This window comes from Phlebotomus papatasi, chromosome 2 (genome assembly GCF_024763615.1).
Source record: "Phlebotomus papatasi isolate M1 chromosome 2, Ppap_2.1, whole genome shotgun sequence".
Classification (NCBI taxonomy): domain Eukaryota; kingdom Metazoa; phylum Arthropoda; class Insecta; order Diptera; family Psychodidae; genus Phlebotomus; species Phlebotomus papatasi.
The window spans coordinates 52052185-52103752 of record NC_077223.1 but is presented as its reverse complement, the minus strand read 5'-3'; the positions used below and the strand labels follow the sequence as shown (position 1 = coordinate 52103752).

Below are 51568 nucleotides of genomic sequence, written 5' to 3'. Positions count from 1 at the left end.
GAGTAGGATAGTCATATACAAAACTTTTAAGAAAGAAAAGGATGTGAATTTTGATTTTATGAAGTTTTCCTGATTTAAAAGGTGTGCCGAAGCCATTAAAATTCCAAACCAATTGGAAAACGTGATGGTACTGAAACATTTTAGGCTTTTAGGGGATTATGGTTTAGGAACAAATGAATAATGTTTCATTTTAAGAACAACTCAATATTTGAACGTAAATTGAAGCTCTCAAAATAAATAATGAATTATGATATGAATTTAGATAGAAACATAAAATTTAGAAACATCAGAATTTTTTTTAAATATTTAAGGACTTACCCATATCGACAATTTTCCTTAAGAACACCCTGAATAATCCACTTTGTGTAACAACTTTTCATCAAAATGGCATTCGATTCTCTCACCGCAAAAGCATTAAATTTTCTATGCATTTCTTTTTCTACTCAACAAAATAAGCATTTTTGTATAATATTTTTTTGTCTAATCGAGATTTTTTACAAGATATTTTCAGATATGAGAATATTATCTAAAAATGAAGTAACTTTTAACAAGTTGTAAGGAATAGAAATGAAAGTAAGACAGTTGAAAGATGAAAAGGAAAAAAATGGTTCAATAGAAAAGAAAAATGAGATTGAGCTATTGCGAAAGTAGAAATTTATATTAATATTGAGATGAGATAATAATTAAATTGTATATTTAAGAAGAATGTGATTTTGAATTTTTATCTACGGACATGTGGTTGGATTTCTCACGGATGTGCTGAGTGATTTTCTGGACAATCACGACAAATTCCTCAGCGATACGACGAATCAGGAAGAAGTAGTGTTGCATGGTGATTAGAGAATGGTCCAGAGCATTTTTCATTTCATTTGATTTAGCCACAACAACAGCTCTCTCGCAAGTGATGAAGAATGATGTCTTTGCAACATCCAAAAAGGTCTTCATTTTCTGCTCAGCTGCTTTCGCAAAAGTTCCCGGATTCCCGGATGCCTCCCTTTTGACCATGTTCGTCAAATTTGTCGATTTTTCAGCGACGTTTTCCGCAAAAACCTTGATTTGGGATTGGACGTATTCACCAGGGATAGTCTTCAACTGCAATTTCGTGGACATTGCACGGCAATTTGCGAAATTTATAAGAACTATTGGATGATTTGCCACAAAGACTCGGCGGCTTAGTGTTCGAATCATTGTCTTTTGACTTTGCAAACAATCTTTGATGTGATCACTTGATTCGAATCCTAGGAAATTCTACTGGCTACTTGACTTGCAATATTTCATAGGGATAAGTATTTCCAGGAGTTTTGCATTTTTTCTATGAGTTGCATATCCATTTATTCATTGTTCTTTGAAAAAAGTACTGAGATAGGAAATTGATAAGATACGGCATTAATACAAAAATCATGTTTCACAATATTTACTCTTGTGATTAGCAGTCAAAGGGCGTCTTAAGTGTGATCGTGAAAATACAGGCAGACTCAGGCATTTTTTAAGTAATTTGATTAAAAATTAGCCCAAGACATTTTTAAACCATGTCCAGCAAAGTAATTTCAGACTACAGCAGATAGCGCAGTATTTTGCTTAAAAAAAAGAAATCAAGTTGTAAATGCCAACAAATAATTCAACATTCTTGCTTAATGGCCTCTACACACTAGAGCAATTTATGTCCATATTGAAGCAAATTTCCAGATGGTTCATAAAATTCCTTCATTTTAGCTGAGATTATTCACAATCTCTTTCCTTATGGCGTCTACACACTAGGGAAAATTATGTCCATATTGAAGAGTTTTATGAACCATCTGGGTATTTTCAAGTTAAAAATTCCAAAATTTAACATCGTTGAAATTCATAAAGCTCTTGTAACAATCAAAGTTGTAAGGAATTCAAACAAGAAACATAACATTTTCCTAACAGAATTATTGATTTTGATCAATTCCCTTTTCAAAATTTGAGCATCAAAATAATGAGAATCCGCTGAGTGCGAATCCATTGTCATTTTAACGATTTTCAGAAGTTTTTTCCATTTAAAAGTTCTTTTACGAAGAAATACAACTTAGGTCATTGTTGTTGTCCAAATCGCAAAACTTGAAGAATGCGTGAAAATTCAATTGTAAGTTGAATTTTGGGGGTAAAGAATCGCGTCGAGTAAACTGTTCTCGGCGGTCAAAATGGATAAAATTGGCTCGACGCGATTCTTTACCTCCAAAATTCAACTCACAATTGAATTTTCACGCATTCCGAGTTGCAGGCATTTCGAGGTCAACCGTAAAGAATCTCAGCTACCATAAGCTTATCTGGGCTTAACACTGGTTTTTATCCATTTCTGCCGCCGGAAACAGTTTACTCGACATGATTCTGCGCCTCAAAAATTCAACTTACAGTCGAATTTTCAAGCATTCCAAGATGCAAGCATCCCGAGTTGCATGCATTTCGAGGTCACCTGTAAAGAATCTCAGCTACCATAAGCTTATCTGAGCTTATCACTGTTTTTTTGGGATTGTTCAAAAACGTCGTGGGCTTTTTTTCATTTTTGGTTATGTTTTAGAGGGTCCCGATCAAAATCCCGAAAGCCAAAATCCCGAATTCTTAAAAGTGTCATAACTATTTCCACGACTGCACCGCGCTTGCTGGAGGCAAAGGGCAATTTTCTGTGTCTAGGGAAATTATTTTACACATTGTCCTCCATATAATTTCATCCTTTTTCGGATTTTGAACGTTCGGGATTTTGGCGTTTAGAATTTTGGTTGTCTACTGTTTTAGAGAATATCCAGCCGGACATTTCGTCCCTATACGAAAATACCGTTGAATCATACATAATAATTTTTTTTCAAAATCAAAGGCTAAACAAAACTATAGAGCTCGTTGGAAAGGTCTTGGAACGCACTGGTAAAAATAAAATGATCAAATTGATCCAAATTTGATCCTTTTGCAAAGGATGCATCAAATTAACATGTTTTATTATGATAAATCTGCATTCAAAGTTTGAAATTTGATCCATCTTTTACAAAAGGATCAAATTTGGATCAATTTGATCCTTTTATTTTTATCAGTGGATGACTATTCAGGGAAAGCTTTTTTATCTGGGGCAAGATCAAAATTCCTAAAGTCAAAATCCCGAATTGGTAAAAGTGTAACAACTACTACCGCGATTGCATCCGCGATTACTGGACGCCAAAGAAACTGTAATTTTTGAATAAAATAAAAATTGTCTAAGAACAGGAGAAGCCAACGTATACAGTGAAACGAAATTATTGGAAATTTTGAGTTTTCTTCACTGTTTCAGTTAGTAAATTGGACAAAAACGAAAAAAAAAACGAAGAAGTACAATGTTAAGTCTTTAGTTCGTCTTCAGACTAGAAGTTTAGTCCAGTTTCCGAAATTCCTCTCTCAAAATTCTGAATTTAAACCAACTAATTTTTCCTTCACAATCTAATAGAATAGAATATTTTCCCTTATCCAATCCTAAGTCAAAATTTTCCAAAAAAAAGTGGACTGATAAGAAATTGGAGTAGTTAAGCCATAATGGCTAGGCCTTAGGTCTGAATCTCGCATTACATGGACTTAAAGCGGTCTTCAGACTAGAGGTTTAGTCCAGTTCCCGAAGGTCTTAAAATCCTAAATAGCGAGCAATTTTGTTGCTTTTTAAGAGCCTAATAGGCCATTAATCTTTAATAATCTAATCCTAAATTACATTTTTCCAAAAAATCGTGATTAATAAAAAAAAATAGAGCGGTTAAGCCATATGGCTAAGCCTTAGGTCTGAAGCTCGTATACGCTCCTAGAAAAAATTAGTTCATACAAGCTCATATGCAGTTATTAGAACTATAAAATATAGTAAGTATAGACCCAACTACATATTTAGGTTGGGTAACTAAATGAAATAGTTGACCATAATTAGTTAAAGTATCCTTTTCATTTAGTTATCACAACTAAATCAAAGTAGTAATGGGTACTATAACATATTAGTTCCAATTACTAAATAAATAGGGTTGATACCCATCTTATTGGCTGTAATAACTATATCATATTAGTTGTGGTTACTATCTAGCATTTATTGTGATGCCTATATCTTATTACTTACGAAGATTAATTCATAATAGTTGGCTTGTTTAGAATTATTAAAATTATTTTATGCTATTATTATATCCATGTTCTATTTTCTTATACAAATTCACGTATAAGAGCATTAGCATCCAACGGAAGTTTTCAGGTAAAATGATGCACAATATTACTGTATAGAATTTCCATTCTATAAGACCTCTTAACAATAAGAGACAAAAGACGGTTGGATTTTGAACATGCATGGAGGGAGAGAGAAAGAGGAAAAAGTGGTGAATAGTATCAGCTGGAAAAAAAGTAGGGGAATGAGCGGGAACTTGTCAGGGAATTACGTAAGACTTGATTTTTGACAAAGAGACGTGAGGAGAAGAGTTATTAGTCTATTTAGTGGAATTTTTAGAAAAATATTAAATTAAAAATACAGAAAAATTTACGTGACGTAGAGTTAAACGTGTTCAGTGTAATCTTAGTGGAGAAATTGGTGTAAATAAATAATTGGTGAAGGGAAAAGTGTGTTTCACTGCCTCAGTGGATTTGAAGAAGGGCATTTGGCGGTCATCGAGGAAACGTCTTCTGGAAAATCCAGCCGCCTACGTTCCGGATCACTGTTGAAGATATTTAATAAAGGATTATATATTTCCAGGTACGTGAATATCACAAACGGTAGAAGGAAGCCCAAGAAACACACAGTCCCTGACAGATTTATAACACCACAATATATTTCCAGGTAAACTGGGCAGGAAGAAGAGGGTATTAGATATCACAGAATCCTATCACAGAGAAATTATTGTTTACCACAGGTAATTCTCCACATCAGTGGTCCTTCGAAGGAAAAGAGACCCCAACGAGGAGGCTTCAGTCACACGGCAGCAGCCACGAGAACCTCGCAGTTTCGCCTGTTGACATTCGCACTCTGAAGACAATTGCCTTGTAGAAAAATCTTGGATATCTGCAGAAAATCTTTGGCCATTCACTGGGTATCCAGCAGAATTGAAAAGGAACTCCACGAAGAAGAGGACAAAGAAGCAGCTCCAAAGATGGCGAGTATCAAGAGTCGAAGCGCATATAAAGGGCAACTTACCAGTGTAAAGACAGCCATATCCCGCTACCATGAAGATGAAAGTCTGTTGAGTAGAGACGGTGCTCGAGCGTACCTTGAGACGAATTTGGACATTTGTGACAGAATCAGGGTTCGATACAATAGGGTACAGGAAGACATCATTAACCAAGCTGAATCAGAAGAAGAGCGCGAAAGGGAAATTGAGGAGCAAAATAATTTCCTATTGGAAATTGATGAAGCGGAAGAGAAACTGACTGAACTGATTGTCAATATCAAAGTCAATGAATCTGCAAAGAAAGATCTTTTCCATTCAACCGTCATTGAAGATGAACGAATTGACAAACTTCTCGATGGCTTCTCAAAACTCGTAGAGCGTATGGATGGTAGTGAGAATTCCAAGTATTCGAAACTCGAACCAGTGAAAATCCCCACATTCAACGGAGAGCATGCGCAGTGGCGTTCATTCACAGAGATGTTCATCAATCTGGTGGACAGCAACAAGAAACTGTCAAAGACGCAAAAGCTGCACCATCTCAAGACGAAATTGACCGGAAAGGCCTTTGACGCCATTGATCATCTCGATATGTGTGATGAAAGCTACGACATAGCGTGGGAAACCATCACAAACCGATTTGAGTGCAAGAAAAAGGTCATAAACGGTCACATCGAACGCATCAAGAGCCTACCTACTCTGAAGAATCCTATCGTCGATGATCTCAGGAATATCTACGATGTCTCCACGACGACTATCAACGCAATGGACGCTTTGAAGGTCAACACTCGAGATCCGTGGATCATCTACGAAATCCTGAGCAAACTCGATCACGAGACACAGACGCTATGGTCGCAGGAGCAGTCAGACGTGCCAACATGGGACGAGTTTAAGGTATTTCTAAATAAACGTTGTAAAGCTTTAGATTTATGTCCATCCACGTACACTAGTAATGTAAACAGTTCAGGTTCAAAAGTTCAAATTCAGAAACAAAAAATTGTAAAGTCCCTCACGATCTCTAAAGAAAATTCAAGTCAAAAGCATGAGTCATGTAGCGTTTGCAAGAAATCCGCACATAAGTTGTGGAAATGCGGTAAATTCAAGTCATTTCCTGCAGCCAAAAGGCTCGAAACTGTTAACAATTTAAATCTTTGCATGAATTGTATATCAGAAAGTAGATCCCAGCATGCTGTAGACAAATGCCCGTATCCTCCTTGCAAGCATTGCAATAAGTCTCATAATTATTGGGTTCACGATGCTCTCTCCAACCCCCCGTCAAAGGTTACTCAAGACAATCCTCAATCAGTTTCCGAGGATCAGAAGAAGCCAGCCGTGCTGAGTAGCTTTCTTCCGTCAAACAAGAGTGCCAATGGTGAGATTCATCGCTCTATTTTGAAGACAGCATGTGTAAGAATTCTGGATTCCCAACAAAATGTCCATGTGTGTCGCGCCCTTTTGGATTTTGGATCCGAGATTTCTGTGATGACAACCGAATTGTGCCAGAGATTGAGATTGAAGTTGCAAAAGTCCCCTTACACTCAAGTTGAAGGATTTCAAGGACAAGTAAGCAGCCTCAAGCATCAAGTGAATGCAATCCTCATCCCTCAGGAAGGAACGCAAATTTCTTTGCAATGTCAGGTTTCACAAAAGATTTCCACCAATTTGCCTACATCTCAGATAAACCCTCGGGATGTAAGGGTTCCCACGGGATTCGTGCTCGCTGACTCAGAGTGGCATGTGTCTAGGCCAATTGACCTACTCATCGGAGCAGCACACGAAGACGAAATTATGCTGGACGAAGTTTACAAAATGGGCCCAGGAATTCCATCACTCAGAAATACCGTCTTCGGTTGGGTAGTTTGCGGAAAATGGCAGCCTAATGGCGCACAATCAGCAGACACTCCCCCCGTTTGCCACACAATATCCCTGAAAACCATTGATGAGACCCTCAGGAAATTCTGGGAACTCGAAGAACTCTCAGAAGAAGGTCCACAAACGGTCGAGTATAGGGAAGTGGAAGAATTATATTCAAGTACGACAAAAAGATCGGAAAACGGTCAGTACAATGTTCGTCTACCTTTGAAGGGAAACTTCGGTGAACTCGGATCTAACCGAAAGCGAGCTTCAAGGCAACTGAACTTCCTAGAGAGAAGGCTCTCACAGAATCCTCAACTATACAAGGAGTACTCTAATATCTTTGAAGAGTATCTGAGTTTGGGAATCATAGAGAGAGTGCCTCTGATTGAGCTTCAAGCTAAGTCATATTACATGACACATCACTGTGTTGTTAGAGAAAACGCGTCATCTACCAAGGTCAGGATCGTTTTCAACTGCGGATCTGTTTCTGAGACCGGCATAAGTCTCAACGATGTTATCAAAGTGGGGCCTGTCGTTCAACCGGAGTTGATAGAGATCTTGTGGAGATTTAGACGATTCCCGATTGCACTATCCTGTGACATTGTCAAAATGTATCTGCAGGTACAACTCAATGAGGATCACAGAGATTTGCAACGTTTTCTTTGGCGAACATCACCAAGTGAACCAATCATGGACTACAGGTTCAAGACCTTGTGTTTTGGCAATGCTGCGTCACCCTATCTTGCCACAAAGACGTTGATCAAACTTGCAGAAGATGAAGGAGAAAGTTACCCACGAGCAGCAGAAGTTCTTCGGAACAATTTTTACGTGGATGACTGTCTATTGTCAGTGGAGACCACAAAGGAAGCGATCGAGGTGCAGAAAGATCTCATTAGTCTTCTCGGCAAAGCTCAAATGAAGCTATCCAAGTGGCAATCCAACTCTCCGACAGTACTTCAAACATTGCAAGAAAGCAACACAGAGGCAAAGGAAGTCTCAATCTCTGATGGCTGCGTGAAAGCGCTAGGATTGATGTGGAATCCGTCAAACGACACCTTTTCATTTCAAGTCGATACAATGGTCGAGAATTTAGTTCCAACCAAGAGAAATATCCTGAGAGTGGTGGCAAGGATTTATGATCCGCTAGGACTACTAGCCCCCATCACAATCAACGCGAAATTAATCTTGCAGAATCTTTGGAAGAATGAGATTGACTGGGATACCGAGGTTGAGGGAGATATTTTGCGAGAGTGGAAAAAATTTATTGCCTCACTACAACACATTCCGTCTATGAGAATATCTCGATGGACATCGAAAAACGAAAATGTTTGTGAAGAGCAGCTCCACATGTTCTCGGATGCCTCCAACCTAGCCTACGGAGCCGCAGTGTACCATGTCACCAAGGATGTCTCAGGACGAATTTCAAGTCAGATGTTGACGGCGAAGTCGAAAATTGCGCCAATCAAAACTAAGACAATCCCGAAGCTAGAACTTTGTGCAGCAACACTTGGGGCCAAACTGTTAGCAAAGGTCGCAAAAAGTCTGAAAATCAGCAAGGTTTATTGTTGGGTAGACGCCAAGGTAGTTCTTGCGCAAATTGCATCCGCTTCAAACAAACAAGACGTTTTTACCAAAAATAGAGTGACAACGATCAGAGAGTTGACAGCTGTTGAATGTTGGAGACACGTTCCCACAAAAGAAAACCCGGCAGACCTCATTTCAAGAGGAACCACAGCCATGGAGTTGGATAACTCATCATTGTATTGGGAAGGCCCTCATTGGTTAAAGGAGAGTGATTTAGCTTGGGAAAGCAAGGAAAGTGTTCCACCAGCAGTCGAGGAGTCACAAGACATTTCAGTCGCTACACTCACTGTCAACAAATCTGAAGCATTCAAGAGCAGCTTCAGACGATTCACTTCACGTAGAGGAGTTTGCAAAGAAGTGTTCTCAGATAACGGAAGGAATTTCCTAGGAGCATCACGTGAACTTCAACGTCTGTTAGCAGAAGAAGCTCAAACCATTCAAGACCAAACAATCAACCAGAACATTACCTGGCACTTTCAACCGGCTCGTTCTTCGCACTTCAACGGATTAGTCGAAGCAGCAGTGAAGTCAGCAAAGACTCATCTCAAGAAAGTTATTGGCGAGCAACGACTAAATTATGAGGAATTTTATACAATTCTCACACAGGTCGAAGCCGTGTTGAATAGTAGGCCGATCACCATTCTGTCGGACGATCCCAGAGATCCACAACCATTGACTCCGGGTCATTTTTTGCTTTTGGCACCACCGACTCAGCTGCCTGATGAAAATCTTGCATCCGTGAGGATGAACCACTTGACAAGGTGGCAATTGTGTCAGCGGATTGTACAAGATTTTGTGAGAAAGTGGAGGCTATCCTACTTGCACACACTTCAAGAGCGCTCAAAATGGCACACGGAGAAAGAGAACCTGAAGGTGGATGACATAGTGATCTTACACGATGCTTCCATAGGAACCACCAAATGGACAACAGGAAGAGTTGTTGGAGTTCACACTGGAGGAGACGGGAAGGTGAGAGTCATCGACATAAAAACCCCGACAGGAACCTATACCAGGTCAGTGACTAAAGTTGCCAAATTTCCAACATGTGAGAGTCACAATCTCCCCCGGGAGCATGTATAGAATTTCCATTCTATAAGACCTCTTAACAATAAGAGACAAAAGACGGTTGGATTTTGAACATGCATGGAGGGAGAGAGAAAGAGGAAAAAGTGGTGAATAGTATCAGCTGGAAAAAAAGTAGGGGAATGAGCGGGAACTTGTCAGGGAATTACGTAAGACTTGATTTTTGACAAAGAGACGTGAGGAGAAGAGTTATTAGTTTATTTAGTGGAATTTTTAGAAAAATATTAAATTAAAAATACAATTACTATGTTATGGACGACACTCTATAATTTATAAGCCATTTTTTTTCAAAATCTATGATACAATCACAAGCGATAAATGGATTTCAGAAAATATTCACCTGAGATTCGCACTGATTACTCAAGAAAAATTTGGCATATAAAGTATAAAGCTCCCTTAAGATAGTGGGACTTGAAAGACGCGACATCCTTTCACATGCACCTCTTCCGTTAGACTGAAGCACGGTGGTTGCTTGAAGTTCGAAAAAGCTTTAACGAATTAGTAAAAAAAACCACTCTTTACTATTGAAAATTCGGCAGAACTTTATGAAAATATAGGCCCATCTATTTACATTGGTTGTGAGAACTAAAAGGAATTAGTGACAAATATTAGTTGGGATATCGATTTCATTTATTTAAAACAAACACATATAATTATATGAAACCATTATGAAATAATTGCCGCAACTTATCCACGTAAATATTGCCTTATGTTCTCACTACTAATAAATTTATTATGAGTATAATGTTTTAAGATTATAAGAACTATTTAAAATAGATTTGATAATAATCGCCCTGATAATAATTTACTAAAATCCTGTCTTAATAATAAGAAATTAAGAGCACTGAAGCTTTATAGCTACACCCTAGATATGAAGACTGTGTTGTCTCAAGAGTAACTCTTCGTTTCTTCTTTTGCACATCTAAAACAGGGATAAAATCTCAAAATTCCGAATTAGAAATGATCCCGAATTCTCCCTTTTCCATACTTTAAATTCCCCCCCACATCAAGTTAGTAACGTTTTCTACTATTTTGTTAAAATTTTTTTTAGAGACTTTTCTTATTTCGATTTTTCTCGAATTTCTAAGTTCAGTGATTTTTAAAGGAGTCTTGAAGTTTCATTATAAATTAATAGTGGGGGCTATGAAATGTTTTTGAGTATATTTCTTATTTCACATAAGATTCCTGATATTTTTCGGTTGCACGAGACTTCTTGAATTCTGGCATCTTGCGAATCAATTGTGCGGTATTCTCCAGATTTTGAGAAAATTGCTTTAGTAACTGAATTTATAAAATTTTTATTACCACCGTCATATTAAAAATACCAATTTTATTGAAAAGTGTTTTCAATTGTGCATTTTCACTTGAATTCTCAAGTTGAGGCAATTGTGTGGAAAAAATACCAAACCGCAGTGAATGTAATATATAAGAACATTGAATGAAATGGTCACTTGCAATTTTTACGATCTCTGGTAATCTTTGACCCCGTCGCCAAAGCAACGATCTCTGAACATAAACACCCAAGATAAGGTCGAGTGTGTGAGCTTTTGTTAGTTGATCAGTGTCAATCATGGTGAAAATACGCATTTTGGTGGTGCTTTGTGTTTGGTTTGTTGCCATTGAAGCCAGAAGATCCTTCTGGCCTGGTCGTCCCTTCCATGAATTCTACGGGGATCCTACAAATAATTCCTGGGAGGAACAGCTACCAGCTGACGAGTGGTTTGAACAGCAATTAGATCCTTTCGATGCAACGAATAATAAAACGTGGAAACAGAGATATTTCACCAATGCGGACTACTTCAGACCAAAAGATGGTCCAGTGTTTCTCATGATCGGTGGAGAAGGTACAGCATCTCCCAAGTGGATGGTAGAGGGTGCTTGGATAAAATATGCCAAAGAGTTTGGGGCTCTGTGCTTCCAACTTGAACATCGTTTTTATGGCAAAAGTCATCCTACATCTAATGTAACTACAGATGATTTGGTCTTCTTGTCTTCGGAAGTAGCTCTGGCGGATTTGACTTTCTTCATTGTGGAGATGCGTCGAAAGTATCACTTGACTCCTGCAAATCGATGGATTGCTTTCGGAGGCTCCTATCCTGGATCTCTAGCAGCTTGGCTAAGAGAAAAGTATCCTCATCTTGTTTATGGAGCTGTGAGCTCAAGTGGTCCACTCCTGGCCAAAGTGGACTTCCGGGAATACTATGATGTCGTCAGTCAAGCAATTTCAGATTGTCGAGGGAGTGTAAGGGACTCCATCAGACAAATAGAATTGCTGATGAAAACAGATATTGGCAGATTGACGTTGAGGGATCAATTTCATCTCTGTGATTCCTTGGACACAGCCAATGATCTGGATATAGCGAATTTCTTTGAAAATCTTGCGAGTATCTTCGCAGGAGTGGTTCAATACAATGGAACTCCTCGATCGAAGCACAATGTTGATGAATTCTGCCAAATTATGAATGATCAGACTCGTGGACCGCCTTACAGTCGCTTAGCAGTTCTCAATAAAATAATTCTGGATGATGAAGGAACCCCATGCATGGACTACAAGTACGACAAAATGATCAATGATTTGAGGCAGACTTCTTGGGAGGCAGGAGAAGTACAAAACGGAAGTAAGTACGAACCTTACTGTGTTATCACACTTTCACATTAAAATTTTAATATGATTCACATTAATTGTCGCTGGTGAGAGTCCAAATGTGTAATTTGTGTGTTTGAATCGTTTGAATCATTTTATATTCAAAATTTGATCTATTTGTTGATAAAAAGGTAGACTTGGCCCGCAAAATTTGATATAAATTGATTTATAGCATTAATGCGAAAAATTAATGCGATTTTCTCTTTAATTTTTTAATGTGAAAAATATTTATGCTTTAGGTAAATTTAAACTTATTTTTGCAGGCCAAGTCCACTTCTTTATCAATAAATAGAAAAACCCCAAATATTAAGTAACTCAAAGACACAAATAACATATTTGGACGCTCACAAGTGACAATTAATGTGAGTCACATTAAAATTTTAATGTGCAAGTGTGATAACGCCGTTACCCTCATTACTTACAAAATTATTTACTAGTTTTATTAGGTGGAATTTTTACTAATATCATCGATAGTGGTCGTCAGAAAATATGATGCCCTTCGATTGGGCTGTAACCTTGCGAAAATATATCTCTTAACTCCTATCATAATTCGAAAACTTTGTTTAGGAAAAGTGTGCCAAATTTCGGAATAGTTGCATGCAAGCGTCAAAGTCTCAAGTTTGAAATGTAATATAATATTTTAAATACAAATTGATTTTTTTTATTCTTTCTTCTGAAAGAGTGTTGCTTGGAACCTTGTAATGAGTTTACCGTCTTTATTTACTCCAAAATCCTTGCCAAAATCATTCTTAATACATTTTAAAATGAATAAAAAAATAGACATAGCTTTGGTGCCATATTTCGGCCACCTTAATTCTCATAGTTCCTTGCCCTTGGGGAATTCTTCCAATGTCTTTTTCACGTCTTCTCGTTTGTCAAAGCTACATTTTTTGCTATTCTTTTGCATTGTATAATCTCTAGAGTACGTAAAATCTAAAAGTTCATGGAAATTCGAGGAACAAAAAAGGTGGCCGAAATTGCAAGCTGGCCGGAATGTGGCACACTTACCCTATATCTAAAATTTAAGGATTTTTGTGTTAAAACATCCTGAAATGAATAAATATTTAAAAGCAAAATAAATTCATTGACTATAAGAAGATTAAATCCATAATTGTAATTCATATAATTACTTGGCCGAAATTACAGTCAAAGTGGCCGAAATACAAAGCTGGCCGGAATTTGGCACACTTACCCTACGAGATAATTGGTTTTGGCCATAGCTAAATTTTTAATTCTCCAGGCAATTGGTAAACGAATTAGGCAGTAACCAAGTTTTGACTGGTTACGTTCGAGAATTTGACTTCTGATCATCTTCCTAAAGCGGTCCTCAGACTAAAATTTCAATCTCAAAATCCTAAATAGCAATTAATTGTCTTTACTTTTTCGACTTTTCCAGAATCTACAAAGTCATTTTTCTATCAAAAATCATATACAAATAATTCATCTGAAACATCTTCCGATTAAGAATTAGAGCTGTTAAGCCATATGGCCATAGATCTGAAGTCCGTGTAAGATTTTGACAAGAAAAGTGTACTTTTTCATAATTTTTTATTCTAATTTTTTTCTGGAATTTCTTCTGAAGATTTTCTCCGTTTTATCAGTGTTTAATTTAGGCATAGGGTAAGTGTGCCAAATTTCGGCAGAGATGCATGCAAGCGCCAAAGTCTCAAGTTTGAAATATAATATTTTAAATTCAAATTTATTTTTTTTAATTCTTTATTCTTAAAGAGTGTTGCTTGGAACCTTGTAAAGAGTTTACCATCTTTATTTACTCTAAAATCATTCTTAATACATTTTAAAATGAATAAAAATATAGACATAGCTTTGGTGCCCTATTTCGGCCACCTTCATTCTCATAGTTCCTTGTCCTTCGGGAATTCTTCTAATACCTTTTTTACGTCATCTTGTTTGTCGAAGCTACATTTTTTGTTATTCTTTTGTATTGTATAATCTCTAGAGTATGTAAAATCTAGAAGTTCATGGAAATTCAAGGAACAAGAAAGGTGACCGAAATTGCAAGCTGGCCGGAATTAGGCACACTTACCCTAACTTTCGCGAGTTTCAATATTTTTTTTGCATTTCTTCATAATCCATAGCTCGTCAGTGGACTTATCAGACCTGCAAGGAATTTGGCTTCTACCAGACGTCTGATAATTCTTCCTTGATCTTTGGAGATCACTTCCCGGTGGACTTTTTCACTCGCCAGTGTACCGATATCTTTGGTGATCGCTTCACGAGTTCTAGTGTTGAGAAATCCGTGCATAATATCAATGTCCAGTACGGTGCTTTGGACACAAAGGCTACCAACGTCATTTATGTGCACGGCAGTGTCGATCCTTGGCACACTCTGGGTCTCACGGACTCCAATGACATCGCTGTGAGGACAATTTTCATTCATGGCACTGCCCATTGCGCCAATATGTACGAGCCGCGTGATGAGGATTTACCGCAACTCAAGCAAGCTCGAATAAAGATTAGGGACTTTATTGCCGATCTCCTTAGCAACAGGATTTAGTTACAGCGTCCTTGGCAACGTTTGGTATCACTAATAAACAAGATTATTTAGCTACAGGTTTTTTTATTTTTCTTTTGATAATAAATTTGTTTAAGAAAAAAATACCAAATTTTATTTCAAATGGATACTGACGAGAAAAGCCTACAGAAACTGGAACCAATTGCCATATTTGGCTTCGATGGTGAGATACCTGAGATACTGAAGAGAATTTAAGGGTATTATTTGGATCATTTGGGGTATTCTTTTCCAGGAAAAATGCCGGGTGGTTTGAAGGTTCATCCTAACAGGAAGTTCATGATTTTTGCGATTGGGAACAAGATTTCTGTGACGAATATTCATACAGATGGTCAGGAATTCCTTTCAGGACACACAAATACTATATCAGCTTTCGATGTGGCTCCTTCTGGGCAACTTCTGGCCTCTGGCCAAATTAGTCATATGGGATTTCGTTCCTATGTAATTCTCTGGGATTGGGAAACGCGTAAGGAACGTGCTCGACATGATCTGCATAGGGTTCGGGTTGAAAGTGTTAGGTTCACGGGCAGTGAGCGGTTCTTGGTGTCTCTGGGAGGTGCAGACTGTGGCATGATAATAGTTTGGGATGTTGAGAAGAACACAGCAATTTGTGGTGCCTCAGCAGCGAGGGAGACAACTGGAGCAGCTCTTAGGCTTGAAGCTTTGAAAATCAGGGGAGATGCTTTTGTGTCAATAGGTCAGAGGACTCTGAGGCTCTGGACGATAGATTCGGAAGCCAGGAGACTCAGAGCGGCTGATGTGGCTGTGGGAAAGCTTAGAAGGGATTACACAGCTGCTCGGGTGGATAACAACGATGAGACTCTTCTGGTGGGGACAATGAGTGGAGACGTGGTCAAAGTAAAGTTGAATCTACCGGACGATCCTGAAAAAGTGGCTTCCCCAACTCTCTTGGGCTGCTATGCCCGGCACCATCCCCGAAAATCCTCTGGACAGGATTGCAGTCGCTACAGCAATGGTGTCCGGGAATTGTGGCTTCTCGATAATGGACAAATCCTAATAGGAGGTGGGGATGGGACAGTAGATCTCGTGCAGGAAAGGAATGTCTCTTTCAGGAACTATCAGAATCCCACATGGCCTCAGTACAAATCTGTAAGTTTAGGAAACATTCTCAATCTCCAGGGAAATTCACGGAGATTTTTCACATTTTCAGCTGAAAAAAACTAAAGTCAATGGACCCATTTCATCCTTCCAACAACTAGATCCTGATACAATCCTCATAGGAACGGAGGCTTGTGAGGTTTATTCACTATCTCTGGCCACTTTTGAGGTGAAACTCCTTAAAACCTGTCACACAGGAGCTGTTTATGATATTGCCTTCCCTCAGTGAGTTTTGCTGTTTTCAAGAGAATCCTCCCGAGTTCTTCCTGATTGATGTCCTTTGTAGCAATTTTTCAGGAGTTTTTGCAACTGCCAGCTTTGAATCTCTACGTGTGTGGTCAGTTAAAAGGATGCAGGAGCTCCTGAGGATTATGGTTCCCAATTTTACAGCTTCTGGTGTGGTTTTTTCACGGGATGGAAAAAGTCTTCTGTCTGCATGGAATGATGGAGCATTGAGAGCTTTCACTCCATTAACTGGTCGCCTGGCATTTGCCATCCCAAGTGCCCACAATAAAGGATGCAGTGCCATTGCAACAGCAGCTTCTGGAGGATTGTTAGTGAGTGGTGGACTTGAGGGTCAGGTGCGTGTTTGGAATGTTGCTCGCACTCCCACACTCCTGGGAGTCCTCAAAGAGCATACAGCTGCTGTTACCAGTGTAGACTTTAATCGCTTCGACACGGAAGTAGTGTCAGCTTCCAGAGATGGAAGTTGCATCATCTGGGATATCATGTAAGTCTGTTTTTCTAGGAAAGCAATGCTCCATTGACCAAGAAAAAATGTATTCCTAGAAACTTCTCTCGGAAGCATGTTCTCCTGGCCAATACACAATTCTCCTGCGCCAGATACCTTCCAAGTGGCATTCAGATCCTGGCCACTGGGAGTGACCGACGCATAACTTACTGGGAAGTCTTCGATGCGAGTCTCGTGCGTGATGTCGAGGGTTCAGTTAAAGGTTCCATCAATAGTTTGTCTTTTGCGGGAGATGGAGATTTCTTTGCTTCTGCAGGAAGTGATCAACTTGTACGATTCTGGGACTACAATCTGGGTCTCCCTTTGGCTCTTGGACGAGGTCATGCCTCTGAAGTCCTTGTGGTCACCTGTAGTCCCTGTGGTGGTTTTATAGTTTCAGGGAGTGCTGATGGAGCTGTCTTTGTGTGGAGTGTTCCTGAAACTCTGAGAGTCCCAGCCACTCCGGCTGAAGTATCTTCAGAAGTTGCTCGAACGAAGACTCGAGGGCGCCAGGAGGTACCCAAAGAGAATGTGAGTCAGTTGAATGGAAAGACTTCAGGGAAAAAGCTCCAAATTTCAGAATGTCCACCGATTGAAGGAAGAAGTGGATCTGGAAGCTCAAAGAGCAGCAAAAGCAGTAAAAGCTCCAAAACAGGAAAAAGTGCTAAAAGCTCAAAGAAATGAATTGAATTTTTTGATACACGCCTTTGATGAAAAGATAGTAGGGTAAGTGTGCCAAATTCCGGCCAGCTTGCAATTTCGGCCAGCTTTTTTGTTCCTCGAATTTCCATGAAGTTTTATATTTTACGTACTCTAGAGATTATACAATGCAAAAGAATAACAAAAAATGTAGCTTCGACAAACGAGATGACGTGAAAAAGATATTGGAAAATTCCCGAAGGGCAAAGAATTATGGCAATGAAGGTGGCCGAAATAGGGCACCAAAGTATATATTTTTATTCATTTTAAAATGTATTAAGAATGATTTCAGAGTAAATAAAGACGGTAAACTCTTTACAATGTTCCAAGCAACACTCTTTCAGAAGAAAGAATAAAAAAAATCAATTTGTATTTAAAGTATTACATTTTAAATTTGAGACTTCGACGCTTGCATGCAACTATGCCGAAATTTGGCACACTTACCCTACATCCTTGACATCCTTAATATATTTTTTAAAGTATTCGAAAAGAGATAAGTTTTGAAATCCTATTGCAAACTTCTCTATTAATTTCAATCGAGGCCATTGAGGATGTGTTCAGTACGGGCCATTTAATAAACTTTTACGATACGTCCATTGCAAAATTCTCTTTGGAAAAGTATTAATTTTCAACCTCTCAAACATATTTAAAGTTTTCCTTTATCTTTACGTAATGTTATGGCATGTTTGATAAGAGCTAGAGCCGCTAGAGCGCTTTGGGTAGGATTAACCATTTAGTAATTTAAGGACGATTAGAACATCAGTGTCCCATAGAGAAAATTATTTTTTCAGTTTTTACTGCTCGAACTTCACACAGAGAGCAGTATAATCCCTCGATTTTTTAACTATCCAAAATCTTCACCTTCCATCTCCCGCAAAACAACTTTGTTTATGAGTCTGTCCGTCTAGCCGTTACCACTTTTAGAGCCCAAACGGTTAGACATAGAGAGTTGGGACCTTCGGGATACCCCTCATAAGTCGACCCAAAACAGAGAAATCTGAAAAAGTTAATATAACATTCCGGAAATGTTTATTTTACCCTGCAGTATTGATCCGAAATCGGTGTAAATATTATGCTTTTTTATAGGGGGGTGACATTACCTCTGAAAAATGCGACCGGTTTTAGTGCAATTTTTTCCCTGTTTTCGCACACATTTCACTAGACATCTCCAAAACTACGTAGGTTGCCAATTTGGGGTTTTCGGTTACTTATTTAATATTAAATTGGCTTTTATTTTGTATTTGTATTTTTTGCTAATTCATTCTATAGGGTGGAATAACCGGCTATCGCCATGTTTAGGAAAAAATTAAATTCATTTAACCATAACTTTTGAATCCTTGTTACAAGATAAGTCAAATTTGACACAAAGTTACTTAGATGTATTGGCTCTAAATACGTGAAAACAATAATCCTAGAACATAACGCTGGACTACTTAAAAAACTGATTTTTATTAATAATGCAAAAATAACCATTTCGTCGCCACTTTTTACCACTTTTCGCCAGTTTTGTAAAATTTGTAACCACTTCTCGCCACCCACTTGAAAAGAACCACACTCGGTTATTTTAGGCAATGCTATGAAAAGAATACATTCACCATTTCTCTTTCCTTGTGATCACTTTATTATTACTCTCTTTAAATGATTTTTCTTCACTTTTATTTGAGAAATCAAATTATGGGGCTTTTGCAGAAAGTAAACAATGCAGATTTGACAACTGAGAATGTACGAAGTGAAGTTAGCGTCGCCTATTGAAAAGATATGGCGACAGGTGGTAAAATCAATTCCAGAATATTACCACTTCTCGCCATGCCTCATTTTTATACAAAAATAATTTAAAATGAAATATTAATTGACTAAATACAAATTTTATGTATTCCACAAGTGCAATTAAATATTCAATAGACAAATTATTTACCCAAATAGGTATTTTTGGCCTGATGAAAATTTGACGACACTTAGTACATTTGGTAAGAGATGTTGGATTCGATGCACTTGCTTAAAATATTGCTCTAAAAAGTGATCAAAATCGTGAATCCAAAACGAATAATTATTATTTTTCGATTTTATGCGTAGAAGCAGAAACAATACAAAAAAAATTGCGACTCATTTATTTCATAAATTGCGAAAAATAGCGATTTCAATGTAAGTGGCGAGAAGTGGGGCACTGGCGAGAACTGGTGATTCCACCCTAGTGACAGAAAACAGCTAATAAACTCAAAAGTTTTTTCGACTCGCCAGAAGCATATGGGAAGCATAAGAAACGTCATGCCCCTGCTTTTTTAGATGTATTAGGGGTTAAAGTGACCCTTTTCCATCTTAATTTTACCCTTAAAAATGTGTAAAATTAACATTAAAAAATGTTGACATATTTTTACACCTAAAAAGTGTTAAAGTTATGAGGACAAAAAGTTAATCGCTGCCTCGTTTTTTTTTCTCAGTGAAGGATCATTACCATGCCCCTCATTTCCTCCACCTCTTCCCTTCTCCCCCAAAACCATGATTTTGGAATTGTTCGAAAGCATGCTGAGCGATTTTTTTCAATTTGAATATGTTTTAGACAATTATACCCAGGAGGATATATTTTTCGTCCTTAGACAAAAATACCGTACCGTTGAATAATTCCTAAAAACGGTTTTCAAGGTCAAAAGTTAAAAATGCTCTAGAATCCGAATCCAAATGGTAACATGTCTGGGCTCATTAGAAGGGTCTAGATGGGAGACACCGTCCTGATCCACTTCCTCTTTACCTCAATGACCAAGTGATAACTTACGTCCATAAAGCCAAAAATGGCCAAAAATTTTGGAATTGTTTTCATTGATTCATTGGCCTGGATCGACGATATCTCCTACATAAATAAAAGAGTTAACTTTTACCTTTATACCCTTAGATTAGAAGGCATCATCACTATATTCCTCCGGTTATTCGAATGCTATTACACTCTGTCCCGCCATTATGCACTTCGGGGTTCGGGATTATGCACCTGATGAGATTATGCACAAACAATTATGCAAGTTTGCCTACTCTTGGGAGTCAATTTATGAAATCATTTTTGAAATACGCCTAAATGTATACTATTTGCGATGCGGGAAATTTGAAAAGACAGGGCTTCTTTTTCAGAATAAAACTTTAATTTCTTTTATTAAGGTAAATTTTTTAAATATTCTAGCCATTTATTGAAGAACTCTGGCCAAAAAGTACTTTTTGTTAATGCATTTCTATTAAACAGTTGAATCTTTTCGTTTTAACGACTTTTACTCCGCGCGAAATTCGTTATACGGCCGATTTATTGAAAAGAAAGCCCTTGCGGGTATGCAAATTTTCTCGATGCATAATGCCATTTCGCGTTTTTTTTTCGGTCCCGAAAATGTGCTTGGGACTCGGGACTGTGAGTGTAGGGTAAGTGTGCCAAATTTCGGCATAGTTGCATGCAAGCGCCAAAGTCTCATGTTAGAAATGTAATATATATAATAGAAATTGATTTTTTCATTCTTTCTACTTAAGGAGTTTTGCTTAGAACCTTGTAGACAGTTTATCGTCTTTATTTACTTTAAAATTATTCTTAATACATTTTAAAATGAATAAAAATGTAGACATATCTTTGGTGCCCTATTTCGGCCACCTTCATTCTCATAGTTCCTTGCCCTTCGAGAATTCTTCAAATGTCTTTTTCACGTCATCTCGTTTGTCAAAGCTACATTTTTTGTTATTCTTTTGCATTGTATAATCTCTAGAGCAGAGGTGTGCAAGAAACCGTAGAAACCGAATTAACGTCAAATGAAACATGTACGTCAATGGTCAAAACGCTACTATAACAAACTTATTTTGACGTTAATTCGGTTTCAACGGTGTCTTGCACACCTCTGCTCTAGAGTATGTAAAAACTAAAAATTCATGGAAATTCGAGAAGCTAAAAATGTGGCCGGAATTGCAAGCTGGCCGGAATTTGAAACACTTAAACTATGAATCGGTTTAAATAGTTTGAGAACCGGTAAACGGTAAATGATGCGAAAGTATTTTTGAGGTATAGCATCTAAGTCACAAGTTCAGGTACTTCGCCTAAGCCTAGGACACTTTGCCAACCTTTTAAAATAAAAAATAAAATTCAAAACCATTGGTAAACCCAGATAAGCTCATGGTATATGAGATTCTTTATAGCCGATTTCGGACAAAATGGAAAAACAAAGTCAAGGATTAATTCAAATTCATCAACAAATTTTCCTATCCTAATCATCTTCAAATTCTTTTTAGTTTTCATTTACATTTACTATATTAAAAATTAAAAAAAAACTCATTGCTATAATCCCTTACTAATTTAAATTTTTTTTTATCTCAGCCATAAGTGTTTATTATGCCCAACGCACCCAACGCACAATAACAACTATTGTTTGTAAACATGTTTTCAAAATTTTCTATCAGAGAGAGCGAGATGACTAGATCTAGATTTCATTCACTCTCACTGAAATGTCAAAAATATGTTTACAAAACAAAAGTGATTGTGCGTTGGGCATTAAACTACATTTCAAAACTTATTAATAATCCACCGTTATTTTTTTATATTTACCAAATTTTATTTTTATGTCCCAGGCACACCTTTAAGATCGGTAAAATTTCATTAAATCAAAATTCGCGTCTCGTTCTTTTTCAAGATTTGAATAAGTGTCTATCTCATTCTTTCCGACTCAAAATTGGACTGAACTAAATTTAATTTAGCGTGACGTTCAAAAGAGTGTGCAAGAATAGGATAGACATGCAAAGCTTTTAATAAAGGAATGTGAATTTTGATCTTATGGAATTTTCCTGGTCTAGCGTGTCATTAACAAAATTTACTAAATACAAAAAATGACCAAGATATGGCAGGCCCTATATTTAATATCATTAAACCCAGATAATCATACTATATGAAATTAAAGATCTTAAATTTAGTTCACTCCTAAAGGGGGCGTGGCCTATTTTTTTCTTGTAGAAAGTCACTTTTAGAGGATCAATTACTAACGTCTTGAAAATCTTAGATTTTCTAGGAACGTCTCCAGGCTAAAAAAAATTGTAATAAAAATGCAACTCAATAAAACACTTTCAGAAATCAATAAAAGCTCTTTTTGGTCTTTTTTTCATAGATTTGTTTTATTATAAATCTACATTTTCTGTGTTCTCATCAAAATTGTCTCCTGACTCGATAAAAAGCTTCAAATCAGTTACAATGATATTTAACTTATCTAGTTTCTTTTTTTTTTGAAATGTTTTGTCTAAAATGTAGCTTTCGTCAGAAAGTTTTCGACACGACAGAGACAGTAGCATTTAGAAGAGAGGTATTTTATTTACAGAAAAAATAAACTAAATTGAAAAGAAATATATTTTGTATCTCAGTTTTCATTTTAAAAACTATTTTCACGAACATTTATCTCATTCTTCATTCAGCATCTCTAAAATATTTTTGAATTCGAATAACTACTTCTCTCTGAACTTCTTTTTTTTACACACTTTTCACATTTGTATTTCTCGTGAAAATGTGTTTCTTTTCTTTTTCTTTCTTTTTTTTTTAATCTTTAACATTATACAAAAAGAAGAAGTGGTAGCGATTTCATTGCGTCAGAGTGTGTCTCTAAAATGGTAAAGAATTGTCTCATAGCTATTCTGGTTTATCTGTTGAAGAGAGAAAAAAGGGAAGAAAAGAAGAAAAAATATAGAGAGAGATTAATAAATTATCCAAGAAACAAAAAAAAATTTAAAAAAAATGAAACAAAAATGTTTGATGATAAATGGAGTTGATAGACAACACACTGAGATTATCATCTCTATTAGATATATATGTATATAGCGTCCACCCAGAGAGCGAGAAAGGGGTGATCAGGGAGCCAACAAGATGCGCTCATGACCACCTTCCACTTTTCAGCCTCCAACATCTATTGTTGCTCTGCCGGGGGTACCGTCTTAGCAACATCATTCAAATTACCCTTGAGTGCCGAGGCGTAGCTGGGTCCGGGCGGCAGTGTGGCCGGTGGCACGACCATTGGGACGCCCTCGGTGACTGCACAAGACAAAAAGCGACCAGAGTCAAAAAATCTCTTCACTTTCCTACACACTCTTCCCTTACCAAAAGGCTTGGGCGGTGGGGTATTCTCGATGTTCCTCAAATCATGCTTCTTCACCAACTGACACTCACCACCTTCCACACTTGAGATTGAATACACGTACACATACCCATCCGATGACGCCACCAGGAGTCTGCCAAAAACAACAATTCACATAGGGTCGGAAGAACGTCTGTTCGACAGGGAACCCCTATTGACACTTTTGTCAAAATGTTGAAAATTATTTAATGTATATAGTAAAATATAAGTAATATAACGTTTTTTCTATAATATACCTTTTACTATAAACAAAGAAGTTCAAATTTCGTATCCCAAATGGTACAGAGTAGGGTGTCAATAGGTGCTGACACGAGTTCTTAAAGTGTCAATAGACGTTCCTTTCACCCTATCTTCTTTCAAATTCCTTACTCTTAGATTTCTACTCTTTATTTTTACTTAATTTAGTTCAAAAATTTAAGAAACATTAGTGTTAGCATGGATAGGTTTCGTTGAGCCTTCTGACAGCTCTTGTAAGTTTCAGATATATTAGCTGAGATTCTTTACAATCGAAACTTTTGTGGTCCTAGGTGAAATCCGACCTTGTCAGATCGGGCCAAAATTTTGGATTTAGGGGAAGGTTTTGCACCTTCGTAATGTTGCAGCTTCGTAAATGTTGATTTCTTCCAAGTTACTAAATGAATTTCATCCATGAACATATAATCTAAAAGCTAGTCCTACATCTCACATTTCCTGAAAAACTTGGAAGCCTAAGCCTTTTTCCTGGGTCCAAAAGGCAAAAATAAAAAATGGGCCTAAAATCGTAATTCTGAGGGGCAATTCACGAAATAACCAGCCAAAATTGACTGGGCGGCGAATATGGCGGAGACATATTTGGTGTGGCGAAAAGTGAAATAACCTTAATTTAATGCATTTTTCAGTTTGTCTTTATTCGCCGAAAAGTAGGCAAAACGCAGATAATTTATGGCGCGCATTTAAAATTTGGAGTCGTTATAATATTTTAAGAATTTGAAAAAGCATTCTAATTCTAATTCAAATACCAATATTAATTCATATTTTGGAGTAGTTTGTTGAAGATTGAATGGTGTTACTTATATTGCTTCATATCAAATAAAATAAATATCGCAAATATTGGTTTAGTGCAAATATATGTAAATGTTTATATTTTAATTAATTTTTCCAAACTAACTTTGAGTTCGTTTTAAATTCTAAATACAATTGAAACTTTAAATATTAGAATGTTAAAAAATTATTTGGGTATAGAAGATGTCGTCATATATATTTTCTAAGAATTATGATAAATGTTGTAAGTCTGTAAAGACCAATTACCTCTCGAGAGTCAGGAATAGAATCGGAAAAATTGTATTTATTCTGATAATAAAAATTTTATTCATTTTGTACTTTAAACTTGGTAAATGATATTTCAAACGTTGCAAATATAATATATTTGATGCGTGTATTTATTGACACGTAGTGGTCTTGAGAAGGTTAATTTTCTATCACAATTTTTTTAAAATATCATTGTAGAAGTCTTAGCTTGTGAAATATTGTATGTAAAATTTAACAATAAACAATCTGAGACCTAGAAAATCCCTAAATAGTAATTCCTTTAATCCCTGAACTTTCCCAAAACCTATTTTTCAGAACGCATGAAGTATTTAAACGTTTATAAAATTTTAAAATCCAATATTTTCTTATTATTGTCGTGTCTGTGTATCCTTACTTAAATGAAATAATACAAATAAAAAACTTTTTCATATTATTTTTGTAAAAAAAAATGCAATTTTACCCTCCAGCTCCGGTCTCGAGCTGGAGGGTAAAATTGTCTGGGTACACGGGGTACACCCTGAAATTCCAACAGGTACAAGACCCAAAAGCTTGTACACCCTCCATTTTTAGCGAGGAGACGCACCTTTTCACAGAATGGCGAAATTCGACTCACAGAAAACATGCAATAACCAGTCAAAATTTTGACTATGGTTAATTTCGTGAATTGCCCCTCTGATGTGGAATATTTTGTGCATTTTTGCACACTGCAAGTGCCTTTTCGAAAAAGCAGCCATTCCAAGTTATAGAGGGTTTAGCAGGGTTAATATTTACCGTGAAAATCTTTTGCTTGAAGGGGGTCGTTTTTTGGGTGGAGGAATATTCATAAAAATTACCACCCTTGAGAGCTCAGGAAAATTGAATTTTGCAGCTTCGTAAAAACTTCTGTCAAAATTACTGATTGAGAATTCCTCATTGTTTTCGGTCACACTGTGCACGCCGCTCGAGATATTTGATTCATCAGAGATTCCACTGAATAAATTCACAAGAAAATCTTGGGATATTAAAGAATTTTCAGTAAAATCTCGTAGGAAAACACGCACTTCCCCATCAAAATGAGACTTCATCAGATGTTTTTATTTCACTTCTGTCAAATTAAACATTAAGCCTGAATCTGCTTATGATAGGTATGATTCTTTCATTGCCCATGCGGTGCGTTTTGAACATTTTTTACACGATTTGCTTTGTTTTCAAGCGGATTTTTTCACATTTTACTTTAAATTAATCACTGCTAATTCTAAGAATCACTTATGTTCAAAAAATGTTCTGTAAGACAAATACTAGACATTAGAGAAAAAACAAGAATTACAATAGGTGTGATTACTACTTTCTGATTTGTGCAGTGATGAAACTAGACTGCTCATGGTAGATGTGATTCTTTAATTGTCACTTCGATGTATTTTGAGTATTTCTCATTCAATTTTCCTTGTTTTAACACTTGGAAGGACCCTAGTGGCAGCAGCTGCCAATTTAGTTTTCAATTTTATTTTTTATAATGAAGAATATATAATTTCGCCTGGAGGCCTGATTGAATGCGTGCAGAATTTATCTGGCTATTTTTTCGTTGTAAAATTTTTAATAAAAATTAAATATTAATGTAAATATATTGCAAAAACAAAAAACTGCACTCGGAAGGACCAAGTGGCAGTTGCTGCCATATGCATTTTATAAGGGAGTTTGACGTTCTGCAGATGTAATTTTCTTGATTGTTAGTGTATAAAAGCGGCTTAAAAGAACAAATTGAAAGTGTTTTTGCAAATTATTGAGAAGAATTATGGGAAATATTGAATTGGGAAATATGAATAATTATGGGAATTATTCAATTTTTCTCTTATTTCCCAAAGCTCAAAATCCATTTTGTTTAGCGAAGTTAATAGAAAATAGTTAATAGTATTAACTATTGTTCATAAAGTAGAATTTCTGCTTTGAAAAATTGAAACATTCAAAGGCTGCCGCATTCAAAGGCAGACCACTTTCCCTTACTCAATGATTCTGATAAAGGTGAAAACATCGAATGGTTAAAAATCTTTAGATACAGTAACCAAGGAGATGAAATTTCTGATTCAGACACCAGAAAAGAAATGACTAAAGTTCCGAATGTTTAAATATAAGTAAAAATATCAAAATACAGTGCTGTCTCTCTATATGCACAGTTTGGGTACTTTTTTGACAATTCTCTCTCTGAATATGCACAACTTTTTTTTGAAATTCCCAACGGTTTTTCTTTCTTTTAATAAATTATCATTTTTTTATTGTTCTACAATTTCCCGTGTTATTTTAAATATAATGCCCAACGCATAATAACATTTGTTTTGTAAACATGTTTTTGGCATTTTAGTAAGAGTGAGTGAGATCTCAATCTAGTCATCTCGCTCACTCTCATATGTAATTTTGAAAACATGTTTACAAACAAAAATTATTGTGCGCTGGGCATAATATGAGACAGAAAAAATAAAATTAAGAAAATTAAAAACAAGAAAAATTAGTTACCTAGAAAATAATATTCTTTATTACTTTGTCAAAATGTAAACAAATTTATTTTGAATGCAACCGACACAAAAGCTGTGCATATAGATAGAGAGACGGCACTGTATTATGTAAAATTCGATAAATGGCAGCGGCTGCCACTTGGTCCCTCCGTGACACTTTTAGTTAGGGTTCTACGAAGTGTTAAATAAATTGAAATCGAGAAACGATTTTTAGCGAGGGTCTTATTCGTGATCTGAGTGTCAGAACTTTTACGTGCAAAGTTTGAGTCCGATCTGTAGAGGTCGTATTTCACCTCGGATCACAGAAGCTGAGATTGTAAAGAATCTCAGCCCAAGTATAGATTAAAAGCACTAGAAAAATTAGATAACCTAGGACACTTGGGAAAGATTCTGTTAGGACTGAAAAAAAACCTGCTTATCCAGAAAAATGTTTAAAAAAAAATAAAAGGTTTAATGCTGGAAAAATTATCTTAGATTTTGAAGCCCTTACCATTATTCACAAGAACTTTTTTTTCTTTTAAATACGCCTCACAAAATTCTTTATTAATGGGTACCCTACACCGAGAAAAATGTGGATGGTAAAATTTACCATCCTCCATACAAAATTCTAATGGCCGGATAGTAAAAAAGTCACCCAGCAAACGCGATATTAAATTGGACTGTCAAAAATTGTAGAATCTATTGCATGGATAGTAAATTCTAATAGCCGGATGGTAAATTCTAATACCCCCGGATGTTAGATTTTACTAGCCGGATGGTAAATTTTACTGGCAGGATAGTAAATTTTACTAGCCGGATATTAGAATGAAAAATGTCGGAAAAATTTATTTTTCCTTATTTTCATTGCTTTTTGGCCATTGTTTGAGGGCTTGGGGCCCTTCTTGGATGATATTCTCTGTATTTCAAGCCATTTTGGTGCGTGAAAATTGACGACTGCGCCGAGATTTGAACACGCGACCTTTGTGATGACAGTCCAGCATCTTCCAGCTGCACCGTTGCATCGGCACCCACGATATTCCAAAATGACATTCTAACAGCAGAATGGCAAATTTTACTGGCTTGGATAGTAATTTCAATCAAAATTACTATCCTCCGTTAAAATTTACTGTCTTCCAGTTAAATTTTAACATCTAATATGCGGCCAGTAAAATTTACTTCCCGGATATTAGAATCTAAGAGAGGTCAAGGTAAAATCTAAATGAGGATAGTAGATTTCACCATCCGGCTGTTAGAATTTACTATCCATAGGATAGTAAATTTTAAAATGTCAAGATGGTAGATTCTAAAGGAAAGTTTCTATGGAGGATGGTATTTTCTACTATCTTTTGAGATAGTAGAATTTAAAGACACGATTTGTAGAAAATACCATCCAAATTTTTCTCGGTGTAGAATCTCATATGATACGAAAGAATTAAATAGAATTGAATGTTTTATAACAAAGGATAGATTCATCATAAAAACAAAAAATATGTTTATAAATAGAAAAAACGCAATATTAAATAGGGGAGACTGGGGAAAAAGTCACAAAACGGTTATTTTATTTTTTGTTACAAGCTACTCGAGCGCTTCAAAAATTTCTAATTAGCGCAGTTTTATAGGACATTTACCGATCTACAACTTTGTAAAAGTAATTTTGCTCTATTTTATAAGGAAATACGTTTATCGAGCCAATTTCTAAAAGGTGATTTTGTGACTATTCTCAAAAATGCTAGGGCAAATAGGGGAGACCGGGGAGGTTTGGTACAGGCGTAGTGGGACAAGGCGATTTTTCATTATTTTTTTTTAAATAAACGGGATTTGATCACTACTCAATCGTAGGCAATATTAAGATGTATCTTGACTAAAAGAATGGATATCCTCAGTTTTATTGTTTTAATTCTATGAACATTTTTTTTTAAAATTGATAAAAATTGTATTTTTTGATTTCTCAGTTTTGCTTTTTGTATTTTATATCAGCGATATATAATCAAAACTTTTTTATCTCATTAGCTAGCAGTGTAATCTGGGAACATATTTTTATAAAAGTTTCAGAGATTATACGCTCTTGCTTTTTACATAAAAGTTTTAAATACCAAAACTACCCGCGGGGATGTTTGGGACACCTGAAAGGGGATGAATGGGAGTCAATTTATGAAGTCATTTTTGAAATACGCCTGAATGTATACTATGTTGCGACGCGGGAAATTTGAAAACATTTTGCTACTTTTTCAGAATAAAACTTTAATTTCTTTTACTAAGGTAAATTTTTTTTTAAATATTCTAGCCATTTATTGAAAAACTCTGGCCAAAAAGTTACTGTTTGTTAATGCATTTCTATTAAACAGTTGAATCTTTTTGTTTGAACTAGTTTTACTCCGCGCGAAATTCGTTCTACGGCCGATTTATTCAAAAGAAAGCCCCTGTGGGTATGCAAATTTTCTCGATGCTTAATGCCATTTCGTGCATTTTTTCGGTCCCGAAAATGTGCATAATGCCGGGATCTAGTGTAGTATCAGGCATGGGGTATTATCATATTTTAATTCACTTCATTACGGGCTTCCGTAAAATTGAAAAAAAATACCTAGAGAACATATTTTCGTAGAAAATTTATTCATCTGCACCTTTGTAAAACATCGTTATTTTTGCGAGAAAAGTGAGAAAACGAGAAAAACGCTTTTCAAGCTATTTTAAAAAAAAAACACACACACAAAAGACAGCAAATCGTTTGACCAATGCAAACAACAAGCGGCGAGACATGATAATGATGTTTCTTTTCGCCGTGAGACATCAGAAATTGCTTCGCTTTTTTGTTACTTTTTGCTCTATACTTTTTGTTACTTTTTACCCCAAGTGGCCATTTTTAATAAATAGATTTCTGGAGAAAAGAACTTTTGTGAAATTCTAAAATAGATAGCGGATTCGTATTCAGAAAATCCAAATTATTTAGAAAATATTCACCAGTGCATCAATTTTGGAAAATAAGTAGGAAAACAAATTGTTATCTTCTGCAAGGAAAATATTTCAAAAATAGGCCTAAAAATTTCGATATTTTTTATTTTCTAAATTCCTTGTTCGAATTCTAAGAAACTTACGACATTGAAGAAGGTCTATGGAGGCTATCTATAGAAAAAAATTTGAGCCGCTATCTTTTTTACCTTGGAAGATATTGAATTTTGAATTTTTCGACTTGTGACTTTTTGCCCCAGTCTTCCCTATTCATAGAATTTTATCTAAAGTGCTGTAAATATTTTACAAATAAGTTTTAAATTTAAATAAATTCTTTAAAGTGAAACTCGAATTTTCCCAATTTAAAAAATTAGAGAATATTTTTAGCTTGACGTTGAGCACAAAATTAACCAAAAACGCAAAAATATTGAATAGAGAACAAATTGCTTACCTGAGTTGCTTCTGGATGGTCGTGATAACACAGGAGTGCTTAAGTCCAGCCACCGGCAAAATAGCCGACGCGAAAGCCCTGCCCTGCGTGAAGACATCCGTTACATGCGATGGCAGTGCCATATTGGTGAAATTGGTCACGGCTTTACTGATGTACCCCATCCAATCGTCCGTTTGCACAGTGTCCTTGGCATCAGGTGATGGACGTTCCAGCTTAAAAATGTGCACAGTCTCTGTGTTTGAGCTGCAGCACAGATAGTTGGAGCACGTGCTGAATGACAGCGATGCTATCGACACGCACCTCTTGACACCCCGTCGAAACTCATACAGTTTCGATCCATCATTAACCTGAAAGAGGGTAGAAAAGGGGGAAAAACACCCAGAAATCGCATAAGACAAGTACCCCAAAAAAATATATATATATAACCAGACATCAAAGTTGTAGAAAAAGAAAGAGATGGTCCCACCGAAAAAACACGAATCACAGTCCCTTTTTCACTGGCTGTAGCCACCTCCAGGCCGGAAATGCTGAAAGCGATAGCCGCTAGAGGCGAATCGTGCGCCGGAATCATGATCTTGGCGCGTAGATTCACCGCATCGAAGATCTGCACTTCACCCACAGTAGCACTACCCGGATACGCCAGATAGCAATTGTCAGAACTGGGCGCCAGGGCGCACAGTCCATTGGGATTTGGCGGTGTGTCCCGGATCGTGTGGACTACTTTCATGTCCCGAATATTGTGGATGTACAAACTACCCACCAAACACACCACCAGGCGTGCTCGGTTCAACTTGATGGCCAGCACCGTATTGGAGTATGAGTAATTGCAGATTTCTGTGCCTTTCTTGAAGTGACAGACCTACAAAAAAAAAAAAATATGGTGAAAGGGCACATTTTGAGAGAATTGCAGTTTAATGAGCAGAATTCTCCTTGACTTTTTTTTAAATTGATCCACTGAATCTTTAGAAATATACTGAATTGAATTTTTAATGTCATCTGTATTTCTGATTACACCGCCTCTAATACGGCCATTGCCGCCTTATATTATACAAAATGATATGTCATTATTTACACAATATTTATATACTATATGAATATTTATGTATTACTAGCAACAAGAGTGAGACATTTTTTTGTGAAGAGATTACTACTAAACCAAAGTAATATTATAGTTAGTTTATTAAAACAAAGATTCTGCATTATGAAAAATAAATAAATAAAAAAAGACTAAAGTGTGCCTAATTCCGGCCAGCTTGCAATTTCGGCCACCTTTTTTGTTCCTCGAATTTCCATGAACTTTTAGATTTTACGTACTCTAGAGATTATACAATGCAAAAGAATAACAAAAAATGTAACTTCGACAAACGAGATGACGTGAAAAAGATATTGGAAGAATTCCCGAAGGGCAAGGAACTATGAGAATGAAGATGGCCGAAATAGGGCACCAAAGCTATGTCTATATTTTTATTCATTTTAAAATGTATTAAGAATGATTTTAGAGTAAATAAAGACGGTAAACTCTTTACTAGGTTCCAAGCAACACTCTTTCAGAAGAAAGAATAAAAAAAAACGCAATTTGTATTTAAAATATTACATTTCAAACTTGAAATTTTGACGCTTGCATGCAACTATGCCGAAATTTGGCACACTTACTCTATTTATAAAAATTAATCAGAATTGATAAATGATTTTTATTTTCTGTTTATTCAAAAAGCAACGTTTATGAACAATTGCATTTCATTCAGAAATATCACAAATTGAGATTCTATATAGGGGAAGGTTTTGCAGCTTCGTAATGTTGCAGCTTCGTAAAAGTTGATTTTTTCGAAGTTACTAAATGAATTTCATCCATGGACTGGACATGTAATCTAAAAGCTAGTGTTACATCTCACATTTCCTGACAAACTTGGAAGCCTAGACCTTTTTTCCTGGGTTCAAAAGTTAAAAATGGGCCTAAAATCGTAGGGGAAAGTGCCCATGCTTGATACCATTGGAAGCTTGGTAGTGACTAAATTTTCTATGTTTCACAATATATATGTGACTCATCGCAATCATATTGGAAAAGTGGGAAAGTGGCCAGTTTTTAAAATATATTCCGGAGTCATATTTATTGAGAAACATAGGAAAAATTTAGTCATTACGAAGCTTCCAATGGTATCAAGCATGGGCACTTTCCCCTAATTCTGATGTGTAATATTTTATGCATTTTTGCACACTGCAAGTGTCTTTTCGAAAAAGCAACTATTCCAAGTTATAGAGGGTTTATTAGGGTTAACATTTACCGTGAAAATCTTTTGCTTAACGGGGATCGTTTTCGTGGGTGGAGCAAAATTCTTAAAAATTACCACCCTTGAGAGCTCAGAAAAATTGAATTTTGCAGCTTCGTAAAAACATCTGTCAAAATTACTGACCAACGAATTTGAAAATTCCTCACTCTTTTAGGTCACACTGTGCAAGCCGCTCGAGATATTTTACTTATCAGAGATTCCACTGAATAAATTCACAAGAAAATTGGGATATTAAACAAATTTCACTAAAATCTCGAAGGAAATACGGACCTCCCCATCAAAATGAGACTTCATCAGATGTTTTTATTTCACTCCTGTCAAATTAAACATTAAGCCTGAATTTGCTTATGGTAGGTATGATTCCTTCATTGCCCATGCGGTGCGTTTTGAAAATTTTTCATCCAATTTTCTTTGTTTTCAAGCGGAATTTTTCACATTTTACTTTAAATTAATCACTGCTAATTCTAAGAATCACTGATGTTCAAAAAATGTTCTGTAAGACAGATTTGAGACGTTAGAGAAAAAACAAGGATTACAATAGTTGTGATTACTTTCTGATTTGTGCAGTGATGAAACTAGACTGCTTATGGTAGATGTGATTCTTTAAATGCCATTTCAATGTATTTTGAGTATTTCTCATTCAGTTTTCTTTGTTTTAAAGTGGAACTTCCCACATTTCACTTTAAATTGGTGGCTGGTCATTTTTGAAATCAGTTACGTCCGAAATATGTTCTGTAAGACCCATTGGAGGTGTTAGAGAATATCTGAGGATTACAATAGGTATGATTATGAGAGAATCATACCTAACCAAGCTCTTAACTGACTGTCAGAATGCAGGGAAAAAATGGGTTTCCGAGTGTCAAAAAACATGTGTTAGAAAAATAGCTTAAAATTGATTTTTAATGCGTGATACCTCCTATAAATGATGGAAACAAGTAGAAGAAAGTTCCATCTAAGTAGTGGTGCCCAAATTTTTGTGTCCGGTGTAATGTTTTCGGGCAAAATGAGGCCTACAGAGGTAGGAAAAAGTGGTACGAAGCTGAGTTAACCAGGGCACATTCGTAAAAAATGCCATCTACATTTTCATTTTCCTGTAGAGGAAAATCCAAGGACTTCCAGGAATTGTGTGAGGCAGAATTATGAACCCAATAAGTAAGAGATTTTTTTGATATAGTGATATAATTGATTCGGTGTGTGTGGCATTCAGTAAAAAATCTTAAATCTTGGACTCCTTTTTTATTACGAACCTTCAAAACCTTCCCCTATAGTCAGCTTAGACACCTTTCACCGGTTAATTCGCCATCTTGAAATTATTAATGGTCAAAGTTCAAACACCCTGGAGGGCCTAATTTTCAACGGATTTAGTTAAATTTGAATTTTTTTTAAAGATCTTTTAATTCTGAACCCGACTGCATCGGTCACAATCGATAATGGATCGATAAAGTAACGGTAATAGCTCTATTTTAAAAATACAGTTGTTTGCATTTTTTCAGTCTCTTGACCCGTATAAAATTCAAACGGTAAGAGATATTAACTTCCGGTCTTCGATGACCCCTCCTCAAATGACATTATCTCGAACCTAATCTCTTTGTTTTTCCACTTCCCCTTTCATGCGTTCCCTGTCCCCGTAAAATACGTCAAAAATGAGTCTTTTTTAATAGATTTTAATGCATTTTATTTTCAATAAATTATTGTGAATAAACGAATTAAGATTGAAAATTCAAACTAATAGGAAATGAAAGAATTTTAAATTCACTCACTTTTACGCATAGTAATTGGCGCATAAAATGCTTTATTTAAGTTGGAAAATTATTAGAAGATCGAAAAAACAGAGAAAAAGGAACAATTTTGGGTGCACTTTTTCAAAAAAAATTTAAAAAATATACTTTATTTTTATCGTAGGTTCTTGATGTGTTTACGAAAGTTATAGAGGATGAAATTACGCGTCATTTTAGCTTTATGTGACTACCACCGGATTATGAGATCCGGAGACATAAATTTTTGAATTTTAGAAAATAGCAAAAAACAAAAATGTATATTTAAAAAAATCTAGATGTGACCCGGACAAACGGACTTCAGATTTGAGACCCTTAAACCTCTTACAAATTTTGGCACTCTCGTCAAAGACAACCACAACGTGTCGCACAGTGCAATTTATAGACAAATAAATCGAATTTAATCATGTATAGGGGAAAGGCTCATAATTTTGTCCAGTTTCTTATTTTGGACACTTTGAGGATAAAATTGAACACTAAAATTAAATTGATTAAAATGATGGATTTTTATTCCAATATTTGATGAATAATGAATTCTATCTAAATATTTGTTCTTTTTGGAAGATGTGTGATTGAGTGATATTAACACTAAATAGGGTGGATGCCCCATTCAATGCCACTTTTAGAATTTAATTGCTAATAATTTTCTCATTCTTTAACCAAACGGTTTAATATTTTGATTTAATATACCTTAAAGCTATGCCTTACTATACATCTAAGTGATTTTCTATAAATATTTTCCAAAGGATCTAGAATAAACATTGTTTCTAATTATGCAAAAATCTCCATTTTATGCCACTTTTCTACATTCGGTGCCACCTGAGGATCCATTCAATGCCACCTTTTTAAAATGAGCATTTTGGTTCCTTATAAAGTGTGATTACGTAAAAATCACACCTAATAAATTTAACAAAGAAAATAATAATAAAATTATTTAAATAATTTAATAAAAAAAAAAATATTTTGAAATTAATTGGTGCTGTTTATTTTCTAAAGTCTTTTTTTATTTTTTACAATGCTTCTTCAAGTTCTGCTTTTTTTGTTTTCGGGTTTCACTGAGTTGCTCCTTTTTCTTTTCTTTTTCCTTTTTGATTGCCTCTCTTGCAGCCTTTCTCTCAATTTTATCCTGTTCATTTTTTTTCTTTTCATCATCTTTCTTTTGAAAAAAGTCCACCCACTTATCCGAGGTAATTACCCTTGGAATATTTTCCTGATCATGCCTCCTCTTCTTCATCTGTCGTTCCGGCCATTTAACTTCATCAGTTTGCTTAGTGTAATCATCTGCATTGCTTGATATTTCTGGCTGCGTGTCCTGCTGATTGTGGTCCTGCATATCGGCCATCTCTTTCCATGCGCTATAGAGGACCTTTGTAGCGTCGTCGCCAGGAAAATCGTCGCCATTTTCTTTTATCACCTTGAATTGAATTAGAAGATCCGGTGAAATCTTGGATTCCAAAATTTTCACACATGTTTTGACTGGACTTTGGCTATCTTCCTCAACTTGGAGCTGTTTTCTATTTTCCACTCTCTCGATGACTTTTCCGTAATCCACAGAATCAGGATTAAATGGGTACAACCCTGTGGCGCGAAATCCTGAAATTATATTATTAACCATGCGCTCTTCCAGGATGATTTGATTCAGGATTTTTGGTATATCAAATTTCGATATTTCGGCTCCATTATGCATCATTCTCCACTCTGTCTTCAGCTTTCCCCATTTAGCCTTAATTGGCTTGAAAACAGCGACATCAAGGGGTTGCAATATATGGGTCGCATTTGGATAAAGGGCCACTAGCACTATTCCTTTCTCCCTACAAAGCTTGCTGAGGTGAAGAGTCAAATGGGAGCTATGGCCGTCCAGAAATACGATCACTGGCCTCTTAATATTTTTCTCGTTTAAAAATGGCAGAAAAACGTTGCCAATATATTCATAAAACGTTGCGCCAGTCATCCATCCTGACTCACTCTTTCCGATACCCCAATTTGGTGGAGCTGACTTTGCAGCAATGAGAGGTAACCTATCATACTTAAATAGTGTGAGAGGAGGTGCAAAAACTCCTGCAGCGTTGACAGCAAAGAGAGTAGTAATACTCTCTTTATCTGAGTGGCTGGACTCCATATAAACGTGTCTTCCTACCGGCCCGAGGATAAATTCACCTTTAGGAGCGAGAGTAAATGCAGTTTCATCCATGTTGAAGACTCTTTCTGGATAATTTAATATTTTGTCGTAATCCTCAAGTTGCTTCTTCACATCTTTAAACCACAAACGAATTTTATCTTCGGTGACACTTCCCCTGGCGCGGTTCACGTATTCTGCCTTCTTCACAGAAATTTCTGGATGCCTTTTCATAAATTTGTAAAACCATTTTACTGAGGGTCTTTTATTTTTGAAGCCTCCCTTATTTGGAAGGCCTTCAATTATTTGTTGAACTGTGGTAAGAAGTCCATCTCTTCCCACTGGAAAGCCGCGCCTAGCACATTGGAGGATCCATTCCACAATTTCTGACTCGATTTCCTTACCCAGGAAACACTGTCTTCCTCCATGCTCACTAATTCCACGAGGTATTTTCCCCGACAACTTGTATCGTAGAGTTGTCCGGGGAATCTGGAACTGCCGCGCTGCCTTTCCTACAGACATCCCATTACTGACAGCGCTCAAAGCATCATTCAGTTGTAAATCTGAGTAAGAGACCTGTTTCTTCTTCCCTCTAGGAGTCATTTCGAAGCTTAAAGGACTTTTAATCTGAAATTGAAAAAGATTATAACAAAATAAAAATATTCCTTGAATAAAAATATTTCTTCCGGATAACCTCACTTTTTGTCAATCCCTTTTACTTCTTCTATTTTACGAGTTTTTCTTTTGTTCTATAAAATTTCTCTACACAGTCATGCAATAAGTATATATTAATTAATATTTAATATTTCTCTTGTACTTACCTTGATATTTCACTGTATATGAGAATAATTTGTTAACAAAATTCACAACATGAAAATATCAAAACCAATTGTCACGTGAAAATTTACTGAATGCCGCATGAGGGCACTACTTGATTAAACGTGATGGCATGATTTGTAGACACACATTTAAAAGGCTACATTTAATGCCATCATCAAATTTTAATAAAAATGAAATACGAAAATATGATATATTGACATTTGAGAAAAGTTTAATCATCTATAATAACAAATATTAATAAGAAAAATCAAATATCTTAAATGAATATGCAAAATGAAGATAATGAAAAAATTGAAAACCTTAACAGAATTCTTTATATTTGCTGCCATTTTTCATTCACCACTCACATCATTTAAAACTTATTTTCTAAATGTAAAATAAACATAAAAAATTCCAAACAAACAATTTAATAAGATGCCCTTGGTGTTAGCATATATGACCGTATATGTTTTATAGATCCTATATATTGCAATTTTGGAAAAAAATATGAATTTATCCAAGGTGGCATCAAATGGGGTAGTGGCATCATTCGGGGTATCCACCCTACGTTAAATTTTGAATATGATTTGAGTTGAAATTGCTTTGTTGAAAATTCAGTGTGAGCAATTGCTTACGAGAAATATGACAGAACTTCGTGGCTTACTTCAGTCTTATTTAGTTTTGGTGAAGTACTAACAAAGTTTGTTCGCTGTTTTTGAGTGATATTATTGAATATTCATTGAATATTGTGTTGATTCACGTTACTGATGATTTGTACATTTGACCTGAAGTGAGATTTGCCTTGTGAATTATATTTTTCGTGTGAAAAATGGGAAATTTTTTAAGACATTCACCAGTGAGGTGATGATTCTTATTTTGGACAGGAGTTTTTCTCACGAAATTTCGTGAAGTTTTAGCTTTTGTAATGACTAGGTTGAACAAATGCATGGGGAAACAAAGGAGCATCATCTCTACGAACGAGACGTAGTGAGAAAAGCCTTGAAAGGCTCCCGGAAAGGTCAAGGAATGCGCTAATCCTCATGTACTTGGAGTATCGAAGTCAACTCACTTTAATGAATGATATGGAAAGTTTCCGAGCTTCTTGTGACATTCTACGGTTCCCTTACATGAACAGGAATAGGACTTGGTAAGATTGGTTCATGAAATGAAGAACAATGGGCATCCTGTTGAGGCGGATTAGCTGTCCAAATTTACAGCCAAGTCGTCCAAATTAATAACCAAGTTGTCCAAAATAAGAGTCAAATTCATCTCTACATATCAATTCACTTTTTAAACGTATTAAGACTAATTTTGGTAAAATCAAAGACAATAAACCTTTGTCAAGTTTCTAAACAACCCTTCTGAAAAGAGAGTAGCAAGAAAAATCAATTAGTATTGAAAATATCGCACTTCAAACTTGGAACATCGATGCATATAAGCAGACTGGACAAAATTATGAGCATTTACCCTAAGCATCCAAAAAATTTCCGAAGAATAATATAAGGCAGAGCTCCTTCTCGGGAGTTCGCGCAGCTCGCAAAGCCTCGGACGCTTTGCCACCCGTTATCATTATTACTTTCTTTCAATTACTATCGAATTAAAATTAATTTTGATTATTTTAGAAAATTAGAAATTCTCAATTATATGTATTTTTTTTTAGTTTCTAGGAGTTAATGGAATTGATTTGATTGGATCTAAAACTTAGATTAAATCTCTATTGATGACATGCCTTTTAAAATGATTGCATGTATTTTAAATTGAGATTGAAGAGTCACATCGTAACATATAACTAGTCTAATTAATTTAACAGAGTTTCCATTTATTTAAAATAATCTACGACATATAGAATGGTATTTATTTGTTTTACATCAGATTAGGTTTTTTTAAAGATGAATTAGCTCAAAACAAAAGATTTCTTACTCTTTTGCCTTATCTTTGTTTTTGTTTTAATCGTGAACTTAAGATTTTCAAATGGGTAGAAATTTCCAGTAGATTAATTTCAAATTTCAACAATGAATCGTAAATTAAAAAAAAATAAAGCAATTGAACATCATAAAGACTCTTAAGGACTATTAAAAATTAATTTAAAAAATACACCAATATAAGTTTTGAATTTATTTTTACACCATAATAAAAAGATGATTCCGTGAGATAAGATTTTAAAATTTCATTATGTATTTCCGATGGACTTATAATAAAAACTCTCTGCACGTAATATTAGTTGACATTATTCATTAGGCAATAATTTTTTAAGTCTATAAATTCAGTTTCAGTGAGAAATTCTATGCAAAACCTTTGTTTATTTAAATTCTGAACTGGAAAAAATCATTTAGGCTAGAATAGTTAAGGAAAATTTGTTGAAAAATCAGTACAAAGAGTTCAGTACATAAAGGCTAGAGAGGGAAAAACATTGAAAAGAGCGATAAGAAAATTTGAGATAGTGGTGTAATACCTCTCTGGAAATGAGTGCAATGAATGCATCTTGAATTTACGTTGGGGGGCAAAAAATATTGAGTGATAAGGAGGGTAAACAAACTTTTGGGATTGGGAACGAATCCTCTTACCTTGAGCTTCCGGGGATGATCGAGGGCTACAATGGCCACCAGGGAGCTACTGAAGAGCCGTTCAACCAAACGAATATCCTCACTGTTGCTCCTGTAGATCTCCTCGAGCATTGTATCAATGGAAGACAGGGAAAAGAGACTGTAGCCATTTTTGTATCCGGCAAAGAGTGACCTGGGCAGACAGAGAGATTGTCAGACCAATTAGGTGAATTTTGCGTATATTTTTTTTCCTTTCAACGTGAGGTTTCTCTCTGGACAGAAAAAAAACGGCAGCAAGTGGAAAACACGTCCAAGGTTGTGTGATTGTTTACAGTGGTGTTGGGTTTCTTTGTGTCCAGAGAGAGAGACTGACCAAGTGGGGACCCATGGAGAAGTATTTGGGATACTTACGAGCAATCTTGGTTGAAGTTGACGATAAATGCCTCCTCCTCTTTCTCCTTCCTGCCCAGTAGATCCATTATTCTTCCGAGAATTGTGCCCTGGTTCCTGGAGTCGCCCCGACCTTTCTCCGTCTCACGGAATCTCCGTGGGAATGCGTGTGCGACAGAGAGAGCAAGTGGTGGTAGGTTGATAAAAGTGACTTCACTGAATATATCATACGATTGCACGAGAAACACCTTTCTTTTCTTGCGTCCAGCACCAGAGTCTCACTATTGCCACAATCCACGAAAATTTATTGTATTTTGTCTGCCCACAAACAAACACCTAGCAGCTGACTTTTGTTTATGGATGCGACGCAGATGACAAAATTCACTTTTGAAAAAGTGTCTATTTTCACCCTATTTTCCAGCAATTGCGCACTTTTAGTACTATGTTTGGAATCTAGGGAGACTCTTGGGGGCACTTGGGGCGGAGTTGGGTGCAAAAATGTACAGATAATGTCAATTAAAGCGTTTTTTCACACAACACAAGGCTTGCCACAATTTTTCTTCGCACCACTCCGCTGTCAAAACTGCACGAATTGACTGCTAGAAGATCAATCGATGAGTCCATTTGGCGCCAAAAGTAACTCATCGTACTCGATGATCTGGAAAAATTCAAAATTTTGTATTATTAATGTTTTCTCAGTTTTACGGAATAATTCCAAGATTTTATGTAGTAAATTTAATACAGATGTGTCCAAAAAATCTCTTTTTTCACAAGAATTTAAGTTTATTTGAACAAAATGTTCAAATTTTTAGAATTGAGGAACACTTTTTTTTATAGTTCACTCAGAAGCTAAACATTTATTAAAATTAGAAAAACCTTAACAAAATTTTACAAGCTACTTTACCATTTCATTTCAATTATCATTAATTAATTCAGGAAACAGAAAAAAATAATAAGGGAAAAATTTATTAGTGATGATAAAATTCAAAACTTTATTTTAAAGTATATACTAGTATATACTACTAAACTATATACTAGTATATAGTTTTTTACGTAGTTTATTACTTTATAATGAGATTTGCAGTTTTTTTTTTCAATTCGTGCTAGAAAATTGAAAATCCATCTTAAGAAAAGTTTTAGCAGAGATTCTTTACGATCTGCTCATAGCTTTTGTAGTCCAAGGTAAAATTTAATCACGTGAGATCGGGCCCAAACTTTGAGTCTACGCGTTTTGACACTCATAGATCATAGTATGTTAAAAATTAAAAATCAATTTTCGTCTTTTCGTGGACGTCCCGTCCGTCTGACCGTCGTATAACCACTTCTGGCTGGAGGACGAACGAAGAGAGATATCGACAAGCAGTTTTCGCCAAAGGTAAATGTCGATGGGCCGCTAGAAGTTAATGATCAGATCGGGTCCCTCTTAAAATCCCGAAAGCCAAAATCCCGAATTCTTAAAAGTGTGATAGCTACTCCCACGATTGCACCCGCGCTTGGTGGGGGCAAAGGGGAATTTTCTATGCTTGGGAAATTATTCTACACATACACATTATTGATTTTGAACATACAGAATTTTGGCTTTTGGGATTTTGACTTTCGGGATTTTGTCCCTTACGGGATTTTGGTTGCCTCCGGTCACACCCCCCCCCCCCGGCATGTTGGCTCGGGAGTTGAAGCCAATTTCCGTTACATCTGTTCCTCACAGATGGGAGCATTTTTATCATTTTCTCATCACAATAGATAATAAATTTGATAAAATTATTTCCTCGAGTCTTCTTTAGTTGCAATCGGAATATTTTCTGTAGTTTTATAAGAAATTACCGAAATTACTCTGCTCTCGCGACCGTTACGTATCGTATTTTAAAAAGTGAAACTGATCCCCATGAAATGATTACTGATCCCAAAAATAGATGAAACATGTATTCTATTCTGCCTAAATATTATTATGTTACGGGATATATTATTAGAGAAATTCATGAAACATTTATTCGGTGATACCAAATTTTATAGACTGCAGCAAAATTGAACGAAATTTGCACAAACCAACACTTGATTCTCTTAATACTATCTGCTTTTATGTTCTCTTTCACTGTTTTCTTTAATTATTTGGTAATTTCTCACAAAAATTCAAATATTTTTCTTAACTCTTTCGCGTCCCACTTTTATTCAGCAGATGAATTCATGTAAAATTGAGTTTTTCCTAATGCTTTATGATCAAATATAATAGTTCAGAGAGGAAAAAACTTTTCCATTGCGTAAAAACTCGGAAAAAATCCGGGTCATATATGACCCTATTGTCCTCAAGGGAAGTGTACATACCATTTTAAAAATCTATATCACGGGCTTTTTAAGAGTTTTTTTTGCTTGAAGTTATTAATTTGGCCAAAACCATGGCAAACTGGATTGTCTTGATGAATACTGTACTCCTGGTGTTCAAGGAATCTTCCTGGTAAATCCTTGAACAGTCACTGTCACAATATTTTGAGTGGTATTTGGCAAAAATAAACTTATCCACATACTTATTTACACACAATACAATTGCACAATATGAGACGCTTGTAGAATACTCTAAAATATTGCAAAATATGTTATAATTCATCAGATATAAGATGAAATGGCCAGGATCAAGATGTCCCACCTGCATTTCACAATGAAAAACAATGTCCCAACTACATTTCGCTATAGGTTTAGAACGAAAACCCTGTTACCCTTGCCGACAATAGGGTCATAAATGACCCGGAAAATTCTACACGCTTTTCTGGAAAATTGAGAGTAGTTTATTATATCAAAATATGCAATATACAATCTTTGGATAATCTATTTTGTGTTTCTAAAGAACTTTTTGCTGAAAAAAAATAAATTAATATAAAAAAATTTGAAAATGGAAAGTCATTTCACAAAGTTCGAAATTAGTGATTTTTGATCTCAAATATTTTCTTTTCCTGAATATCTGGAGTCTTGAGAAAATTAGCCAAGAATCTTATCCTTCTATTATGATGTCGTGCACAAACCGATAGAATTCAATTAATGTAAATAGTCAAAAAAAAATGTTTTTTCCCCGGGTCATATATGACCCTAATGACGCGAAAGAGTTAAACGTCCCCTCCGTGGTTTCCCCTTCTACAAAATTGACAACAAACTCTATAAACGTTTACACGTATTTGACCATTTTGAGCAACTTTTTCAAATATGTTAAGAAACTTTTGACCGATGCTGTATATTTGATTTCAGAGTATGAGACCTGTTTGAATTCATAGATTACTATATAATGGATGCTTATCCACAAAAAGAAATGGTCGTCATAGTATTAGTAGTTTTGAATTAAAAATCACTGTTCGATGGTTCGATGCTACCCTAAGTTCAGTTGTGTTCCAGTTTTTCTTATAAAACTTACAATCCAAATAATTTGAGGTAGTGATGAAGGCATTTAAGAAACCCCTGACTTTTCAAAACATTTTTAAGAATACCTTGAAAATATGTTGTCGTTACGAAAGTCGCCTTTAACAATTAAAAGACTGAAGTGGCATTTAAACTAATTCCCCTTTTTAATACTTTTGTAGAGAAAACTCTTTGAATATATAATAAATTTGATTATATTATATATAAGAACAGAATTCATTTTGCTGTTTTTCCTAAGAATATTAAATAATTCTCATATACGAAACATTGAAAAAACTAAAAAATGATTTATCTGACAGTTTTTTAAGTATTAAATATTTTAGATTTTAAATGACAAAAGTTAATGGGATACCGCTTTTCGTTGAGGAATGGAATCACTCATCCCACCCCCTGCAAATTTCCACATATTACTTAAGGTAAAGTGCCCTCACTCAACTGGTTTCTTGTCTCGACCGGTAGAATTATTTATTAAGGGAGATTCTTAATAATCGCACCTACTATAATCCTAACAAAATCTCATGTCCTCCGATCGGCCCCAAACTTTGCCAGAATGCGTTTGGCCACTTCCTGATCACGAATACATGGATGGCTAAAAACCGTTCCAGTCCGTCCGTCTGTTTATATTTGCTGTTTTTTTGTATTGTATTTTGTATTTGTATTGTATTTGTATTGTATATTGTAGAGTATCATTTAACATTAATAGATCAATCCTTCCACAAAAAAGATGAATCAGTGACAATTTCATAAAAATTGACGAAATTTACCATCAAACATTCAAAAATGGACCTACTACCAGTCGAGTCGACGAGATACCCGATCGAGTGAGGGCATTTTACATTATTTATTAGTTTCACATTAGTTTTACTTTTTATTAATACGTAAAGTTGAAAAAACCCCGGTAGTGTATTTTTCAACCGATTGGAGCAAAAAAAGATCTTCGGAAATACTCTGAATATTAATAAACCGATTTCAACTGCTTATGAATCGCTTTTAAACCGATTATAAAATGAACTGACAATTAATCTATTGATAAAAAATTTTAATAGTTTTAATTTCTTGACATTCTTTACAAATTTTGAGTTGATTAATAAGTTGGTAAAGAGCACAATTGTGGATTACCGGTAAACATTGAAATTAATTAATTTTTAGGTTTTCTCAAAAGGATAACACTTTTCAAATATCTTTGTCTAGTATGCATCACCAGGTTTAATAAAATGTGTTTATACTTTTTTTTTAATTTAATTACTTTAATTTATTTGCATATTCCCTTTTACTTTTAAATCAATACCACAAAACCCTGAACCCACAAAAACAATTTCAACTGAGCCCTTGAAATTCTCAGTCACTTCCTATCTATTTGTGCAATAAAAATATATACCTGAAACTGACCCCAACCAGAATGATTAATGATAGAACTAATTATTAATAATTCCATTAATCACAGACTAATATACCGCAAAGCCCTTACCCAATAAGTAATGCATTGTCTTTTTTTGGCCAGAATTTCACCAGATACTATCTGGCAGCCATGAAGTGTGGAGAAAGGAATATTTTTATAAAGTATAAAACACGTCTGGAGAAGAATCTACTTTCATCTGTGCGTCCCTTCCTGCTAATTTGTCAGATTTTCTGCGCGGCACCTGTGAATATTGATTTCTTCAGCTTCACTTCTGCCAAGTCAGGAAGATTCGCATATTTTGGAGGATTCTATAGTTTTCTCAAGATTCTCATACATTCCATATGGAGTGTAGTGGTTCTGGGATGCATTATTATATCAACTTACTACCAGAACAAAGAATTTGATCACAATATGGAAGTTATTCAGAGAGCATTGTACATGGGTGAGTATGTTTTTGGGACAATCAATGTTGTGATCATCATTGTGGGATGCCAATGGCAGAAATCCAAGTATGGATATCACTTCAGAAAGATTATAGACGTAACAATGCGTCTCCATCGTTTTGGATTCACACCACGTTTTGAAGAGGTAGATATATTTTGTTTTTTTTAGAAAATTAAATTTTGATAAACTCATTTGGCAAAGAGGTTATTTTAAAATGTGAGGTTATCTTAGACTTAACCTCAAAGAACCAGTAGGCTTATGATTATATCTTATTTATCATATTTAAATTTCAATTTATTACTGCCGATACTGCATTTGCGCAAGAGTTTTGGAAAGCAAAAGTTTGATAGATACAGGTTTTCAAAGAATTCAATGTTTGTATAGTAGTGGTCTCCGCCATCTTAGCGTTTGTATAGTACTGGTCTCCACTATCTTAGCGTTGATAAAACCTCCAGAGTTAAGCACTGAAAAAGTCTTTATTGGGTAAGTGTGCCAAATTTCGCGCCAAAGCGTCAAAGTCTCATGTTTGAAATGTAATATATTTAATAGAAATTGATTTTTTTTCATTCCGTCTACTTAAGGAATGTTGCTAAGAACCTTGTAGACTGTTTATCGTCTTTATTTACTCTCAAATCATTCTTAATACATTTTAAAATGAATAAAAATGTAGACATAGCTTTGGTGCCCTATTTCGGCCACCTTCATTCTCATAGTTCCTTGCCCTTCGAGAATTCTTCAAATGTCTTTTTCGCGTCGCGTCATCTCATTTGTCGAAGCTACATTTTTTGTTATTCTTTTCCATAGTATAATCTCTGGAGTATGTAAAAACTGTAAATTCATGAAAATTCGAGGAACAAAAAAGTGGCCGGAATTGCAAGCTGGCCGGAATTTGGCACACTTACCCTAACTTATTTTTAAAAAATTCATAGCACAATAGTCTGTGTTTTTGCGATTTGGAATAATTTTTTAAGCTTTAACTCAGCAATGTTAATTTTAGGATTTTCAAATATTTGCATTTAACATAAAAAAATTCCTCACAGGTTAGCATTTCGTCGGTTGCGTCTACCTCTGTCGTATCTGCATTTGTTTTTTATCTGCATTCTGCATTTGGTGCAAGCTACAATACGGACGTCCCCTCTTGCGTGAAATGCTGACATAAAAGAAATGCAGATACGACAGAGGTAGACGCAACCGACGATTTGTTAAATTTCTGAAATTTCCCGATGTTTAACTAGTTACTTTTTATCTATCTCTCAAATGGTCAAACGATTATCGTACAGACACTTCGGTTTATGTACCTTTATTTCTTAAAATAACCTTTTTGCTAAATATGAAAAACTAAATTAATGCATTTGACTAAGCAACATAATAATTCAGACTAGGATCTTCTTCAAACGTTGGATTTTTATCTGTGGCGTCTACTTTATTGTCGTGGGATTCACAGATCTCATGTATAATGAACTAATTGCAAAGAGTTTCTTCAGGAGTGTTACTGTATATACGATCCCAAATATTATCAGCTGCTTTGCAATTCTTCAATTGGCAGGACTTCTTTTTCTGCACAGATCTATGATTTTCCACATAAATGAACATCTTCTGGACCTAGATGGCATAACTCCAGTCACACCCACAAGTGTTACTTTCACTCATGAAGCCATTGAAACAATTGAGATTTTGAGAAAGATCCACAGAGATCTGGCACAAATGGCAGAATTTGTCATAAGCAATTTTAGTATCCTCATCATTACCACTCTTGTGGCATGTTTTCTCATCCTATCCATCCAACTCTTTGCACTCTATCAGATGTTCGAGAACTACTCCAAGACCAATTATTTCTTGCTAATGTATACATTCCTATGGATATTTCTGCATGGTGGGAAAATTGTTGTCATCATATACTTCAGTGGAAGCTTTTCACGAGAAAAACTTAGAACAGGAATGGTGCTACATCAAATGGAGATTCGAAGGCAGTTTCAGACGGATGCACTTCTGACCACAGTTAATAAGTTTTCAATGCAAATTCTTCATGAACCGAAGAACTTATCGGCCTGTGGAGTAATTGATCTCGACCTAACTCTTCTCAGCACAGTGAGTTCCTTTTAGATATTTCATATCTCAAAGCATAAAATAATCTTTTGCATATGTGTTGCAAGTTTTTCGCGTACACTCAGTCCCGGGATGAAGCACATTTTCGGGACCAAAGAAAACGCTCGAAATGGTATTACGCATCTAGAAAATTTGCATACACGCAGGGGCTTTCTTTTGAATAAATAAAAAGTCAGGGGTATGACATTAGCTCTGAAAAATGCGACCGATTTTAGTGTAACTTTTTCCCTGTCTTCGTACACATTTTACGAGATATCTCCAAAACTAAGTAGGTTACCAATTTAGGGTTTTCGGTTGCCTCTTCGTTATTAAATTAGCTTTTATTTTGTATTAGTATTTTTTGCTAATTCATTCTACAATGTCAGAAAACAGCTAATAAACTCAAAAGTTTTTTCGGCTTGCTAGAAACATATGGGAAACGTAGGAAATGTCATGCCCCTGTAAAAAGTAGTAAAAGTACTTCGAACAAAAAGATTCAACTGTTTAATAGAAATGCATTAACAAACTGTACTTTTTAGCCAAAGTTCTGATGGTTAAAATATTTAAAAAAAAATTACCTTAATAAAAGAAATTAATAAAAGAAATAAAAGAAAGTTTTATTCTGCAAAAGTAGCAAAATGTTTTCAAATTTCTCGCGTTTCAATATAGTTATATATTCAGGTGTATTTCAAAAAGATTTTATAAATTGACTCCCAATGGTAGGCAAACTTGCATAATTGTATGTGCATAATTCCGTCAGGTCTAAAATCCCGAAGTCCGTCCGTCCGTCCGGCCGCTCTTTGGTGCTTAACCCTTTAACGACGAGACACTTTTTACGGACCGAAAATCAACAATAAAAATTAAAATGAGAAACATAATCAATGATAAGTGTTACATCTAACCTTGGAAAGTCCAACAGAGTCTGATTCGGTCTGTTTTGTGCTTCTATGAACGATAGGGACAAAAATAGGCCAAAAATTGAAGTAATTTTTCTGACAATACCAATCAATAATATTTTTCGCTTTAATGAAAAATATTACGTACGAGTATTGTAGTTTTTATTGCCAAAAGGGTTTTGCTTAAAAAATATTAGAAGTATAAAAAATAAATAAAATCAATTATGAATGAAAAAAATAACTTTAGGTAGTCAGGAAAAATTATTTTCTTTATGGGACACCGGTGTTCCAATCGTCCTTAAAGGGCTAAATCGAATTTGCATGCTTTTTCCGAGTTATTATAAAATTCCGAATTAGCTCACGTTAAGAATCTCACCTACATAAGCCGGTTAGGATTATCTGTCCCTTCCCCTTTTTTATTAATAGAGATAGTGTCATTTACAGCCCATGCAAAAACCTTGAGCTCAAAGGAAAAACTTGAGCTCTTTATAGACCATATATAGGTGTGCCAATTCTCAGCCAAATTGTGTTTCCTTAGCTATCTCCTAGGAAACGTTTCCTCCTCAATAATTCCTTTCAATCCATAAATCTCTCTGATTTCTCTTTCATTTACAGGTTACCGGATCTCTGACCACCTACCTGGTGATTCTAATTCAATTTGATGTGTCTGCTCGCCAAATGAAGGGTCGAGTTAAGGATAAAGTGTAAAAAACAAATCCCGATAAATTGAGAATAAAATCATCATTTATTATAGTACTTCTTTTTCGAGGATTTCTTTCATTTACAATCTTTAAAATATTTAAGAAGTATCCTATGGGAAACTTTCTTTTGAAATATTGTGTCTTTGACTTTCTCGAAGAAAGTTTTTTTTTCTCTTTACTTTAAATTCCAATGTGCATCTTTATAAATCTGTTCAAATAATTACATTATTATTTTTGCAATAGACTTTGTGTATCTTGTTTCTTTTAGTGTGCTTCAGGAATTGAGTTTTGATCGAGGAAGAGGGATATTTTTTTTTTTGGTTTTTATCACTTAATTTTACATAAACATATAGACAGAGAGACATTAATATATTTTTTTGTGTGACACAGAAAATTTATCATGAATGATGAAACATTTAGTTTTATTATAAAACACAGGGGTTAAAGTAGTTTTTTTTTGGTTTTAAAAATAGTACATCATTTATTAAACAATATGTTTTCATGTCCAGATTTCATTGGTATTATTTATGGTTATTCGATTATTCATATTGCTGGATGGTTATTAAAATACACATACAATTTTTGCATTGTTAGTTATCAATTATTAATATATTTTGGTACATTTTGTGTATTTTCAGCTGATTTAGTGTTCATTATCCTTTTGATTACAGGGCTCTGTGTGTTTTTTAAATGTTTAAAGTAGATCAGTTAATTTATTTTGTTGTTGTTGACTCTATTTACCCGACTATTCCGAACACAGAATTTCTTTTTTGTTTTACCATGATTTCATGCTCACACAATAATTTTCAATAATTACACGACAAAGAACGTGGAACGAGAAATTTTATCAAGTGCCAGGAACAGATTGGACTAAGAAGATATTGCTTTAAAAATTTCTCCTCCTGCAACTATTATCCATTTTATATCTTCCTTCGAGAGCTTTTGGCACTGGATTTTTTAAAATTTTTTTTTGTACTCTCAAAATTAAAATGGATAAAACATGTTGCTTTTGCTAAAAGAAATCTTTTTTTCGGGACAACAAATAATAAAAGGCACGGTATTTTTGTTTTAAATATTCGTGGTTAATTTTTTTTTAATAATTACTTATCGGGCCTCTCGGACAGAGGGTTAAAAATTGATCAATTTCTCAGTTTAATTTTATTACGAATTTCCAATTGGATGTCTTCTTGTGTTCACTGAAAAACAGCATTAGAAAAGATGATCAATTCATGAGTTCGAACATACCGCGAATTCGCCTTAACCTTTTTGGGTTTATGTTTATAAATGTGCTTTATAAATTTGAATTTCAGTGCATAAAACTTCTAATGCCACTCCAAAGACAAATAAAACCGTTTTTGGCCAAATCGATTTTGAAAATATAGGGGAAAGTACTCTCCCTTCGAACGTTCATGCCTTCGAGTATTGTGAATTTTCTTTTAGTTTTCCAAAGAGACTTACACATTTCTATTAAATGTTAGTTGGCTTATCATCGCAATTGCCGATAATTTCATGATAATTTAGTGTACATCTTTTACGAAAAACAAAAGAAATTCACATTATTCGAAGGAATGAACGTTCGAAGGGAGAGCACTTTCCCCTATCGTCCAAAATATTTTAAATTTAACCCTGAAAAATTAAAAACGATAAATGTTCCGGTAATAGGTATCCGTGAACGTGATGTTCATCTCGACTACCGTAAAATATAACTTTAGAATAAATCCAAAGCGGTAGGGGAAAAAAGAGTATAAGAGCAAGTAACAAATAGGGAAATCCTGAAGTCGTCAAGAAGAAACAATCATCACGGTCAAAAAGTCTTGAATAGAAAAACCATTCCTTCACCTCTGGCCCAGTGGTAACAAAGAGAATTCCCAGCAGAACCCATAAGAAGAAGGAAATTACCTAAAATTGTGCCAAATATTACCAAAATTATAATCTTGACCAAAACCCTGAACGAGTCTCAAATTCAAAGGGCTTGACCACTCTGATGAAAGCTTGGAGACCGATTCGAAAGCTCTGGAGATCGTTGATGTGTTTCCTTGAGTGTTTGATTGTTTCTTCCCGACGACTTTCGGTTTTCCTTAT

General features: G+C 35.4%; 5 protein-coding genes across 7 annotated transcripts; 3 read left to right on the top strand and 2 right to left on the bottom strand.

Annotated features, from left to right (window-relative positions):
- Positions 1-10620: 10620 nt before the first annotated feature.
- On the top strand, positions 10621-14845 carry LOC129801518 (putative serine protease K12H4.7). The gene is made up of 2 exons (XM_055846681.1): positions 10621-12250; positions 14373-14845. Exons 1-2 carry the CDS (start codon positions 11203-11205, stop codon positions 14789-14791), a joined length of 1467 nt encoding a protein of 488 aa, XP_055702656.1. The 5' UTR covers positions 10621-11202; the 3' UTR covers positions 14792-14845.
- A 23-nt stretch (positions 14846-14868) lies between these two features.
- LOC129800986 (cilia- and flagella-associated protein 52) lies at positions 14869-17339 on the top strand. The gene is made up of 4 exons (XM_055845735.1): positions 14869-15916; positions 15978-16150; positions 16212-16655; positions 16715-17339. The coding sequence occupies exons 1-4, from the start codon at positions 15047-15049 to the stop codon at positions 17337-17339; spliced, it is 2112 nt and encodes a 703-aa protein (XP_055701710.1). The 5' UTR covers positions 14869-15046.
- Positions 17340-22456: 5117 nt separating this feature from the next.
- On the bottom strand, positions 22457-41159 carry LOC129801538 (WD repeat domain phosphoinositide-interacting protein 2). Of its 3 annotated transcripts, XM_055846746.1 has the most exons (7): positions 40584-41159; positions 40194-40365; positions 31098-31490; positions 30632-30978; positions 23446-23576; positions 23305-23379; positions 22457-22994 (listed from the first exon to the last, which is right to left on the bottom strand). In XM_055846746.1, the coding sequence occupies exons 1-7, from the start codon at positions 40649-40651 to the stop codon at positions 22981-22983; spliced, it is 1200 nt and encodes a 399-aa protein (XP_055702721.1). In that variant the 5' UTR covers positions 40652-41159; the 3' UTR covers positions 22457-22980. The 3 variants fall into 3 exon arrangements, with proteins under 3 accessions (XP_055702721.1, XP_055702719.1, XP_055702720.1); XM_055846744.1 differs by having other exon boundaries at positions 23305-23576; XM_055846745.1 differs by having other exon boundaries at positions 22457-23379.
- Positions 35300-38540, bottom strand: LOC129801494 (uncharacterized). Its single transcript, XM_055846603.1, has one exon. It carries the CDS (start codon positions 37411-37413, stop codon positions 35698-35700), a length of 1716 nt encoding a protein of 571 aa, XP_055702578.1. The 5' UTR covers positions 37414-38540; the 3' UTR covers positions 35300-35697.
- Positions 41160-45489: 4330 nt separating the features above from the next.
- Positions 45490-50382, top strand: LOC129800985 (putative gustatory receptor 59f). The gene is made up of 3 exons (XM_055845734.1): positions 45490-45948; positions 47182-47892; positions 49401-50382. The coding sequence occupies exons 1-3, from the start codon at positions 45490-45492 to the stop codon at positions 49491-49493; spliced, it is 1263 nt and encodes a 420-aa protein (XP_055701709.1). The 3' UTR covers positions 49494-50382.
- The last annotated feature ends 1186 nt before the right edge of the window (positions 50383-51568 follow it).

Coding starts and splice junctions, on each gene's coding strand:
- LOC129801518 (XM_055846681.1), top strand. CDS start 11,203: ATGGTGAAAATACGCATTTTGGTGGTGCTTTGTGTTTGGTTTGTTGCC. Junction 12,251..14,372: donor AGGAGAAGTACAAAACGGAA/GTAAGTACGAAC, acceptor CATAATCCATAG/CTCGTCAGTGGACTTATCAG.
- LOC129800986 (XM_055845735.1), top strand. CDS start 15,047: ATGCCGGGTGGTTTGAAGGTTCATCCTAACAGGAAGTTCATGATTTTT. Junction 15,917..15,977: donor CATGGCCTCAGTACAAATCT/GTAAGTTTAGGA, acceptor TCACATTTTCAG/CTGAAAAAAACTAAAGTCAA. Junction 16,151..16,211: donor TATGATATTGCCTTCCCTCA/GTGAGTTTTGCT, acceptor TGTCCTTTGTAG/CAATTTTTCAGGAGTTTTTG.
- LOC129801494 (XM_055846603.1), bottom strand. CDS start 37,413: ATGACTCCTAGAGGGAAGAAGAAACAGGTCTCTTACTCAGATTTACAA.
- LOC129801538 (XM_055846744.1), bottom strand. CDS start 40,651: ATGGATCTACTGGGCAGGAAGGAGAAAGAGGAGGAGGCATTTATCGTC. Junction 30,979..31,097: donor CTGTGATTCGTGTTTTTTCG/GTGGGACCATCT, acceptor ACCCTCTTTCAG/GTTAATGATGGATCGAAACT. Junction 23,577..30,631: donor ACCATCCAGAAGCAACTCAG/GTAAGCAATTTG, acceptor TGTTTTTGGCAG/ACTCCTGGTGGCGTCATCGG.
- LOC129800985 (XM_055845734.1), top strand. CDS start 45,490: ATGAAGTGTGGAGAAAGGAATATTTTTATAAAGTATAAAACACGTCTG. Junction 45,949..47,181: donor TCACACCACGTTTTGAAGAG/GTAGATATATTT, acceptor ATAATAATTCAG/ACTAGGATCTTCTTCAAACG. Junction 47,893..49,400: donor ACCTAACTCTTCTCAGCACA/GTGAGTTCCTTT, acceptor TTTCATTTACAG/GTTACCGGATCTCTGACCAC.